Source organism: Carcharhinus amblyrhynchos, chromosome 24, assembly GCF_965287045.1.
Source record: "Carcharhinus amblyrhynchos chromosome 24, sCarAmb.v2.hapA, whole genome shotgun sequence".
NCBI classification, from domain to species: Eukaryota; Metazoa; Chordata; class Chondrichthyes; order Carcharhiniformes; family Carcharhinidae; genus Carcharhinus; species Carcharhinus amblyrhynchos.
In genome coordinates, this window is record NC_137347.1 from 3052840 (window position 1) to 3124928 (window position 72089).

Here is a 72089-nt window from a genome sequence, read left to right on the forward strand (position 1 = left end):
TGTCCCCCAGTACTTGTATAATCAGTCAACGGGAAGAGTTTTTCCCTGCTTACCTTTCCTAAACCTGTCATGTCCCTGTACACCTCGGTCCCCTTTGCCCCATGGAGACCAAACCCAGCTCCCCCAACCCAAACCTAAAATCCCCAGGTCCATTCTGGTCAATCTCCTCTGCACCGTCTCTGGTAGTATGGTGACCAGAACTGGCCACAGTACTCTAGCTGGGAATTAACTGGAGGTTTATAAAAGGTTCAGCAAAACTTCTCTGCTTTTATACTCAATACACTCTTGGGTGATTTTTAATTTCTTCCTTTTAGTCACTCATTTTGTTGATTAAAATAATTAAATTACACAGGTAGAGTTTTTGTCCTTTAGGGCTATGTATGGGTCTGATATTTAGTCTCTCGCTGTCACTTATCCCTTTCCCCACTCTCTTTGACCTTCTGTCCATGGTCCTGCACTCTTCCTTCTTCACACCTTCATCCTTCCTTCATTCTTGTTCCTATCCCTCCCCTCACTTGCTTTAAACCTGTTGAAAAACAAAACAAAACTTCCCCCAGTTCTGGCGAAAGGTCATCGACCTGATGTCCATGTGCATAGCTCCCTGAAAGTTGGCACCCAGGTTGATAAGGTTGTTAAGAAGGCGTATGATGTGTTAGCTTTTATTGGTAGAGGGATTCAATTTCGGAGCCGTGAGGTCATGTAGCAACTGTACAAAACTCTGGTGCGGACGCACTTGGAGTATTGCGTACAGTTCTGGTCGCCACATTATAAGAAAGATGTGGAGGCATTGGAAAGGGTGCAGAGGAGGTTTACCAGGATGTTGCCTGGTATGGTGGGAAGGTCTTATGAGGAAAGGCTGAGGGACTTGAGGTTATTTTCATTGGAGAGAAGAAGGTTATGAGGTGACCTAATTGAGGCTTACAAGATGATCAGAGGGTTAGATAGGGTGGACAGTGAGAGCCTTTTTCCTCGGATGGTGATGGCTAACATGAGGGGACATAGCTTTAAATTAAGGGGTGGTAATTATAGGATGGATGTCAGAGGTAGGTTCTTTACTCAGAGGGTAGTAAGGGTGTGGAATGCCCTGCCTGCAGCAGTTGTGGACTCGCCAACTTTAAGGGCGTTCAAATGGTCAGTGGATAGGCATATGGATAACATTGGAATAGTTTAGGTTAGAGGGTCATTAGATTGGTTCCACTGGTCGGCACAACATCGAGGGCCGAAGGGCCTGTACTGCGCTGGAATGTTCTATGAATTGTTAACTCTGTTCACCTCTCCCCAGATGCAGGATATTTCCAGCACCTTGTGTATTTTTTCTAAATTTCGGTTTCCTGGGCATCCTCGGTATTTTTCTTTAGTTTTTTTTTGAAGCTGTGTTTCTCTGTGCTGTGTGAGTCTGACAGCCTCGCCACTAGAGAGCAGTTGGAGCTCACACATTGCCACTGTGGTTCGTTCTCTGAGTTTAACAGCGGCTCCGGGGCTGCTGCTGTGACTTTGGGGATGAGCTGCGGACAAAGCTGTCACATCCAACGTTACAACATAACCTTTGAAAACACACCCCCTCAGGCTCTCTCTGTTTGAAGTATGTGCTATTATATGTGAACACTGGTATAATCACAGGTTTACAAAGTTCTGTGGCTGTCTGGATGTGCATAATTTGTGTTTGATTAGGATGTAAAGACTTTTTGGGGGGAGCTAAATTTATTTCTAATTTAGGCAATAGTTTCGCAGAGCTCTGCGAAGTGTTTCAGTGAGTGTTCTATTTGTACACACACTGCGGCTTTAACAGTTTACTTTCAATTGGCAATTAACTCCGGTTTCAGCTGAAGCAGCCCTGCTGTGAAATGGACTTCGCTTTTCCATTAGCACAGAACAGGTGAATGAATCCAGGTCTCTCGCCCCACTCAATCTGCCCTCCCTGCTCCCTGACCCAGCTTGTCCTGTTCCTCTTTCCGGGAGATTTGTTTTTTTTTTGCTGTTTGCAGGATTTTCTAACAGTGTGGCTCACCCCAGGGCCACCCAGCCCTGGGTTACATCATGTCAAGTTAGAACACTACAGCACAAACAGGCCCTTCGGCCCACAAGTTGCACCAATCATATCCCTACCTACCTATCTATAACCCTCAATCCCATTAGATCCCATGTACTCATCCAGAAGTCTTTTAAAAGACCCCAGCGAGTTCGCCTCCACCACCACTGACGGCAGCCGATTCCACTCACTCACCACCCTCAGTGAAAAACTTACCCCTAACATCTCCTCTGTACCTGCTTCCCAGCACCTTAAACCTGTGTCCTCTCGTAGCGACCATTTCAGCCCTGGGAAATAGCCTCCGAGAATCCACCCTATCTATTCCTCTCAACATTTTATAAACCTCTATCAGGTCGCCTCTCAACCTTCATCTCTCCAGGGAGAAGAGTCCCAGCTCCCTCAACCGATCTTCATAAGGCATGCCTCCCAATCCAGGCAACATCCTTGTAAATCTCCTCTGCACCCTCTCAATAGCTTCCACATCCTATCGGCTGAAGGCCTCTGTCCGTGTTGGCTGCTGGGATTCTCCGGTGCCACTGTAGTGAGTGGCTGGAACGCCAAATTTTCCATTCACAGTAGCAATGGGGCGGGCGTGGAAAGATCGGAGAATCCTACCCACAGGGCAGGAATTTCCAGTCACACTTTCCCCGAGGCTGGAAAATCCCTCCAAGTCAACAGACCTTTGCATGTCCTGAGTCCTGTCCGCTAGGCTTCCCATAGCGGGCAGGATGGGAAAGTCCTGCCCGTGGAGACATACAGTACAAAAGAGGCCCTTTGGCCCATCAAGCCTGCACCAACAAATCTACACACAGGCCGGAATTTTATCAGCTTGCAGAACGCCATTTTCCATTGGCCTTGGGTGGAATCTTCCGAGTCTCGGGAGGGCGAGGCAGTAAAATTCCGGCATAAATCTAAACTTGGCCCCTGGCCGTGATTGTTACGACATTTTAAGTGCTCATCCAGGTACTTTTAAAAGGTTGTGAGGTTTCCTGCCTTTTCTACCCTCCCAGGTAACACATTCCAGATTCCCACCATCCTCTGGGTGAAAAACCTTTCCTCAAATCCTCTCGGAATCTCCTGTCCCCTCACCTTCAACCTATGCCCCCTTGTTATTGACCCTTCAACCAAGGGGAATAGCTGCTTCCTAACCACCCTGTCCGTACCCCTCAATCAGATATCAGGGTGCAATGAGATGGATTGAGATTGGAGATGTGTTATTAACTCACTGTGTTGTGTGTTCGCAGGAAGTGAGACTGTCCAATGTACTTGGTGATAACCTGCCAGACTCAGTGATACTCTTACCTGAAAATGTGAGCTCAATCCCAGGCGGAACGGTAGCACAGTGGGTTAGCGCTGCTGCTCCACAGCTCCAGGGTCCTGGGTTTGATTCCCAGCTGGGGTCACTGTCTGTGTGGAGTTTGCACATTCTCCTCGTGTCTGCGTGGGTTTCCTCCCACAGTCCAAAGATGTGCGGGTTGGGTTGATTGGCCAGGCTAAGAAATTGCCCCTTAGGGATGTGTAGGTTAGAGGGATTAGTGGGTATAATATGTAGGGATATGGGGGTAGGGCCTGCGTGGGATGGTGTTCGGTGTAGACTCAATGGGCTGAATGGCCTCTTCCTGTGCTGTAAGGTTTCTATGGTTCTATCCCAAACCCAGGGACTCGGTCACATAATTCAGGCTGGAATTTCAGTGCCGTACTGGGGAAGAGCTGCACTGTAGGGCACACTGTCTTTCACAGGAGGTAGAATAGTTTCCGTGGCAGGAGTGTTCTCCTCAGTGTCCTGGCAATATTTCTCCTTCAGGAGATGAACACATTGATTTGAATTTTTCAAATGGCCGGGACTCGCTTGGCAAATGGAACACATTCCCACTGATTCCGGGTGCTCCGCTGCGACTTCCCGCTCATGAGAGATTCCGGCCTTAGGGAGCTGCCGGCCTATCCCATTGATAGATCGGGAATAGGGAGTATCTGGAGGATGAAGAGGGTGGAAGGGAGGAGGGCTGGATCGCCTTGTGTTAATTTTTTTTCAGTGGGACAAAGTCTAATGACACTGGGACGAGTCTGTTACACAACCCAGCACCAGGCAGCCCTGAGAGGCTTCTCCCAACACCACCTCACCAATAAGTGTGTGTGCGTGGTGTGCGGTGCTCTCAGTCTCACACAGTGCGCCTGGTTTTACCATTCTCATTCTAAGTGCTGAATCTGGGTGTAATTCAGATCGGACTTGGAAATCTGCTTTCAGGCTCCCCCATACACACCCAGCCCGAAAAAAAAAAAAAATCGGGGTCCCATTCGCACCGTGGGCAGAGCTTAGCACACCCAGAACGATCGGAGCTCTGAACTGTGCACGCGCAGTTTGAAAAAAATTGTGTCCTGGGAGCGAAAAGCAGGAGCGATGGCCCACACAGACATCACCGTCCCCCTTATCCACACACCCCCCGTTACCCAGAATGATCATGGCCTCCTGCCCCCTTCCACCCTCCCCCCTCATCGATCACCCACAGAATGGCAGCGGACCACTCTGCCCCCCCCAACTTCCACCAGAGTACCATCTCCCCCCCCCCCCCCCCCTCCACAGTGAGCCATCAGGCCTTCCCCTCCCCCAACCAGAGATACATCTTACCCACCTCCCTATCCCCACGGAGAATGGTCTGACCTCACGCAGCCATCCCAGAGAACGGTCTGGCCTCACTCTCCCTCCCCGCCCCCAGAGAACGACCTGGCTTCAATTTCTCCCCCATCTCCCAGAGAACGGTCTGGCCTCACTCCCCCCTCCCCCATCTCCCAGAGAACGGTCTGGCCTCACTCCCCCCTCCCCCATCTCCCAGAGAACGGTCTGGCCTCACTCCCCCCTCCCCCATCTCCCAGAGAACGGTCTGGCCTCACTCCCCCCTCCCCCATCTCCCAGAGAACGGTCTGGCCTCACTCTCCCCCCCCCCCCCCCCCCCCCCCCCGAGAACGACCTGGCTTCAATTTCTCCCCCATCTCCCAGAGAACGGTCTGGCCTCACTTCCCCCCCCTCCCCCTGACCAAAGAAGGGTCTGGCCTCATTCCCCCGCTCTCCTAGAGAATGATCTGGGCCTCACTCACCCTCCCCTCCAGTGGAACATCTGACCCGCCTCCTCCTCCTCCTCCTCTACCTCCATCCCTACCAGACAATGTTCAGCCCTCCGTCCCCCTCCCCGGACTCGATAACGAATGGGCCCCCCTCCCGCCTCCTCCCTCCCCTCCAGAGATACATCTGACACCCCTTCTCCTCTCCCGACCCCCTGCAATTACATTTAATTACATTTAATTGCATGTAAATACATTTAAATCGCCGTTGTGCCCGTTTCGGGTGCATCGCCATTCCCGGGTTTTGGTAAAGTGGCAATCTGCGCGGACGCGGATCGCGTTAATGGCCTCACACCCAACTACACCAGGCGCAAGGCAATGGTAAAATAGAGCCCAGTGAGTTCTCCGTACTGGGGTGATCCAACCTCATTTCAAAGTTGCTTGAACTGGAGTCTGAGCTGTACTCGCAGTTTCATTAACCTGCTAGTCAGAGATAGGAACACTGTGTTATCTGTACAAAAGGAACACAGGCCTGGCAGAAAAGAGATGGCAAGTGTAATTACCAGGCTGCCTTTAATAATGAAGGGATTGGTAATGAACAGTTGTAGTAATGAGCAGTCTGAGAGGCAGGAGATGAGTAACAATCAGCCAGAAACTGCAATGAGAGCCAGACCGAATCAGCTCCCTCAAACAGCTCAGAAAGTTCACGACCAGCGGGAGTGAAACTGATACACCAGAGAGGTCAGAACATCCACTCTCAGCCTACACTGTGTTCAAGTGGCAGTTGAGAGAAATGTAGTTGTTTTCAGCATCCTCGGGCAGGGTATAGTGGGGTGAGGGTGGGGGTATAACGTTAAAGTTTCGTGCTCTTAAATATACCCCAGTATTTTGGCCTCAGATATCCAGGTCTCCTGCCCGGGGATCGTGGTCAGATGAGATGCACATCACAGTTGAATATCCTGCCTCAATGATGGTCTGGGCTCTTGTGCCATCCCAGAATGGAACTCCAGCTCACAGGACAGTAACTTTTATATTAATTTATAAAAGAAAACATGGAGGAACAGAGACCGCTGCTGAGCTTTTAACAACAAAATAAATGTATTGAACATGAAACATTGTCTACAATGCAGTACTCCTTCATTCCCACCTACCTTCATAAATGTATATCGATCTCAAGGATAACACTCCACTCCAGCTCCAGGTTGTCCAGCTCTCAAAGAACAACACAGCAGGGGAAACAGGCCCTTCGGCCCAACGAGCCCGCGCTGCCATTTTAACATTATGAGCGCCCTCCTCTACCCATGATCTTTGTCTACGCCTATTGGGGAAGATTGAGGGAAGACTAACTTAGGGACAATTTGTTAGTTTAACGTCTGTTGTAGGTAAAATGTTAGAATCCGCCATCAAGGAGGAAATAGCGAGGCATCTTGAGGGGAACTGCTTGATAGAGCAGACGCAGCACGGTTTCCTTAAAGGGAAGTCGTGTCTGACAAATTTACTGAAGTTCTACGAGGATGTGTCTAGGGCGGTGGATAGAGGAGAGCCGGTAGATGTGGTCTTTCTGGATTTTCAGAAGGCGTTTGACAAGGTACCTCACAAGAGGTTATTACAGAAGGTCAGGGGGTAGGGTGTTAGCATGGATAGAGGATTGGTTGTCAAATAGGAGGCAGAGAGTGGGGGTCAATGGGTGCTATTCGGATTGGCGGATGGTGACTAGTGGAGTGCCCCAGGGGTCGGTGCTGGGGCCTCAGCTATTTACCATTTATATAGATGATCTGGAGGAGGGAACCGAGTGTAGGGTGTTGAAATTTGCTGATGACACCAAAATTGGTGGAAAGGCAAATTGTGCGGAGGGTGGGGAGAGTCTACAGAAGGATCTAGATAGGCTGGGCGAATGGGCCAGGAAATGGCAAATGGAATTTAATGTTGGCAAGTGCGAGGTGGTCCACTTTGGTAGGAAGAATGGTAGGAAGGATTATTACTTACGTGGAGAAAAACTGCAGCAGGCGACGGTGCAGAGGGACCTCGGGGTCCTTGTGCATGAGTCGCAAAAACCCAGCCTGCAGGTGCAGCAGGTGGTCAGGAAGGCGAATGGGATGCTGGCCTTCATAGCGAGGGGGATTGAATATAAAAGTAGGGAGGTCTTGCTGCGGCTGTATAGGGCATTGGTGAGGCCGCAGCTGGAGTACTGTGTGCAGTTTTGGGCGCCGTACTTACGCAAGGATATTTTAGCCTTGGAGGGAGTGCAGAGGAGGTTTACTAGGCTGATGCCGCAGTTGAGGGGGTTGAGCTATGAGGAGAGGCTGAATAGATTAGGCTTGTACTCGTTAGAGTTTAGAAGAATGAGGGGAGATCTCACTGAGACGTATAAGATGATGAATGGGATGGATAGGATAGAGGTGGAGAGACTCTTCCCGCTCAGAAAGGACAGTAGGACTAGGGGGCACAGCCTCAAGATAAAGGGGGGGCGGTTTAGAACAGAGTTGAGGAGGAACTTCTTCACTCAAAGGGTGGTGAATCTCTGGAATTCTCTGCCCGTTGAAGTGGTGGAGGCTGCCTCGCTAAATATATTTAAGACGCGGGTTGATGGGTTTTTGATGAGAGAGGGGATTAAGGGTTATGGGGAGAGGGCGGGAAAGTGGAACTGAGCCACGACAGATCAGCCATGATCTTATTGAATGGCGGGGCAGGCTCGAAGGGCTAGATGGCCTACTCCTGCTCCTATTTCTTATGTTCTTATGTTACACCAATCAGCCTAAGAGCACGTTTTTGGGATGTGGGAGGAAACTGGAGCACCCGGAGAAAACCCATGCAAGCACGGGGAGAATGCGCAAACTCCCGCAGACACCGACCCAAATCCATGTATCTGCACAGCAAACAGTGATAGTCACTGAGCTGTCATGTTGCCCGTCAGTTGGTCCAGTTTAAGCGTACGCTAACGATGTGAAGCACTAGGCTACTCTCGAAACAACATCCAAGAGCAGCCCTCGTACGACCCACCGCGTGTATACCCCTTGTTGGTCAACAGGGCGGATCGAATCCCCTGTGAATCCTTTCAGGATTCCTTTGTTATGAATGCTCTGACACAAATCCAGCCACCAATTGCTCCACAATTATCCCTAACAACACTTCCCAGCCTGTGGTAAGATATCACAAACCGCATCAGTTTCTGGTTTCTCACTAGTCAACTATTTCTCAGCTGTGGCTTCAATGTTCCACTTCCAGTTCCTTCTGTTCCTTTAACGTCCACGAAACTTCTCATCATTTCTGTAGCTTCCTTGACTAATGTTGTTTTTTGGTTTCTGGCACTTTTGCCCCTTACTCCATTGTATAGTTTTTCTTTGCATGTAGCTGTGAGGATGTTCGCTCTCTCGCTGGGAAAGTCTTTCTACTCAGCCTTCCAGTTAAAACTCAACTCAAAAACATCTTCTAAAAGTGCCCCTGGCAGCATCTCAATCTTCTCCCAAGCTTATGTTTTCTTTTTCAGTAGAATAGAAACAGTCTAAACTGAAACCAAAACCCCCACATATGCAAACACCTTTGTTTAACATGAATCTAATGAGAGTTTTACGCTTTCCTATACAAAAATACTAAATTAAACCCACTTAAATCTATAGTTTATTTCTAATATTTAACAATACAAAATATAGATCACCTAAAATGACCTCTGCGTTCCTGACAGCATTTTAAAGCTATCTCAGTCATTCATGTGGAGCTCTGCAGTCAGTTCCACAAGGGTATGAGGAACAGTTGTTTAGTACTGCACTACGTAGAGGAGAACTCTCAAACGTTGAGTGATTGGGACAATATGGAGATTGTGACGGTGATGGAATCACTGTTCAAAATCTCCCACTGCCTCAGGGAATGCCACCAGGCGGCCATTCATTTGTTGCTGATTGTCCAAGTACCGTGTCTCCTAAGGCTCCCCAATCCTGCTTGCTCACTAACTCTCCTCCTGTTTTGAGGGAGATGAGGTACTGAGTTCACTGACCTGGTTACCTCCACAGGGTGACCTTCATTCTCAGCCACTAACTCTAAACGTTCGCTACATCGCTCCAAAGTGCTGCTATCTGAGCTGGCAAGTTGTGATTTAGCCAAATCTGATGCTGCTGGGTTGGACACCACTTCCTCGCATGGTGCCAGAGGGATGGTCTGGCCTGGAGGGGTGGTGAGGGAGCAAAACTAAGACCTGTGTGAGATACAAATGGAGATATTTCAGTACAGACCTTGTGAAAGCATGCTGTGACGCACAGCACTGACTTTCCGCACTGCCCTGGTGTTGCAACCCCATTCTGACACTCCCTCTCATGCTGATGTCCCCTTTATGCTCCGTCACCCTCTATCATGTTCCAAAGTAACATAACACTGGGTAGGGGACCGTTCTCCTCCCCTGGACATCTTCCACCTAAATGTGAAAGTCCTGGTTGGAAAAGTGTGGGGCAGCCAGACCCATCCCTTCCCCCATGTCTCCTCTGAGTGAGATTCTGTCAGTAAGAATGTAAGATGAAGGGAGGGTTGTGACTCATTCTGATTACAATGTTCTCATTCATTTCTGTGTGCTGACATTTTCACCGCATCCTCAATGATTACTGGGAAGGTGAAGTGGAGAAAATGACACTGCCCAAATGCTTTGTTCCCTGTATATTGTTGCTGTGACTCTAAGGTTGGACACTGTGCTCCACGATCACTGACAGCTCGACTAGTTACTCTCAGTGACTGAGAGTGAGGGATGGGGTCCAATGTCGACAGTGCGGGTGCATCCTGATAGATGGGTGGCAAGAGGGTGAATGGTACGGCACCGTTCATCTCCCATCCACTGAGTCTGAGCAGCTAACTACATCACTGCAGATTATGTGGAGGTGGAAAGATGATGCCATCTCCGTGGCTGTATCTTGTGAATCCACTTTGTGTTTTACACTGCGAGTAAGCAGAAACAGTGACAATTCTCCCAGAGGGAAAGCCCATGATGGATCACCCATCCCAGAGCCAGCGAACAATGGGACAACCTCACAGAGTTCTCATTCAGCTGACAAGTCTTTTCAGAGGCACAGGGACCTTGGATGAACAACCAGGAAATAGGTTTACTTTCTATCTGCACCTAAGTCACAAGACCAGTCGCTGACCACTCATTACCTTTGGGCTTGCTTACCTCAATTATTCTAGTCAAAACAATGCCAACCCCTACCGCCACCATCCTTGCCCCCAGCATCCCACCGGACTGAACGGAGGAAATTCAGACAGATAATTTGAAAGACCAGGTTTTGGGGGCCAGGGGTTCTCCTGTCTCTACCCCAGGAACGAGAGTCTGAGCACTCCTGTCCATTTATCTGATCCCACACATTTGTGATTCCTCACATATCACAATATATACACTCGCCACCCTCCCCGAAACTGTGTGATATCCTAGAGGCAGAACATGGATTAACTTACGCAGCAGAGGGGAATAATTTGGAAATTTCCTCTCCAGTAAATTTGGACAGGGTGGTCACTCTGGCCCTGAATTATCTAAGAGATAATGTCCAAATAAGAGATTATCTAAGAGATGATGGAAAGGGTGCAGAGGAGGTTTACCAGGATGTTGCCTGGTATGGTGGGAAGGTCTTATGAGGAAAGCCTGAGGGACTTGAGGTTATTTTCATTAGAGAGAAGACGGTTAAGAGATGACCTAATTGAGGCATACAAGATGATCAGAGGGTTGGATAGGGTGGACAGTGAGAGCCTTTTTCCTCGGATGGTGATGGCTAACACGAGGGGACATAGCTTTAAATTAAGGGGTGGTAATTATAGGACGGATGTCAGAGGTAGGTTCTTTACTCAGAGGGTAGTAAGGGTGTGGAATGCCCTGCCTGCAGCAGTTGTGGACTCGCCAACTTTAAGGTTGTTCAAATGGTCAGTGGATAGGCATATGGATAACATTGGAATAGTTTAGGTTAAAGGGTCATTAGATTGGTTCCACTGGTCGGCACAACATCGAGGGCCGAAGGGCCTGTACTGCGCTGGAATGTTCTATGTTCTATATTTTGAAAGACCAGGTTTTGGGGGCCAGGGGTTCTCCTGTCCCTACCCCAGGAACAAGAGTCTGAGCACTCCTGTCCATTCCACTGTGATTCCTCACATATCACAATATATACACTCGCCACCCTCCCCGAAACTGTGTGATATCCTAGAGGCAGGACATGGATAAACTTACACAGCAGAGGGGAATAATTTGGAAATTTCCTCTCCAGTAAATTTGAACAGGGTGGTCACTCTGGCCCTGAATTGTCTAAGAGATGATGTCCATCCCAGACAGAAACAAATCCAGCTCTCACCTGAACCAGGCAGCTTGTTTCAGGGAGACACTCTGGGAGAAAGAACCACTCCCTCTGCCTCTGAAGCTGGATCTGGCCTCTTGTCCTCCTCAACTTAATTACTTGTAATATTGAACCATTAACCCTCCACCGGCCTCCTTTACACAGGGGAGACTAAACGCAGACTGATTGACCACTTTGCTGGACATCTTTGCTCAGTCTGCAAGCATGACCCTGATCTGCCTGTCACTCTCTTGTCCACAGGTCTGTCCTTGACCTGTTGCAGTGTTCCAGTGAAACTCAGTGCAAGCTGGAGGAGTAACATCTCACCTTCCAGTTGGGCACTTTCCAGCCCTCAGGACTCAAGATTGAGTTCAACAACTTTAGACTGCGACCTTTCTCCTCCATCTTCAACCATTTGTTAATTTCCCAAACATTGCTGTCTCAATGAAAAGATCCTTCCAACCCCTCCGTCCCCCCTCTTCAGACCATCTGTCTCTTGCTCTCAATGTTGCTACATCTTGTTGCAGCTACACTAGAATGTCCAATACACTTCCCTCTCTTCTGCTGAAGAGACAAACAGGCTCAACATGTTAACTGCCTATAGATTGTGCCAGAGCTGCTGAGTTATTCCAGCATTCCCATTCTAATTCCTCCATCACTGTGTACACCTCAATCAGACCACCTCCTGAATATCTCCTAAACGGATCGTCCCAGCTCTCTGTAACTCTCCCACTAGCGGAGATGCTTTTCACTGGGAATTAGTCCAGTGGCTTTCATCTGCACCTTTGCAAAACCTCAATATCATGGAGCATCCTTCAGTTGTCCCCCTGGAATGTTTACCACGAGGACATTTATACCACATCCAAAAGTCATTGTTTCATGAAGTGAAGAGCCAGCCCACAGAGTGTCCCGACCCTCTGAGTCAGGGGCGTTAGTGAGAGAGGGACAGAGTCAGGGAGAGGTATAGGGAGCTGGGACTATCCCTTTCAGAGATATTTCAGCGAGAACATTCAGGAGGTGATCTGTGTACACAATGGCGGGAGGAATCAGAATGGGAAGCTGGAATAACTCAGCAGTTCTGGCAGCATCTGTAGGGAGTGAACATCCTGAGCCGGTTTGTCTCTGTATCAGAAATAAAGCAGTTGACTGAGTTAGCTGTCATTTATAAAACTGATAGCCAAGTTCCGCACACATGAGGACGGTCTCAACAGGGATCTTGGGTTCATGTCGCACTATCTGTAACCCCCGTGACTTGCCTGGGTTTGCAAAACCTCACTTACTGTACTGTCTGGAGACAATACACATCTCTTTAAACTGTGATCAGTGCTCCTACCACTCACATTGTCAGCCACTTCAGGTCTTGAACAGCAGGTTAGGTGTAAGGATTCGCATTTTAATCAGTAATCTCTAAACTATCTGTGCTTTATATGCTCTGTCTGAGGCCAGAACTCTCCATTCACCTGACGAAGAGGCTGTCCCCTCGAAAGCTAGTGAGAATATTATCAAATAAATAGGTTGGACTAAAACCTGGTGTTGTCAGACTTTTTACTGTATTTATAAAACGTGGCAGGGTCCCACTGCCCATGCACACCTCCTTTCCAATCTGTGGCCAAAAACTGTGTTGATTTGCCCACTCCCAGTGTTGTTAACTCCCACCCACCCACCCCCATGACTTCCTTCTGTTTTCTGATCTACAATGCTGCTCCTTAGAAATAGCATTAGGGACAAAGTGTTGGGTTCCACGCACATGCTGATGGCACCCAACTCCTCTCTGTAACTCCGCCGCCAGTGTTCTCACATTCCTTGTTTCACATCTAGTCCAGGATGAGGGGTAATTTCTTGACCCAAATATTTGAAATATCAGATCCATTATATTGAGGGGGTTGAGCTATGAGGAGAGGCTGAATAAACTAGGCTTGTACTCGTTAGAGTTTAGAAGAATGAGGGGAGATCTCATTGAGACGTATAAGATGATGAATGGGATGGATAGGATAGAGGTGGAGAGACTCTTCCCGCTCAGAAAGGACAGTAGGACTAGGGGGCACAGCCTCAAGATAAAGGGGGGGCGGTTTAGAACGGAGTTGAGGAGGAACTTCTTCACTCAAAGGGTGGTGAATCTCTGGAATTCTCTGCCCGTTGAAGTGGTGGAGGCTGCCTCGCTAAATATTTTTAAGACGCGGGTTGATGGGTCTTTGATAAGAGAGGGGATTAAGGGTTATGGGGAGAGGGCGGGAAAGTGGAACTGAGCCACGACAGATCAGCCATGATCTTATTGAATGGCGGGGCAGGCTCGAGGGGCTAGATGACCTACTCCTGCTCCTATTTCTTATGTTCTTATGACCTTATGTTCTTCCACCATGCTGGCGGGAATGAACAAACCGAGACTTCTGAGACCGTATAGAACTTCAACAAAAACAGCTTTATTCAACACGCACAATGGAAAAGCAATACTTGGACCTGTAATTCCGGCTTATTTCTGAGCCACTCCACCCATCTTATTGCTTACACATTCTTACATGTTTTTGTGTTACAAAACACGACATTACAATTAGGTCATTCTATTGTTCCTGTAAATTTGTTAACGTTCTGTTTTGATCACATTATGCTGATCCATTGTGTAACTTATCTTTAATCGTTTTCTGATTATATCTTGCCTATCTGTTTGCAATATCAAAGCACGGTAGTTATCAAGCTGATTTCACGGTGTGTTAACTATTCCCATTTCCCTGATACTTGGTTAGTTTTCCAGAGGTACGAAGGCTCCTCTAGATATTGTGCAGTCTCATCGGATGCCTACATCACAGAAAGAGGGCATTCTGCACCAACAACACCATCACCTGGGCCCTATTCCCATAACCCCACATATTGACACCACTAGCCCCTTTATCCTATGCATCCTGGGACAGTAAGGGGCAATGGCCAATGCACCCAACCTGCACATCTTTGGACTGTGGGAGGAAACCCATACAGACATGGGGAGAACATGCAAACTCCACTCAGATGGTGACCCAAGCTGGGAATTGAACCTGGGTCCCTGAAACCGTGAGGCAGCAGTGCTAATCACGGTGCCACTCGATAAGTGGTATTGATTCTCTTATTGTTGCTGTAACCTCGGAAAGATCTCACCTGGGGTGTGACTATTCAGTGGCATCTGGGATGTAGCTATCTGTAATTTGTCATGTGTCTGCCTGCAGTGAGTGTGGATTCTACAGTCAGGTAGTCCCTTTAACCTTTCCGTTCTTCCCTCTCCTCCTGCAGCCCACACTCCCTGGGGTACCCTACTACACTCCCCCCCCACCCCCACTACAAACTCTGTCCTCTAGCCAGTGACTCTATCCCATTTTCTGGCCATTCTAAGTCAGACTGTTCACAACCCCAGTGTCCGGTGTGACACAGAAACTTCCAATAGCACGAGGGTGATTGACACTGGTCCTGCTGCCGTCTAACGTTCTGCTAATGTGCCTTTAAACGTGGATAACAGAATGAGAAGGAAATGAAGGGAAAGAAGAACAGATGTGAATCAGAAAGCTTCCTGAGAAAGGCTCAGTGTGATCCCCACAGAAGAGGATCCTGGGACAGCTCTATATTTAATAAGCTGTCACCACAGGGAGACGTGGCAAACTCCAGAGCAATTAACAATCTGCTGGAATCAGTCCGACAGGAGCTAAGAAATGAGCTCGTAAAGTTCAGAGAGCTGGGAATTGAGGGTAATTTTCTCTGGGAAGCTGGGCCACTCATTCCATTATAATTTAGCCTCCAGAATCTGACAGATTAATTAACAAATGGATTATTCAACAGAGCTGTCAGTGCACAACAGATCAGTGGGCAGTGTTGTCCAATATGTTACTCACCGGCCACATGTGCCAAAATATGAATCCAGATGTTGCTAATTGCATTTTTTTTGGACAATAAACAAAAACTGTGGAATAGACACAATTACTGAGGCTGTGATCTCAATCCTCACATTTGGATGGTGTTTCCACGTACACATTCTTCTGTACTCAATAGTGAAGTGGTAAAATAGTAAGATTTGCCAGTCCTGGATCAGATCATGCCAGGATTGGACACACTGGGAAGTTTGTAAATTTCAGAACATGGGAATTGCAAAGACAAAGTAGAGCAAGGCCCATATAGTTCACCATCTACCCCAATCAAAAGATTAAAGTTTATTTATTAGTATCACAAGTAGGATCACATTAACACTGCAATTGAATTCAGTGTGAAAATCCCCTAGTCCCCACACTGTTCGGGTACACTGAGGGAGAATTTAGCATGGTCAATGTAGCACGTCAACTGGAGTACTGTGTGCAGTTTTGGTCGCCGCATTTGTGGAAGGATGTATTGGCCTTGGAGGGAGTGCAGAGAAAGTTCACCAGGCTGATACCGGAGATGAGGGGGTTGGACAATGAGGAGAGATTGAATAGACTGGGTCTGTACTCATTAGAGTTTAGAAGGCTGAGGGGGGATCTTATAGAGACGTATAAGATAATGAAGGGGATGGATAGGGTAGAGGTAGGGAGATTCTTCCCGCTTAGAAAGGATAGCAGGACTAGAGGGCACAGCCTCAAGATAAGAGGGGGGGCAGTTTAGATCGGAGTTGAGGAGGCACTTCTTCACTCAAAGGGTGGTGAATCTCTGGAATTCTCTGCCCGTTGAAGTGGTGGAGGCTACCTCGCTGAATATATTTAAGTCACGGATAGATAGGTTTCTGATAGACAGGGGAATTAAGGGTTATGGGGAGAAAGCAGGAAAGTGGAACTGATCCACTTCAGATCAGCCATGATCTTATTGAATGGCGGGGCAGGCTCGAAGGGCTAGATGGCCGACTCCTGCTCCTATTTCTTATGTTCTTATGTTCTTTCAGACTGTGGGAGGAAACCGGAGCACCCGGAGGAAACCCACGCAGACACGGGGAGAATGTGCAGACTCCACACAGACAGTGACCCGAGCTGGGAATCGAATCTGGATCCCTGGCACTGTGAGGCAGCAGTGTTAACCACTGTTTCACCACGTCGCCCACTATATAACATTAATATCAGAGTTGTTGACTAACCACAGAAATCAATCTGTATCGATGAGTCTGGAACAGATCCAGCTGTGTACTGGGATAAAACAGAGATAAATCCCACAACACCAGTTTAAAATCCAATCGGGTTGACTTGTAGCAAAAGCCACAAGCTTTCGGGACAGCCTGTTTCTGAGAACTCCAGTCACCTGACGAAGGGACAGGCTGTCCCAAAAGCTTGTGGCTTTTGCTACAAGTAAACCCAATTGGACTTTAAACTGGTGTTGTGGGATTTATCTCTGTTTTACCCCAGTCCAACGCCGGCATCTCCAAATCATGACTTAGAAAGGACAGTAGGACTAGGGGGCACAGCCTCAAGATAAAGGGGGGGCAGTTTAGATCGGAGTTGAGGAGGAACTTCTTCACTCAAAGGGTGGTGAATCTCTGGAATTCTCTGCCCGTTGAAGTGGTGGAGGCTGCCTCGCTGAATATATTTAAGTCACGGGTAGATAGGTTTCTGATAGACAGGGGAATTAAGCGTTATGGGGAGAAAGCGGGAAAGTGGAACTGATCCACTTCAGATCAGCCATGATCTTATTGAATGGCGGGGCAGGCTTGAAGGGCTAGATGGCCTACTCCTGCTCCTATTTCTTATGTTCTTACAGTACGGACAGATTGAAACACACCCAGATGAGAATTTCAGATTAAAGGTGCTGGAAGAGGGGCCATCGCAGGTCAATGAGGACAGGGCTGAGGGGTGAACTGGAGCTGGTTCAGGCCAGGCTGAGGGCAGCATTGAGAATTGGATGAGTTGAAATGAACCCAGGGAATGGGAGGCAGGTTGGAGAGAGTTGTGTCTGAGAGTTATTACGATGGTTGAGGTGACAAATGCAGGAATGAAGTTGATTAATTATAAATGGAACAAGTAAAAATGGACTTAGTGTTGAACTCTAGGAGGACTGGACCAAGTTGAAGAGAGATTAAATAGTTTGGCCTTACACTCGCTGGAGTTGAGGAGGATGAGAAGTATATAAAATTTTAAAAGGGATTGAAAAGGTAAATGTCAACCAAATCTTTCCCTTTGTGGGGCAATGTCGAACTAGAATCATTGAAACCCTACAGTGCAGAAAGAGGCTATTGGCACTGACCACCAGGCCCTACCCCCATATCCCTACGTATTTACCCACTAATCCCTCTAACCTACACATCCCTGGACACTAAGGGGCAATTTTAGCATGGCCAATCAACCTAACCCGCACATCTTTGTACTGTGGGAGGAAATCAGAGTACCTGGAGGAAACCCACACAGACACGAGGATAATGTGCAAACTCCACACAGACAGTGACCCGAGCCGGGAATCGAACCCAGGACCCTGGAGCTGTGAAGCAGCAGTGCTAGCCACTGTGCTACCGTGCTGCCCAAAGGTCACAGGTATAAGTTAAGAGGTGGTAGAATTAAAACTGTTTAATCGCTCTTCGTATGTAAACTACTTTATCCCTGGAAACCCACGCAGACACAGGGAGAACTTGCAAACTTCACTCCGACAGTGACCCAAGCTGGCAATTGAACCCAGGTCCCTGACACCGTGAGGCAGCAGTGCTAACCACTGTGCCATCCAATCTGTGCCCAGTGAGCTCCGACAAACGGCAACGTGATCAGGGAGGAGCTAATCTGTTTTTAATGATGATGATTGGAGGATAAATGTTAGCCAGGACAGTCGAGAGATCTCCTCTGCTCTTCTCTAAAGCAATGACACGTCTACCTGCTCAGATGGATGTTTTTGCAGTTTTCTGAATGATGACGGGAGATTTTCTGTTCCCAACTGAAATGGGAGCAGGAAATCAGACCAGAGGCCCAAATCACATTTCATATTGACATAAAATTGTGACGAGATTGTCCACATCCTTCATCAGTGATATAATAGGAATCCCAATGTTAAAGGAAAGTTTATTAAATCGTCACAGCAATGAAGTTACTGTGAAATTCCCCCAGTCGCTGTACTCTGGCACCTGTTAGGGTCAAATGCACCTAATATCAATGTCAAGAATCTGATTAGAATAAATTTGCATCCAATTATTACCTGTTAACCACATCGCCCTGCTAAATTATCCATGTACCAGCATGAATTATGTCTCCCAGGGTGGGTAAAACCAGCTAGAGGTGAATACTTCACTCAGGAGAGAGGGTCATGCCCAGGTATTGCCACCCTAGCTCTCTTCCTGAGACTGGCTCCCAACAGGGGAGTACCATGGGACAGTGCCATGGTATTGTGAGACTTCTTACAGTGCCAGGGGCCAGGGTGTCTGTTGTCTGGGTGGGTATTCACTTTCTTGAGTCAGGTGGCTTTTAGAAAACAGTTCTCCATGTGTTAAAACAATGAAGTTTCTGGGGGAGCGGGCTCAGAGTACGGCCCAGTACTGAGGGACCAGCCCCATGGAAATACTTTTCTCTGCCAGGTTAACAGCACGGTACACCATTGGGACCGTTCAATATCGAACCCACAACCTTCCAGCTCAGAGGCAAGAGAACAACTAACTGCTGCAGCTGGAATTAGGGAATATCAGGGCATTGTCCAACAACTGAACTCCACCACTATCCTCACTGATGCCCACTCAGTGTTCTTCAGGAGTGGTTATTTGGTGATATGGGCATAATATGGGCATACTGTGCGCAGTTCTGGTCGCCTCAGTACAGGAAGGATGTGGAAGTATTGAGAGGGTGCAGAGGAGATTTACAAGGATGTTGCCTGGATTGGGAGGCATGCCTTATGAAGATAGGTTGAGGGAGCTGGGACTCTTCTCCCTGGAGAGACGAAGGTCGAGAGGCGACCTCTTGAAGGTGTATAAAATGTTGAGAGGAATAGATAGGGTGGATTCTCAGAGGCTATTTCCCAGGGCTGAAATGGTCGCTACGAGAGGACACAGGTTTAAGGTGCTGGGGAGCAGGTACAGAGGAGATGTCAGGGGTAAGTTTTTCACTCAGAGGGTGGTGAGTGAGTGGAATCGGCTGCCGTCGGTGGTGGAGGCGAACTCGCTGGGGTCTTTTAAGAGACTTCTGGATGAGTACATGGGATTTAATGGGATTGGGAGTTACAGATAGTTCTATGGCTTGGTAGGTATGGATGTGATCGGTGCAACTTGTGGGCCGAAGGGCCTGTTTGTGCTGTAGTGTTCTATGTTCTACGTTCTACGTTCTATATCTATAATTGCTGCTCAACTTGTTTGATGTGGGGAGTGGTGAAGTAACATGACCATCCAAAGGAAGTGTGCAAATACTTCAGTAATGGCACAAGTCACTTATTCTACCATTCCATCTTTAGCACCGTTACGATGGCGTAAGGCCATAGAAAATTCTGAAACATTGACACCAAGTTCACCCTGCAGGATTCATTAATATCGGAGACCATATTCACCCAGGTTAACGCAAACAAATATAGATTCAGCTTTTCAATTTTCCAATCGGTTCCAATGGAACACAGTCATTTAGAAAGATAGAACATTGTTAAGATCTCCCCGGGGAGCATTCAATCCTTTTGGCTGGCTTTCAATGTAATTTCCAGCACCATAAAATTACTGAAGACAGAATTGTCAAATTTTTTTTGGTACGTGACCATTTCTGTATTGTCAGCGTATCACAAACAAATGACATTCGCACCTTGCTCCGGTAGACTGAACATACCATAACATTTGCAAACATTGAATCTTACAGCAGAGACGGAGGCCATTCAGCCCACTGTGCCTTTGGCGACTCTGTGAAAGAGTTATCCAATTGGTCCCATCCCCGCTGTTTCTCTATAGCTTGAGAATGATTCCATCACATGTAGCGATCCAATTCACTTTTGCATAATGCCATTGAATTGGTTTCTCCCTCACTTTCAAATCGTGTATTCAATTGTACCACAAAAAGATTCTCCTCATTTGCTCCTGGAGCTTTTTCCAATTATTTTGAGGCTGTTCCCTTTGGTTGCCGATCCTCCCGGTTAGGACACTGTCTCTGAATGGATAACAGTTAAGCATCTACAGGGCATGATGGGAAAAGACTGCCAAAACAGCCACAGTTACAGTTTCACAAACCAGCCTGCTGAGTAAGCAGTGTGTGATAAGACGTGCTGCTGTGGCTGCAAACATTGCAAGCTAAGGACAGATGAGAACAGCAGATATGTCCTATTTTGCAATTGGTATTGAGCAAACTAGACCCCAGGTCACAGGTGTACATGGCTAGGAACATTCTCCAAGCCGGAAGGAACTAAGAAAGCTCACTAATACCTCTACTTTCTCAGGAAACTAAGGAAATTCGTCACAATAACTTTTATAGATGCACCATAGAAACCATCCTTTCTGGTTGTATCACTGCTTGGTTTGGCTCTTGCCCTGTCCAAGACTGCAATAAATTACAAAGAGTCACGAACGAAGCCCAGTCCATCACTCAAACCAGTACCTCATCCATTCTGACTACACTTCCCACTGCCTCAGAAAAGCAGCCAGTATAATCAATGACCCATGTACCCCCGATGCATTCTCTTCCACCTTCTCCCATTGGGATAAAGATGAAGATAAGTTGAGGGAGCTCGGTCTCTTCTCCCTGGAGAGACGAAGGTTGAGAGGCGACCTGATAGAGGTTTATAAGATGTTGAGAGGAATAGATAGGGTGGATTCTTGGAGGCTATTTCCCAGGGCTGAAATGGTCTCTACGAGAGGACACAGGTTTAAGGTGCTGGGGAGCAAGTACAGAGGAGATGTCAGGGGTAAGTTTTTCACTCAGAGGGTGGTGAGTGAGTGGAATCGGCTGCCGTCGGTGGTGGTGGAGGCAAACTCGCTGGGGTCTTTTAAGAGACTTCTGGATGAGTACATGGGATTTAATGGGATTGGGAGTTATAGATAGTTCTATGGCCTGGTAGGTATGGATATGATCAGTGCAACTTGTGGGCTGAAGGGCCTGTTTGTGCTGTAGTGTTCTATGTTCGATGATACAAAAGTCTGAGACCATGTACCAGCTAACTTAAGAACAGCTCCTTCCCTGCTGCCTTCAGAATTTTGAATGGACCTACCTTGTATTAACTTGATCTTTCTCTCTACCCTTTGACTATAACACTACATTCTGCACCCTCTCCTTTCTTTCTCTATGAGCAGTATGCTTTGTCTGACAGTGATCATATATACCTTTCTCCTGCTTTATCTTACTCTCTCCTCTTTTTACTGGAGTTACATGTAGACCAGACCAGGTAAGGATTTCCTTCCCTAAAAGGACAGTAATGAACGGGATGAGTTTTTCTGACAATGGTTTCATGGTCCTCAGTCGATTTTTAATTCCAGGTATTTATTTCCTTCTTCCTACTCCCCTACCTGCTCGCAGCTCTCTTCCTATAACTACAATTTCAACTCCTCTTTATCAAAAGAAACTAATTGAAAGCATAACAAATAAGTGAAATTGCCGAATCCAGTACATTCTTAATCCACCAGAAATAATTTGTGATCATCTATGTTGCCGAAAGCTACTGTTGAAGTCTGCAATAACCTGAGCGCTGTTGGCATTCAGGAACCATCCCGTTAAATCCCTTTTGGGGAAGTAGCAATGATTGACAGGCTGGGGCCTCCTAATAATCTCAACTGAACCCTGGCTGGTTATATTACCAGGGAGTGCTTTGCTTCCAAAAATCGCAGACTGTCAGAAATTGGTGAGAGCTGACTCTGGTGTTCAATTACTATCTTTCCCACCTAATCTTTTTGTCTCATTATTGTTAAATAGGTCAGTAACAAGTTGAGGATTAGTCCCACTGTCAAGTACAGGCGTGTCGCCGGTGACATTTTCAGCTGCTCCAAAAAAATCGTTCACAGAAAACAACGCAGATTGCAATCTCACCCCCCCCCCCCAACACCCCGCCACCAGCCCACTCCCCCCCAGCCACCAACCCACTCCCCCCCAGCCACCAACCCACTCCCCCCCAGCCACCAACCCACTCCCCCCCAGCCACCAACCCACTCCCCCCCAGCCACCAACCCACTCCCCCCCAGCCACCAACCCACTCCCCCCAGCCACCAACCCACTCCCCCCCCACCAACCCACTCCCCCCCCACCAACCCACTCCCCCCCAGCCACCAACCCACTCCCCCCAGCCACCAACCCACTCCCCCCAGCCACCAACCCACTCCCCCCCCAGCCACCAACCCACTCCCCCCCAGCCACCAGCCCACTCCCCCCCAGCCACCAACCCACTCCCCCCCAGCCACCAACCCACTCCCCCCAGCCACCAACCCACTCCCCCCAGCCACCCCTTACATACGACGTGGCCTTGCTATGACCCCAGTGGTGCAGAGTCAATCCCACCAGGCAATTGAAACCAACTATTGTGGGAGAGGAAATGTGTCGATCAGATCTTTCCCTCAGCATTCTGAGCTGTACTATTTCCTGACTGGCGTGCATTAGGCTAGCGAACCTTCTCGATATGTCCCAGTGCACCCTGTGGGGAGTACACAGGTCAACACCCTGCAGCCTGCCATACTTTACTGAAAGTAGTTCCCATTCAAATGCACCGTACAATATGAGCTGTGTGTAAAATAATGAATAATTCATTCAGGAAGCCAATCGATTTGCTGTCTAGCAGAGGACTTAGTTGAACTGCAAAGAAGCTGGGCTATTGAATATTGATCTGGGGATTCTGAATAGCCATTTCATTGCTTGTCCTGTTTGCCCACTCCATTTAAGCTGTCAGCTCAGAAAAATGCTAACATTTAAAAAAAAAAGTATTTATATCTGAAAGCTGCAGAAATGGCAGTAACTCTCATCAGGTTTTATCAATTGGTTGTTAAATTTTTCTTCTTTATAACACGGCCAATGGTTCAGCACACGTTGTCGAGAACACACAAGGCAGGCAGGTCACTGCTCTCTGCGTTAGCCGATCGTGTGAAGCTGATATAGGCCTCAGGTACCCTATAGCGTCAGCCTCAGCTCAGTTACGCCATTCACACATCTGAGTCAGAGGGCATGCCTTTAAACTCCATTGCAGGGGCTTTGAACACAAAATCTAGGTTTGTGCTCCAATGCTTGAGGGAGAGACACACTGACAAAAGTACTGTCCCTGAGTTGAGTTGTTAACCCGAGACCCAATGAAAGACCCCAGGGGATTATTCCAAATCTGAACAGAGAGTTCTGGTGTCCGGGACAATATTTATCCCTTAGTCAATATCACTCAAATCTGGGCACTATCACACTGCTGTTTGTGAAACTGTTCTGGGGGCAAATTGATCGCTGTGTTACAACAATGACACTTCCAAAATGTTGTCAAAAAATAATACAGAAATTCATTGGGTTATAAAACATGTTTGGAAATCCGGTAAGGCACTGTAAAGTGGAAGACTTGGGTAAGGCTACAGAAGGAAAACGAGGCAATACTGCTCATCTAATCACAATCCAGTATTCGCCACTGTCACAGAGAACGAGATGTCCCACAGCTCATGTTCTCTCAACACTCGGTTCACACTCCCTGAATGACCATTTTGCTGGGTGCCACACAGAACCGGCAGGAAACAACTGACTGGGAGAAGGTTCAAAATGGAGAGTGATTCGATAGTTCACCATCCATCAACCTCAACATCAAAAACATGCCCCAGGACTTTAATTTAATCAATAATACGAGAGGTGTACTCTGTGATAAAGATCTATTGGTGCAATCTCAGGTGTGTGTGTGCTAGCTGATAGAGTGATTTGTTCGCTACGACTCAATGAGGAAAACGAAAGGGAGAAACAGTTCTCAGTCCAATCAATGTTTGTGCTTATTTTACCTTTACAGGAGGAACTGCATATTGATTTTGCTTCCAGTTGTTCTTGCTCTGAGCCACATTTCACAAAGTGCTTGCAAAAACTCTGCTAGAGAGCCAGTGAAGTAGCCAGTATCTTCAAATAGTCTCAAAGAATTGAAAAGACCATCAGCACTGTTGGATTGTCACAAGAAACATAAATACAACACATCTTAAGAGTGAAATTTGGCTTTTTGCTAACAGTAGACACAAGTTAGTACCAGTGGGAACTAAAGCCCACTTACTCATTAGAATGAATATGGAAATATCCCCTTTAATCTTTGACATGGGTGGAGATCCAGAATTTATCACTTCAAATTTATTGAGGACTAATTTGGATGGATGTTACATTTTGCAGAGGGACATAGATAAGCTGCAGAGCTGGGCCGAGAGGTGGCAGATGGAGTTTAATACGGAGAAGTGTGAGGTGATTCACTTTGGTAAGAGTAACAGGCGTACAGAATATAGGGCTAATGGAAGGACTCTTAGTAGTGTTGACGAGCAGAGAGATCTCGGGGTACATGTGCATAGCTCCCTGAAAGTTGGCACCCAGGTTGATAAGGTTGTTAAGAAGGCGTACGGTGTGTTAGCTTTTATTGGTAGAAGGATTGAATTTCGGAGCCGTGAGGTCATGTTGCAACTGTACAAAACTCTGGTGCGGCCGCACTTGGAGTATTGTGTACAGTTCTGGTTGCCGCATTATAAGAAAGATGTGGAGGCATTGGAAAGGGTGCAGAGGAGGTTTACCAGGATGTTGCCTGGTATGGTGGGAAGGTCTTACGAGGAAAGGCTGAGGGACTTGAGGTTATTTTCGTTAGAGAGAAGAAGGTTACGAGGTGACCTAATTGAGGCATACAAGATGATCAGGGGATTGGATAGGGTGGACAGTGAGAGCCTTTTACCTCGGATGGTGATGGCTAACACAAGGGGACATAGCTTTAAATTAAAGGGCAGTAATTATAGGACGGATGTCAGAGGTAGGTTCTTTACTCAGAGGGTAGTAAGGGCGTGGAATGCCCTGCCTGCAGCAGTTGTGGACTCGCCAACTTTAAGGGCTTTCAAATGGTCAGTGGATAGGCATATGGATAACATTGGAATAGTTTAGGTTAGAGGGTCATTAGATTGGTTCCACTGGTCGGCACAACATCGAGGGCCAAAGGGCCTGTACTGCGCTGGAATGTTCTATGTTCTAATTGATAACTGGGCAGTAAAAGAACCAGTAGCCTAACAGAATAGCATATGATGAGGAATTGTACAAATCTGGTTTTGACTTCATTAATTGTAAGTCACCAGTTCACAATTCCCATAGGCACACAGTTTACAAGGGGTTTAGTTGTTCAACCAGCCACACAATGAAAAGGGCCCTTAGTCACGGGTTTGCTGGAGAGCCAGTTGCATAGCAACAGTGAAAGGTTCACGTGTAAACATTTGCAACAGAAAAGATTATCTGCAAGAATAATAGTGGGCTTAGGGGCTTGGAGCCTCATCCATAGGTGTAAGCTGGGAGTTAGATCTAAAAATCTGCCAATGTCAATCGTATTTTTCAATATCAAATTAACTCCAAATTCCTCTAATCTTATTAGAAAATATCCTCCTAATCTTATTAGAACACACCTAAACTATGGACATAAAGCAGCGTAAACAATCGGGCTAAAAGGGAACACTGAATCCTCACAGATATAGCTCTCCTTTACGAATGGAAATGTTAGTTTCAGCTCATTTAACCTTCATTCATGCGGGTCAGACACAACATGGTTAAAGACTGACAATAGGCGAGGTTTGCAGTTCTCAACGTGACTTTGTATACTGAACGGTCACATGCTAACAAAAAGTCACGCAAAGGGAACGCAGGAGTTATCACCGGGAGCACAGGCAGAAAATAAGGGTTGAACTCGCTGATAAACTAGTGAATAAATTATCCTTTGCTGAATGAACTTGCTGCCATTCATTGGTGAACCCAACACATTGACATGGTGTCAGGAGTTGCCAGTATGGCACTAGGGCGTCACTGTATCAACCCACTCAACTTTGATAAAAATAACTGATAGCTGGGAAATATTTGAAAAGCTGACTTACTGCGGTGCTGCACAAAAGGTACAGGCTTATAAAGTTTATTTATTCATCACAAGTAAGGCTTATATTAACACTGAAATGAAGTTACTGTGAAATTCCCCTAGTTGCCACACTCCGGTGCCTGTTCGGGTCAATTCCCCGAACCAGTACATCTTTCAGAATGTGGGAGAAAACCAGAGGAAACCCACGCAGACACGGGGAGATTGTGCAAACTCCACACAGACAGTGACCCAAACGGGAATTGAACCCAGGTCCCTGGCACTGTGAAGCAGCAGTGCTAACCACCGTGCTGACCACGTACTGACTTGTTTGTTTATATTTAAGTGTAATGAGCCCTCAGGCCTTCAAAAAATTTGATTCATTTGTTTTCCAGACAAAAGAGGAAAAAGGGGACCTGGAATAATCCTAAAAACGTTTGACAATATCTGACTCCCGGTACAAAACATAATGCTTGATTGTATTCAATTCAACAAACCACAGAGCAGAGGAATCAATACAATATTACACACACACACACACACACACACACACTCTGAAAACACTAGCAGAGACATGTGCATTTGGAACCCTCACTGATGAACTAATCAGGGATCGAATAGTTTGTTGAATTCATAGTGAGTTAATCCCCAAGCAGCTGCAGTGAGAGAAAGGTTTAACATTACAAGCAGCCTTTAGTCTCTGTATGTTAAATGAACAATTGGAAAAAAGAGGCAGAGATTTCGGCAGGAAGCAGCGGTATTCACTGTGCAGGGGGTGCCGTGCTTTAACTGCACTGGCCACCACTCTCCCAACAAATCAGTTTGTTTCGAGCCAACACCCCCCAGCATGGACTTAGCAGAGTCTAAATCCAGAATGGTAGACCTCTGCTTCAAGAACCCTCATTGACACTGAGACTCGTTATGCACAGATCAGAAAGAAACTCCACTCTTTGCCTGTCATTTCATGGCTTCATATGTGGCCATCATGCAAACAGATCATTAGCCACTCATAACTATCTTAAAGAAATCTCTCTGCCCTGTGTCTGCACGGCTGAAACACACGGTGCTAAAGCTGCAATGTTACAATCTCAGCATCGCCTACAAACGTGGTAAGGAGTTGTACTTGACTGATTCTCTCTCCACAGCCTTCTTACCCACACAAACCAGGCAGGTTGTGAGGAAGACATGGACATTCTGGCAACAGAGGTGCTGTCTGTCCCATTGTTGAATTCAGGAACCCAAACAGGTCTTACAGACAGACGTCACACACAGACAGCGGCACAACATCACCATGAGGGGCTGGTCAGAATCCTCAAGGGAGTTTCCCCACCAGCTCCACACATCCTTCACCATCAGAGATGAACGGACTGTCCAGGATGGACTGATACTGCGTGGCCGGTGATACATTATCCCTACTGCCCTTCAGATCTACTACACATAACAACTTCACCAGGGACACCCTGGGTTGGAGCAACCAGACACAGGACCAAGGAGTCACTGGACTGACCCTTCACGTACATGGACACAGAGAGAGAGAGGAGTTTCCAGATGTTCTCTCGAACTGCATCAAGAAAAGGAACCTTTTCCTTTACACACAGCCCCTGATCCCCCCCCCACCCCCCCATGGCCACTCACAGCAGCTGACATCTTTGAACTAAATGGTAAACAACATTCAGCCCTAATTGGTTTATATTCCCTGTGGTTTAAACTCGACTACCTGCTAATCCTGATGAGTAAAACAGTCATCAAGTTTAAGAGACACTTCACCACATGTAGCATCTCGCAGAGACCCGTGACAGACAACATTCGCCAATTTGTCTCCGCTGAATTTTGCAACTTTGCAAAACACTTGGGACTTTGAACAGATCACGAGCAGCTCCCTATATCCATAAACAACCCTGATGGGATGGATCATGTCTCAAGTGACCATTAGAAAATATTTTAGACCGGCAGTGATGGAGAATCAGGTTGCAATGTCGAGGGACCCCAGAATGCTTGCATTCGATATGGGCAGTTCTTTGGCTGAGACTCGATTTGTTGAAGCGTTTGAAGGACATTGGTAACTGATCAGAGAGAATTGGGTGTGTTGTCGCTGCATGGATAATGTCAAAAATTAAACAGTTTTTAAGAGAGGTTTATACCCAGCTGCACCTGGGTAGTTTTGCCAAAATTAAGTTGGAAGATCCTGAGAAAACTCAGAAAAATCGCCCCTGGAAGGTTGAGCAGAGGTTAAGAGCAGGATTAACTTTCAGGTGAAGTGAATTGAGACTCAATGCTCCAGATGATGGTCCTGTCTCCAGAGTCAGGCTGCATTAACAAAGGGAAGAATGTGTAATTATATATCTCCTTTCACAAACTCAGGATAACATAGAAACATAGAAACATAGAACACTACAGCACAAACAGGCCCTTCGGCCCACGAGTTGCGCCGATCACATCAACACCTACCAACCTACAGACCTATCTATAACCCTCAATCTCATTAAACCCCATATACTCATCCAGAAGTCTTTTAAAAGACCCCAGCGAGTTCGCCTCCACCACCACTGACGGCAGCCGATTCCATTCACTCACCACCCTCTGAGTGAAAAACTTACCCCTAACATCACTTCTGAACCTCCCTCCCCGCACCTTAAATCTGTGTCCTCTCGTAGCAACCATTTCAACCTGGGGAAATAGCCTCTGAGAGTCCACCCTATCTATTCCTCTCAACATTTTGTAAACCTCTATCAGGTCGCCTCTCAACCTTCGTCTCTCCAGGGAAAAGAGTCCCAGCTCCCTCAACCTAACTTCATAAGGCATGCCTCCCAGTCCAGGCAACATCCTTGTAAATCTCCTCTGTACCCTCTCAATAGCTTCTACATCTTTCCTATAGTGAGGCGACCAGAACTGCGCACAATACTCTAAATGAGGCCTGACAAGGGTCTTATAAAGTTGCAGCATTACCTCCCGACTCCTAAACTCAATCCCTCGATTAATGAAGGCCAGTACACCATACGCCTTCTTGACCACCTCCTCCACCTGCGAGGCCGATTTAAGAGTCCTGTGGACCCGGACCCCTAGATCCTTCTGCTCTTCAACACTACTCAGACTTCTGCCCTTGATAGTGTACTCGTTCATCCCGTTGGTTCTGCCAAAATGGACGACTACACATTTATCCGCGTTGAAGTCCATCTGCCACTTCTCCGCCCAGTCCTGCATCCTATTTATGTCCTGCTGCAACTTTTGCCATCCTTCCAGACCATCCACAACACCACCGACCTTAGTGTCATCAGCGAACTTACTTACCCATCCCTCCACTTCCTCATCCAGGTCATTTATGAAAATGACAAACAACAAGGGTCCCAGAACAGATCCTTGAGGCACTCCGCTGGTGACTGACCTCCATTCAGAAAAAGCCCCATCCACAACCACTCTCTGCCTTCTGCAGGCAAGCCAATTTTGGATCCACAAGGCCAAAGGCCCTTGGATCCCATGCCCTCTCACCTTCTCAAGAAGTCTTGCATGGGGGACCTTATCAAACGCCTTGCTGAAGTCCATGTACACTACGTCCACGGCACTTCCTTCGTCAATAACCCGATACACTTCAGCCAATTGTTACAAACCACAGTGATGTTAAATGCCACGGTCTCACAGAAGGGTAACTTGGAATATTGGTTCGCAATGGTGTACGTGCCCTTTGGCTTTATGGGAGGAATGATGTATAACCCAGTCATTGTGTGAATAATTAATAAAGAATACTTATTAAAACAGAAACAGAAACACACACAACAAGAAAGGCTATCATGCTCTATGGCGTGTAAAGATACTGATGGCTACACACCATAACTCTACACAAAACTTACCTGTCATCCCAAAACTACCTACATTTACCTGAATTCTGAGACACAGCTTTTAAGAACATAAGAAATAGGAGCAGGAGTAGGCCATCTAGCCCCTCGAGCCTGCCCCGCCATTCAATAAGATCATGGCTGATCTGTCGCTGCTCAGTTCCACTTTCCCGCCCTCTCCCCATAACCCTTAATCCCCTCTCTTATCAAAAACCCATCAACCCGCGTCTTAAAAATATTTAGCGAGGCAGCCTCCACCACTTCAATGGGCAGAGAATTCCAGAGATTCACCACCCTTTGAGTGAAGAAATTCTTCCTCAACTCCATTCTAAACTGCCCCCCCTTTATCTTGAGGCTGTGCCCCCTAGTCCTACTGTCCTTTCTGAGCGGGAAGAGTCTCTCCACCTCTATCCTATCCATCCCATTCATCATCTTATACGTCTCAATGAGATCTCCCCTCATTCTTCTAAACTCTAACGAGTACAAGCCTCGTTTATTCAGCCTCTCCTCATAGCTCAACCCCCTCAACTCCGGCATCAGCCTAGTAAACCTCCTCTGCACTCCCTCCAAGGCCAAAATATCCTTGCGTAAGTACGGCACCCAAAACTGCACACAGTACTCCAGCTGCGGCCTCACCAATGCTCTATACAGCTGCAGCAAGACCTCCCTACTTTTATATTCAATCCCCCTCGCTATGAAGGCCAGCATCCCATTCGCCTTCCTGACCACCTGCTGCACCTGCAGGCTGGGTTTTTGCGACTCATGCACAAGGACCCCGAGGTCCCTCTGCACCGTCGCCTGCTGCAGTTTTTCGCCACGTAAGTAATAATCCTTCCTACCATTATTCCTGCCAAAGTGGACCACCTCGCACTTGCCAACATTAAATTCCATTTGCCATTTCCTGGCCCATTCGCCCAGCCTATCTAGATCCTTCTGCAGACTCTCCACACCCTCTGCACAATTTGCCGTTCCACCAATCTTGGTGTCATCAGCAAATTTCAACACCATACACTCGGTTCCCTCCTCCAGATCATCTATATAAATGGTAAATAGCTGAGGCCCCAGCACTGACCCCAAGAACATCCAATATTAAGTAACTCAATGAGCTAAACCAGCAAATTTTGCCACAAGCAGGTTCAGGGAAACCTGCCACATCTGGAAAATAATCTTCTGGTTCAGCAAAGATAGAGAATAGCAGCTTGTCTTGGGGGATTATAGCTGCATCTTGTTGCTGTTCTGATCTTCAGCTATCTCTCTCCCTTTTCTCCTTCATGCTCTTCAGTAAAACTAATTCTTTCTGTGTGACTTTATCCCCTCTTTATCTCCTTTTTGACAGGTGTGTGTCAATTTTCTTTTCTCTCCACTTTGACGTTACATTTCTATAGCCCCATTGTTATCTAGTCACAAATGTCAAATACTTGTTTCCCAATGATAGGCTAATTCACTCAACATTTCTCCGGCTGGGTGCCTCTAATCAACTCCTTGCTTTTACTTTGATTTTTTAATCTTAACTTTCCCACAATTCTTAACACCAATGAGGTATGGTGGGAGGTAGAAGGAGGATTGGAATGAGGCACTCATGGAGTGTTAAAATGGGCAGCGCGGGCTTGTGGGGCTGAAGGGCCTGTCTCCTGTGCTGTGCTGTTCTTTGTAATTTTGATATGTAATGACTATGATGGGGCGGCACGGTAGCGCAGTGGTTAGCACTGCTGCTTCACAGCTCCAGGGTCCTGGGTTCGATTCCCGGCTCGGGTCTGTGTGGGAATTTGCACATTCTCCTCGTGTCTGCGTGGGTTTCCTCCGGGTGCTCCGGTTTCCTCCCACAGTCCAAAGATTTGCGGGTCAGGTTGATTGGCTGTGCTAAATTGACTGTAGATGCATCGGCTAGAAGACTAGTGGGTAAAATATGTATGGATATGGGGGTAGGGTGTGTGTGGGATTGTGGTCGGTGCAGACTCGATGGGCCGAATGGCCTCTTTCTGTACTGTAGGGTTTCTATTTCTGTGATGACTATCGCAGTGTGGAAAATGCAGCACGCTGCAAGAATCCTCAGAAAGTGATCAATAATTGTGGTGGTGACTCAAGGGGAATACTGATCAGCGTGAACTTTCCTGTTCTTATTTGACGGAGTGCCGTCTACCCTAGAAAGCAGACAGAACCTTAATTTAACATCAGAGCTGAAAGCTGGCAGCTCCATCAGTGCAGCACTCCCTGCCATTCCCATACTGGAAGTGCCAGCCGAAGTTCAGTGCCAATGCCTCTGGACTGGGGCCTGACCCTGTAGGGTTTGGCTGACAGCAAAGCTACCCCAGAATGAAATATTCCGCTGGGATAAAGTTAAATTTAATACTCAGACGTGACAATTCCAGGGACATTATACTCATTGAGGAGGATACTGTTTGACAAGAGGTCGTTATCCATTACACAGACATTTCATACAAAAGGGGACTTGTAATCTTCAGAATATGCATCAATTCTGAAAATCATTTTCATCCATCTCTGAGAGGCCAGGCTGATTTGCACATTGGAGTCAACGCTCTCACTGAGTGCTGCCAAATGTTCCCCCTGTTGCCAGTTTGCATAAAACTCTATTCCTTGGCGATCGAGCCCAGTAGATGAGAGTTCTATTATGCAAATGTCAAACCAATGTCAGGGATTATAAAATTAACAAAAAGAAGATTAGGTGGTTATTTAATCATCGAGATAAGAGCAGCCGTGCGGAATGACTTAATGTTTGGTCAGAGCACATTGCTGCTGTTAATCTTATCCAGTACTGAAGCTCGATTAAATATCATAACTCACACACAGATACGGCAGTGTCTTCATGAGCCAAATTGACCAACTCTCTCAATCTGTGGTGCCGAATGACAAGAGTTGGCACCAAGCCTGTATCAAGGCAGGCCCAAAGTGAAATGCAGGAGAGAGTCATTTGACTTTTCCAGCAGAGTTCCTCAAAACTCCCGGAGGGATTCTTGGGGTTTGTTTAACCACAGCCGTTACTCGCACACAAACACGCTCGGAGTAGACCTCTCAGTGCGCACAGTCTAACAATTGTTAGGCTGTCTATTCCGATCAGCTTGCTGCTCTGCTGGAAAGCTCACCGAGTAGATTAGTATCGGCGTCAATCGCAGGTGTCCAAGCTCCATAAGGGGTGAAGAGGTTTCAATATCAATTCCATATTCACTCTCTTGATTTCAGCCAGGCAACCATTTCTTTTAATAAAATTACCTTCCAAGGCCACAGACTAGAAAGGGAAGGAGTTCCCCCCTTATCCAGCCCGTGACTCAGTCATTCCCACCAGAAGGCAGAGCTCAGCTGAGATGTTCTTCACTGTTACATAACTGAACCAATGGTTTTTTTTTTCCTTTCTCCACAGATGCTGCCTCACTTTCTGATTACTAGTTTTGTTTTTTGTGTTTTTGCTTTTCTTTCTTGTCAAAATGTTCTTGCTGTCCTATTTTTCAACCTAGCCTTTGTTGACAAGTGTTTCCGCCTTCCCTTCAATATACGCACCCAGGATTTAAAATGCTTAAGCAAAGGATGGTGATGCATTGATAGAGGAGCTATTTTAGACCCCTCCGTCCCTGCCACTCAGGGCTGGCATGGCAAAAGGGTTAGCACTCTGAGAGTGGCCAATTGGCCTCCCATACCCAGGTTAACTTGTTAGCTCAGCTGCCCAATCCCAAAACAGAGAAAACTCAGAGAAAGTCAGCATTTTAGCATGGCCAATTCACCTAACCCACATATCGTTGGACTGTGGGAGGAAATGGTGGCATTGCAGGCAGCATGGGGGCACAGTGATTAGCGTTGCTGCCTCACAGCACCAGGGGCCCAGGTTCGATTCCAGCCTTGGTCACTGTCTGTGTGGAGTTTGCACTTTCTCCTCGTGTCTGCATGGGTTTCCTCCGGGTGCTCCGGTTCCCTCCCACAACAGCTGTTACTCGCACACAAATACACCACACGCTCATAGTAGATCTCTCAGCACACAGTCTAACTACCTCACTACTGTGTCACACCGCCAGGGACCCGGGTTCAATTCCCTGCTTGGGTGACTATCTGAGTGGAAGTTGCACCTTCTCCCCTATCTGTGTGAGTTTCCTCTGGGTGTTCCAGTTTCATAGAGTACCTACAGTACAGAAAGTGGCCATTCAGCCCATTGAGTCTGTACTGACCACAATCCCAACCAGGCCCTATTCCCATAATCCTACACATTTACCCTGCTAATCCCCCTAACTCTAGGGCCAATTTAGCACGGCCAATCAACTCTAGCTTTTCAGCAGAGCAGCAAGCTGATGAGAATAGACAGTCTAACAATTGTTGTGGGAATAGGGCCTGGTTGGGATTGTGGTCAGTACAGTCTCAATGGGCTAAATGGCCTCCTTCTGTACTGTAGGTACTCTAACAACTGTTAGACTGTGTGCTGAGAGATCTACTACGAGTATGTGGTGTATTTGTGTGCGAGTAACGGCTGTTGTGGGAGGGAACCGGAGCACCCGGAGGAAACCCATGCAGACACGAGGAGAAAGTGCAAACTCCACACAGACAGTGACCAAGGCTGGAATCGAACCTGGGCCCCTGGTGCTGTGAGGCAGCAACGCTAATCACTGTGCCCCCATGCTGCCTGCAATGCCACCATTTCCTCCCACAGTCCAACGATATGTGGGTTAGGTTAATTGGCCATGCTAAATTGCCCTTTAGCGTCAGGGGGATTAGCAGGGTAAATACACGGGGCCAATGGGATAGGGCCTGGGCGGGATTGGTGTTGGTGCAGACTCGATGGGCTGAATGGCCTACTTCTGCCCTGGAGGGATTCTAAGATCCTTCCGGCTGGAAGATAGCTGAGTGTGCAGAAATCTGGAGCAGAGGTTCAGACACAGAGAAGGGGAGGCAGGCTCAGGAGTGGAAGGGAATTAAATACCCTAAAAAGTGAAGCTGATTCAGGATCCTGATGTCATACTGCTTCCCGGTTTCACCAGGGCAAGTTCAATAACAAGCAGGAAACCACAAGAGCCACACAGGGAATAGGCGCACAAGGCCCATTGAGCCAATAAGATCAAGGCTGATCTTCAACTTCAACAGCATTTTCCTTAATTCCCAGCAGCACAGTGACACAGTGGGTTAGCACTGCTACCTCCCAGCACCAGGGATCCAGGTTCAATTCCCGGTTTGGGTCACTGTCTGTGTGGAGTCTGCACGTTCTACCCCACTCCCCCCCAACCCATGTATATCCTCCGGGTGCTCTGGTTTTCTCCCACAGTCGGAAAGACATACTAGTTAGGTGCATTGGCCATGTTAAATGTTCCCTCAGTGTACCCGAACAGGCATCGGAGTACGGCCACTAGGGGAGTTTCACAATAGCTTCATTGCAGTGTTAATGCTAGCCTACTTGTGACACTAATAAATAAACTTTAAACTAAATCTGCCTATCCCAACCTTACATTGAACAATGAGCACCCATGAACGTCTGAGTTACAGAATTCTAAAAATTCACAATATGTGTCAGTAATATCTCCTCATTGTAATCCAAAATGACCGGTCCTCTATCCTGACCCTGTTCTCCTAGGGTTTAGATTCCCCAGCCAATGGAAACAATCTCTCAGCGTCCATCCTAACAAATCCCTGCAGAATTTTGTAGGTTTGATTCAGATCTCCTCTACACTCAACTTGTCATCTTAACCCCTTCATTCCAGAGATGATTCTAGTAAACCTTTGCTGTATTTCCTCCAGTGCAAGCCTATCCTATCTTAAATATAGAGAACAAAGCTTCATACTATATTCCCGATGTGGTTTCACCAAAACTCTGTACAATTGTGACAAGATTTCTGCACTCCCATCCTCTGGTTCCCTCGCAACAAAGGTTTTTGCCTCGCCAAGTGCTTGTTACACCTTGTACAAGCACACACAAGTCTCCTCAAAACATCAATACTTAGAAATTTCACACATTAAAAAATGTTCTGCCTTTCTATTCTTAGAACCAAAGTGACTAACCTCACACTTGCCCACATTATACTCCAATGCCATCCTGCTGCTCATTCCCTTAACCCGTCTGTATCCCTCTGCAGCCCCCACGCAGCTGTTGGGAATTTATATTTTTAAATGGCTTCAGTGTGTTTTGTTTTAACGGATCTTATCGATTTGCCAGGCAGTGGACTGGGTTCCTGGCTGTGTGGAAGAGTATACAGCAGGGAATGTTTCCTCAGCTAAACCTTCAGGCTGGGGACCATTTGATGAGCGAAACTGAGAAGTTTGCTCACGTCCAGGTGAGAAGCTGCTGCTCACGTCCATCCTTCTCAAAGGCAGCCGTCACTGCTTGATGGGTGATTGTCAGCTTCCTAGAAGGTGCTTTACCTGTTTAGCATTTCACTCACCTTCAATTGCAGGGTTGTGCTCTCAGCCTTTATCAGGGCATGGGAGCAGAATTGCCAATTTACCTTCCATCGCTGATGAACAGTAACGGCAACACCCACACCACCAGCACCAAGGTGCCCTCTCCTCTGCCACAGCAGGGATAGGTAGATATCCAGCTCCATAGAGACAAGGCTCCAACACAGGGTTTACATGCTCTCTCGAGAGTTTACTCTCTGGAATATCTATGCATCAGTGTCTGGAGGATGCTCGGATGCTCAAAGCTGTTTCACTGCTGACATCTGGAGCCACCTGGAGTAAGCCCTCCTTCCCAATGAGCCGGATGGCACGCATTGCCAATGTCTTTCAAAAAGAATATCATCTCAGTGCAACCCCTCAGATGCTGCCATAGGACCTCCTGGTGAGATTGAGAGAAGTCATGATGTGGATATGCCGGCGTTGGACTGGGGTAAACACAGTAAAAAGTCTGGCAACAGCAGGTTTAAGTCCAACCGATTTATTTAATAGTAAACTCACTAGCTTTCGGGGTTACCCGCTTCGTCAGGTGAATGGAGAGTTCTGGCCTCAGACAGAGCATATAAAGCACAGACAGTTTACAGATTACTGATTAGAATGCGAATCTTTACACCTAACCTGCTGTTCAAGTCCTAAAGTGGCTGACAATGTGTGTGGAAGGAGCACTGATCACAGGTTACAGAGATGTGTATTGTCTCCAGACAGTACAGTAAGTGAGGTTTTGCAAACCCAGGCAAGTCACGGGGGTTACAGATAGTGCGACATGAACCCAAGATCCCGGTTGAGACCGTCCTCATGTGTGCGGAACTTGGCTATCAGTCTCTGCTCAGCGACTCTGCGCTGTCGTGTGTCGTGAAGGCCACCTTGGAGAATCTCAGCGCAGAGTCGCTGAGCAGAGACTGATAGCCAAGTTCCGCACACATGAGGACGGCCTCAACAGGGATCTTAGGTTCATGTCGCACTATCTGTAACCCCCGTGACTTGCCTGGGTTTGCAAAACCTCACTTACTGTACTGTCTGGAGACAATACACATCTCTTTAACCTGTGATCAGTACTCCTTCCACACACATTGTCAGCCACTTTAAGACTTGAACAGCAGGTCAGGTGTAAAGATTCACATTCTAATCAGTAATCTGTAAACAGTCTGTGCTTTATATGCTCTGTCTGAGGCCAGAACTCTCCATTCACCTGGCAAAGGGGGTAACCCCGAAAGCTTGTGAGTTTACTATTAAATAAATCGGTTGGACTTAAACCTGGTGTTGTCAGACTTCTTACCGAGATTGAGAGATCCAAGGAGCAGCTATCACCTCACTATTTGTGTGATTGTTAATACCTCAGGAATCCACGAGCAGGGGAGACCTTTCAATCCACGAGGTTGTCCCTTTAATGGGATATCTTTCCTGTGGCAGATCCAGTGTTTCACCCTGCCTGTCCTCCCTGACTGGTCAGGGACCCCCCTCCCAAAGTGGGACACTCATACTGTGGCTCAAATAAAGAGATGCAGCAAAGGCTATTGGCGTTTCCAACAGGCTCTCTACCTCTTAATGTTGCTTCCAGTCAGTGCCAGGGATTATCAGTTTAAAATTCCTCCCAGAGATTGGGAAACTCAACTTCTAGCAGCTGCTGCCTTTCAGGAAATGTGTCATCAGAAATGAATCCCCGGCCCAAAAGGGATGATGTGATACAGTTTTATTTTCCTGTTATGAGCAGCTATGAAATGAATTGAAATTTGTTGTGAACGTTACTCCTTTTGTGTACGGTTACGTGTAAATTATCCAGTTTGTTGTTTTACAATTGGCCTGATCTCACTGCAGTGCACGGCAGTCTGTTTTCTGTGAGATAGGAGGAAGGCTCATGGGGCCGTGTACAAGACTGTGGCATCCAGCACACACAGCACAGTCTCATTGTTAGGGACCCTGTGGTCCTATTGTACAAGCAGATAATGAGCAGCGAGTCCGCTCTCATCACCGCGAGGGCACGGTATCCCTTAGTGAAAGGGGCCAGGGCTGCTGGAAAAATCGAATGCAGAGCCCATATCTGTAAAAGAGACACAGGATAAAATTATGAAGTGCATTGTATGTTATAGAAACTGCCATGAAACTGTCCCCCGATGCGGCGGTAGCTATAGCAGCGAGGCAGACAATAGGCAAGGTTTGTGAAATCGCAGTGACATAGCGTACCATTTGCATGTCACTTGTACCTAACTGTATAATTAGCTGTTGTTTGGTGGGCTTCCCACCATGTAATTAGCTTCCAGTGATCTGTACAATGTAATCATATTTATACAATACTTGCAACCTCCCCGACATTCTCAGTTTCATGATGCTTTAATAAATATTTTCAAAGAAGCATTAAATAATCCTTCCACTTTTCTTTGGAAGTTTCTGTCAGACCATGGTAGAATTGGGGGAAGGATAAGACATATCCCCGTTTTACTACAATAACTGCCATGTTTTGCGTGGTAAGTTTCAAGGTCCAGTCTTTGAATGTGGGTTAAAAATGGGTGAGTTGGTGAATTGGGGAGTAGGATGTCACTGTCCTATCCTGCGTGGGTATTAAACTCTTCTCTGGTCAGCTACTGTACAGACTAGATAGAGATCAAAGCTCCCCATCCAATGAGCTGTAACTATCCCACTGACACCTACTGTGAATCCAGAGATTCCTACAAGTGCTTTGGTTTCCAACCTTGTCTCTACAAATGCTCTACTCTCCCCTCTATCTGTTCCATCTTTATCACATTACACTGGGGTAAGTTCCCTTCCTGGTCAGCTGTCCTTTGTTGTGCCCAAGGAATGGCAGTCTATCCGATATTTTCCATAGGATATGAACAGGTTGGCCAGGCCACCATTAGTTGTCCATCAGGCCTTGGTGATTCTGTTTCCATTCTCACTCCCCTCCCTTCTCCGGCAGTGATCGAGCCTTTCTCTTCACACCCTCTGTATCTATCTGGAGATCCCCTTTTTCTGTCATCCAGTTTTGTTTTGAAGTTGGGATGGTTGAAAATACATAGATTATTCTAGACACAGCCAAGCTTAAAATATACAGTTTAAATCATATTTGTTAGTATGTGACCAATTGCATTTTAGAAACATCCCAGCAATGAAGTCCCAGACTGACTGGAAACCCCGAGTTAAAATATGATTGATATTCACAATCATCTTTTCCTGTTTCAGTCTGACCAGAGTCAGCCTGAGCATTACCACACGTCCTTCCCCAAGGGACACCGATTTTGTAATATCCTAACTATGGATTGTAATATGATTATACAATATGATTGTAATACCCCAACTATGGGTTACACAGGATAAAAGGAAAGGCTTGGTTTGTACACAGATTCAAACTAACACACAACAGATTTTATTGAAGGGCTGCTCTGTGAACTGCATAGAAAGAGGTCTCACAAGACCAGGTAAAAGTCCAACAGGTTTAATAAACGCCACTGGTTTTTGCTACCAAATAAACATGTTGGACTTTAACCTGGCCTTGTGAGACTTCTTACTGTGTCCACCCCAGTCCAACGCCGGCATCTCCACATTATCATTGCATAGAATACAGAATGGAAAGTAAAACTGTGCACACACCCTAATGACATCATCTGAACAGTTCTGAAAGCAATCTGCAATCCTTTTTGAATATAGTTTTACTTTCATTTCTTCTCAAATCCATTCTGCAGTTGAACCAGTGCATGGGTGCACTTGACGCCTTCCATCCCTGTTGGGCATCGTAGGGGCTGGGGTGCATTATTGACCCTAAAAGTCACATTTTAATTTGATGTTTTCAAGATTCCTTTGTACTTTGATTTTATTCGGGCTGTTCCCCTTCCTTTTGGGGAGCTGCCCCTTTTTACTTTGTTCTGATTTAAACTTGAATCTGTTTATTAGGTTTGATCTTAAGATGCCAGTAGATCCAAATCCTTTTTGATCTTTTACCTAGCCCACATATCCTTGTGTATGAATAAACAAAACAACTTATATTGATATAGCCCCTTTAATGTGGTAAACTGTCCCAAGGCATTTACACCATGCTGTGAACATGGCCAACTCCATATTGCTAATGGATTGTGTCAGTGACTGACAACAGGCAGATCTCCAACTGTCAGTGCTCCAGGCAAGCCTCCTCTGCTTATCCTCACCTTCTGTTTTCTGTTACCAAGACAATTTTCAATCCAATTTTCTAATTTGTTATTAATTCATGCATCATTATCTTCACTCAAACCTCATTGAGTGCCTTTTAAAATCCAAAGTGATCTAATTCACTGAATATCATCTATTTACTAATTAAGCTCGGAGAATTAGAGTTAATTCACAAAGCCTGACTTATCTCAAAACCCATGTTGACCACCCCTTACAGACTTTGTCCGATTTGCCTCAGCATTAATAGCATCCCGGAAGACTGACTCACTCACAGTTCCCACTACAAATATCAGCTGATTACTGTACAGTTCCCAGGTACATGGCTGACAACTTTTATTGGCACTGCTGGGAATATATAAGGTTTATTTATCAGTTACAAGCAAGGCTTACGTTAACACTGCAATGAAGTTACTGTGAAATCAAAAATCTGGTGCCTGTTCGGGTCAAGGCATCTCACCAGCACGTCTTTCAGAATGTAGGAGGAAAGCAGAGCACCCGGAGGATACCGGAATGCACTGCCAAGCAAGGTGGGAGAGGCGGACATGCTGGGATTGGTTAAGACTTATCGGGATAGCCACGTGGACAGACTGGGAATGGAGGGATACAAACGGATAGTCTAGTTGGAAGCATGAGCAGCACAGGCTTGGAGGGTCGAAAGGCCTGTTTCCTCTGCTGTATTGTTCTTTGTTTGAAACCCATGCAGATACAGGGAGAAGGTGCAAACTTCACACAGACAGTCACCCAAGCCGGGGATCGAACCCAGGTCTCTGGCAGCATTGCTAACCACTGTCCCCTACCCAAACTCCTCAGTGTAAACCCCTGAGTTAATTGAGTTGAAAGATGAATTAAAACCTTGCTTAACTTCTGTTTGTCTGAATGGATATCCTAGTTGACATTTGTGTTCTATTAACACTTAGCAGAAGATTCCAAACATAAGCTTTAATTATTCCATCATAGAATCCCCACATTCGGCACAGTCTGCACCCAACACAGCATCTAACTCAGGTCCACCTCCTGCCCCTCAACCAACCTACACACTTAAGGGGTAATTGAGCATGGCCAATCCATTTAGCCTGTGTTTCTTTGGACACTGGGAGGAAATTGGGACACCCCCGAGAAAACCCATACAGACACGGCGAGAACAGGCAAACTTCACACAGACAGCCACGCAAGGCTGGAATTGAACCCGGGTTCCTGGTGCTAAGAGGCAGCAGCGCTAATCACTGTGCAAATTCATAATTTGGAGGTAGATCTTGAGATGCAGTGGATAGTGTCGCTACGCCTAGGCCTAAGCTCTGGGCTCAAGTGTCACTTCAGGACTCGATATTAAGGATGTTATTAAACTGGAGAGAGAGTGCAGGACAGATTTACAAAGAGAGTTGCCAGAACTCGAAGGACTGAGTTATAGAGAGAGATTGGACAGGCTATTGGAGACTGAGGGGTGATCTTTTAGAGGTGTAGAAGATCGTGAGAGGTGTGGATAGGGTTAATATAGTCAGTCCTTTTCCCAGGGTTGGAGAATCAAGAACTGGATGTTTAACTTAAGAGGGAAAAGAATTAATGGGAAGCTGAGGAGTAACTTGTTTTATATACATACGTGGAATGAGCTGGAGGAAGTGATTGAGGAAAGGACATTGACAACATTTAAAAGGTATTTGGACAGATACATGGATAGGAAATGTTTAGCGCGACTTGGGCCAAATGGGGTTAGCTTAGATGGGCATTTTGGTCGGCACAGACCAGTTTGGGCCGAAGGGCCTGTTTCCATGATTTAATGTCCACAGGAAGTGTGACCATATCGTGCCAAACAGACTGATATCCTTCCCATACACCTGATGGCAGGTAGTAAGACTGGAAGAGATTTCTGGTCAGACACACCCTACAGAAGGCTCCAACAAACCACTGCCGTATTTTACTGAGCGTGATCATGGACCAATCCAATGGAAGTCCATGGTGGCCAATGTCTTCTTAGGGTATAGTACCCTGGAGGAGGAACAGAATTCGGAGAGAAGCCAAGTTAACTTGTCCATTCTTCATTTACAAGGAATAGTTTGAAAAATTGATTGAACAGATTTCCCATACAGATCATAGAACCCTACAGTGCAGAAAGAGGCCCTTCGGCCCATCGAGTCTGCACCAATCACAATCCCATCCAGGCCCTACCCCCATATCCCTACATATTATACCCACTAATCCCTCTAACCTACACATCCCTGGACACTAAGGGCAATTTTACCATGGCCAATTAACCTAACCCACACATCTTTGGACTGTGGGAGGAAACCTGGAGCACCCAGAGGAAACCCACACAGACACGAGGAGAATGTGCAAACTCCACACAGACAGTGACCCAAGCCGGGAATCGAACCCAGGACCCTGGAGCTGTGAAGCAGCAGTGCTAACCCACTGTGCTATCGTGCCTCCCCTTTTTTTAATGTTTTAAACTGCAACTGCACCAATCCTCTGAAAGAGCACTTTACCTAGGCCCAGTCCCCTGTCCTATCTCCGTAACCCTACACGTTGATAATAGAACCCTAGAATATAAAAATAGAAAATGCTGGAAATGTGCAGTGGGTCCGGAGAGAGAAACAGTGTTAGCATTTCCCACACCAGCAATTCCTCAGATTCCCAGCATCTGTAATATTCTGCTTTCCCATTTCCCAACCCTCAGGAGATTTCCCTCTAGCTCATTCTCCTCAGGATCCACCAGCCAATTCTGACACCACTGATCGATGCATTTGGAGCACTCCTTCATCTTATCAATAATCCAGAATTCATGTTGCCTTTCCCTCTTTAACTGATATTTTATTTATACTCACTTGGCTCTGACTGACATCCACTCAATATCGCTTAAATGTATTTGCTGAATTTATTTAATTGCTTTACTAACTTATGAGGTACCTAACATCCTCCCCACTTCCCAATCAGAAGCCCCCACATCCAGTCCTTTCACCCCAATCAACCCAATGTTCTTTTGGTTGATAGAATCCCTACAGTGTGGAAGGAGACCATACACCATCAAGGCCACATCTTCTCCCACCCAGGCTCTCTCCCCATGGCCACACATATTTACTCTGCTAATCCCCCTAACCTACATATCTTGAAACACAAAGGGGTATTGCAGCACGGCCAATCCACTTAATCAGCACATTAGGAGGAATTTCTTCACTCAAAGGGTGGTGAATCTCTGGAATTCTCTGCCCGTTGAAGTGGTGGAGGCTACCTTGCTGAATATATTTAAGTCACGGGTAGATAGGTTTCTGGTAGACAAGGGAATTAAGGGTTATGGGGAGAAAGCGGGAAAGTGGAACTGATCCACTTCAGATCAGCCATGATCTTATTGAATGGCGGGGCAGGCTCGAGGGGCTAGATGGCCTACTCCTGCTCCTATTTCTTATGTTCTTACATCTTTGGACTGAAGGAGGAAATGAGAGCACCCAGAGGAAACCTACGCAAACACAGGGAGAACACGCAAACTCCACACAGTCACCCAAGACTGGAACCGAACCAGTCTCTAGGGTTCCTGCAGCTGTGAGGCAGTGGTGCTAACCACTCGCCATCCTGTTTCCATACAGTTGCCACCCCAGTTTTGATTTGCCCCTTATCCTGAAGTACAGGGTAAGGGGCAAGAGAGGATAAGGGGTAAGAGAGGAGATAATTAAGGCTCTTTAAGTTTTCAGAGAACTACCTGAGGATTTGCGTTACTGAACTTAACAGTGCCCTTTCCAATATTTCACCAGATTTTCCTGAATTCCTTCTTCAGCCTTGATCATTCTGACCTTGCTGTTATTTTCTTCTTTTATGGGGCCTACAGGGGGGGTATTATAGCAAACCTTTGAGGTACAATTTACACCCCACCAATGGCTCGGTCCAACAATTCATGAAATGGAAAGTCTCAAGTGAGCTGTGGTCAATGTCAGGAGTGAAATATAAATCACACCCCTAGGATCCACACAATTAATTCTGCTCAGCCATTCTTTAAAATTAACCCAGAAAGGCACTGGGTAAAGCCAATGAGGTAAGAAGAATGTGTTTAATGGTGCATTATGTTCCTTGGTGATCTGAGGCCAATGCAGCTGCAGGCAATGTGAGTGCTAATTAGTCTATGTTGGGCGAAGAGAGCTCAAAATAGTTGAATATTCTCTTCAAATTCATTTTGCAAAGAAACATTATTTCAGAAATTAAGCTTTGATGGTCTAATCTCCATAAATTATGGAGCAACGAATCATGAAGGTGGGACAAACTTTAGTGGGAATTTGATCTCTGTGTCTTTTAAATTAGCTGTAAAAATTAGTCCACCTGTGGTCCACTGTTTGTCCACAAAGGACGCTCTCCCAAGTCACATATTCTGGTGCAGCACCCGGAGAGCTCCCTCGGTCTGTCACCGTGATGACGCGCTGTTTTGCTGATGTTATTTTCTTCGCAGGGACAATGTCATACAGCCGTTCACCCATTTGTTTTGAACAGGTCAGTCACTGCATGAAAATGGCAGGTATTTAATTAGCTACAGTGCGCAACTGGCGTGAAACCCTTCGGGACAGGATTTTCCTCTCCGAAGCAGGTCAGAATCCCACTTCCTGTCCAGTAGTACCTGCTCAGCTTATTCTCAAGGTCAGGCTGGCTTGAGGTCATGGTCACTGTCTCTCAAATCAGGCCCAAGGCAGGAACTTAAGTGGGTAAATAGAACTGATCCACTATCAGATCAGCCATGATCTTATTGAATGGCGGGGCAGGCTCGAAGGGCTAGATGGCCTACTCCTGCTCCTATTTCTTATGTTCTTAGATGCCAGGGTGGACAGGTTCAAAGGCCCACTTCATCCACTGGGGTATTCATCCAGTTCTGCACAAGTTAGAAAACCTGGCCCACATTACTAGCTCAATCCTCACTCAACCTCCCACCCATCCACAATGCCCCCTCATTTCTCTGATGCCCCTTATGCCTCCAGGTCTCACAAATGCCCCCATATCACCCCATGCCCCCATATCTGCCATGCTTCCCATGTCACTCATGTCCCCCCTCCATGCTCCCTAATCTCCAGTACCCAGTATCCACTCTGGGCAGAATTCATGAGCCTATAATAACATTAGAAAATCTTTGAGATACTCACGAAACTATCAAAATAAACAAAGAGCCATTCAAAAACTTCATTAAGAAACCTGAATCCTCTTAGGAGCTTATAACATGGTCAGTCAAACTCACATCCATCTGAATGTCACTTGGAAAAAAACCTTAATCTTCTTAAGTGATCATAAAACTGTCCAAATAAGCAGCCATAAGAAAACCTCTTCAAAAAACATAATCATCTTTGGCGCTCATAAAACAAAATTCAAGATCCCCTTGATAGCTGCATCAACAACCTTTGCTGAGATGAAAGGATTTGTGGGATTTGGAGCCCAGCCAAGCATTGATAAAGAGATTACATTGCACAGATGTGTGAACAAAGTTTCCAGAGGTGAAGACATTAAAGCCTTTGAAGTAGTGGAACAGATAGTCATTTGTTCCATTGGCTCAAATGCTGAACAGAATATTGAGCTGTCAATTAAATAACTCAACTTTCTGTTCCATTGCTTCAAGGCCAGAATATGTAGCTCACCTGACAATCAAAGAAAAGCACAGTGTCCAATTTACACATTGAAATCTGAATCTTAATACTATTCAACGCAGAAGAGGACATAATCCATTGGATAAAGTATTCTAATGTAGCTGCCATTTTCAAACTGTTGGTCAATTTAATAGTTATTTACCTTTTCAATGATAAAGCTGTATCATCAATTACTGCTGGAAAAATATACTAAAATTATTACACAGCATCTGTTAATAAAAGAAGATTGCAAGATACGTAAAGGAGAATGACACTGGAGAAGTAGTAATGGGGAACAAGAAATGGCAGATGAACTGAATAGGCACTTTGCATCAATCTTCATGGTGGAGGACACTAGTAACAAAGGAAAAATTCAAGAGAATCAGAGAACAGATGTGAGTACAGTGGTTACTAAGGAGAAGGTGCTAAGGAAGCTGAAATGTCTAAAAGTAGATATATCGCCTGGATCAGATGGACTACATCCAGAGTTCTGAAGGAGGTAGCTGAAGAGATAATGAAGGTATTAGGGTGATCTTTCAGGAATCGGGGAAGGTCCAGAGGACTGGAAAATCACTAATGCAATACCCTTGCTTAAGAAGGGAGGTAGCCAGAAGATGGAATATTATAGGCCAGATAGTCTGACCTCGATTGTTGGTGAGATTTTAGAGCCCATTATTATGGGTAAGATTTCGGAGTGCTTGGAAGTGCATAGTATAAACAGAGCAAAGTCAGCATGGTTTTATCAAGGGGTGGTCATGCCTGACAAATCTGTTAGAATTCTTTAAGGAGGTAACGATTTAGACAAAGGAGAGCCAGTCAATGTTATCGACTTGGATTTCCAGAAGACCTTTGACAAGGTGCCACACAGGAAGCTGCTGAGTAAGGTAAGAGCCCATTTATTCCAGACAAGACATGAAGCGAAGATTGGCTGACTGGCAGAAGGCAGAAAGTGGGGATAAAAAGGTCCTTTTCAGCATGGTATCTGATGAGATCTGCAGGGGTCAGTGTTGGGACCACAACTTTCCACTTTACACATCAATGATCTCGATGAAGGAACTGAGAGCATTGTGGCTAAGTTTGCAGATGATACAAAGACAGGTGGAGGGACATGTAGTATTGAGGAGACAGGGAGGCTGCAGAAAGACTTGGACAGGTGAAGAAACTGGGCAAAGAAGTGGCAGATAGATTCAACGTGGGAAAGTGTGAGTTATGCACTTTGATAGGAAGAATAAAGGCAGAATCTATTTTCTAAATGGGGAGAGAATTGGGAAATCGGAAATGCCAGGGAACTTGGGAGTCCCGGTTGATGATTCTCGGGAGATTAACTTGCAGGTTGAGTTAGTAGTTGGAAAGGCAAATGCAGTGTTAGCATTTGTTTCGAGAAGACTAGAATACAAATGCAGGGATGTATTTCTGAGGCTGTATAAAGCTCTGGTCAGACCACATTTAGAATATTGTGAGCAATTTTAGACCCCATATCTAGGGAAGAATGTGTGGACCTTGGAGAGGGTCCACAGGAATGACGCTGGGAATGATCCCGGGAATGGGAAGCTTGACTTATGAGGAGTATTTGAGGATTCTGAGTCTGTACTCAATGGAGTTTAGAAGGATGGGGGAATCTCATTGATATTTATAGAATACTAGATAAAGTGGGAATGATGTTTCCATTAGGAGGAGAAACGAGAATCCAAGGCCATAGCCTCAGAATTAAGGAACCAATTCTTTAGAACCAAGATGAGAAGGAATTTCTTCAGCCGGGCGTGGTGAACCTGTGGAATTCTTTGCCGCAGAAGGCTGTGGAGGCCAGGTCATTGAGTGTCTTTAGGACAGAGATAGATAGGTTCTTGATTGGTAAGAGTATCAAAGGGTCCAGGGAAAAGGTGGGAGAATGAGGATGTGAAACACATCAGCCATGATCGAACGGTGGAGCAGACTCAGCGGATCAAATTCCTGGGTTCGATTCCCGGCTCGGGTCACTGTCTGTGTGGAGTTTGCACATTCTCCTCGTGTCTGCGTGGGTTTCCTCCGGGTGCTCCGGTTTCCTCCCGCAGTCCAAAGATGTGCGGGTTAGGTTGATTGGCCATGCTAAGAAATTGCCCCTTAGTGTCCAGGGATGTGTAGGTTAGAGGGATTAGTGGGTATAATATGTAGGGATATGGGGGTAGGGTCTGGGTGGGATTGTGTTCGGTGCAGACTCGATGGGCCGAAGGGCCTCTTTCTGCACTATAGGGTTCTATGATCTTCTATGATCTAAATGGTCTAATTCTGCTCCTAAATCTTTTGGTCTTATGGTCTGAATGAGATGTGAAACTTGCAACAACTTTACCATTTACCTATCATATAATTCCCAGAACCGGAACAGGCTTCCGAAATGGTTCACAACCTCTCTGTCCCGGCATTAACAACGAACCTTGAGAAAGATTTGGAAATTAGCTCGATTCCATGGAAGTTGTGAACTGGCCAACCTTTTCCTCAGTGTCAGTGAGTGTGGGATCCTCACATGCAGTCTTATCCCACATCCTTGTGAATAGAAGAGGATGGGAGTGGAGGTTGGGAATCCAGGGAGATCCCCTGCCTCTCTCCCACCCTGCCTAATGGGTAGTCCCACCAGGCAAAACCTGTCACAAATAAAACGGTATGAAGCTCGCTTTGGTCTGTTCGGGGCTAACGTGGGTTAGTGGACCTGTTCCTCTCATTAGCATGGGTAGGGGAGGTGGAGGGCAAACGATTGGTCCAATGGGGCCAATCGACGTGAAATCTGCAAACAATCTCTGGTCAAAAGAGATATATTTTAAGTACAATCGGAACCAAACACAGTCGGGAATGTGAAGTACGCTACAACAAGGTGTGATTGTTGTAGAGAATAGTTAAGGGGAACTTTGACACATATATTAGAGAGAAAGGAACAGAGGGATATGGAGGAAAAGGTAACCCGAGTGAGAGGTTGCTTGTGTGGAGTACAAACATTGGCATTGGTCAATCGGGCTGAATGGCCTGTTGGAGGAATTTAAACCATATCCTCTTCGGTGCAACATTTTTTTGCTTTTTCTCTTTCCTGTTCCCTTTCTTGCCCCATTCCCTCTGTTGGGGGCATTAACTTGTACCGGAGTGGGCCTAACTCTGTGGGGGGGGGGGGTTTGACCCAAGCAGCCCCTCTTCATGAAGGGACAAGAGTAGCAAGATGCTTCCTAAGAGATATGGAATCTCTACAGAAGGAGGCCATTTGGCCCATCGAGCCTGCACCGACAACAATCCAACCCAGGCCCCGCCCCCATAACCCCACATATGTACCCGGCTAATCTCCTTAATACAAACGGTCAACTTTAGCATGGCCAATCCACTGAAACGGCACGTCTTTGGACTGTGGGAGGAAACCCACGCAGACACGGGGAGAATGTGCAAACTCCACACAGACCCGAGTCCAGAATTGAACCCGGCTCCCTGGCGCTGTGAGTCAGCAGGCCGAACCCACTGTGCCACCGTGCCGCTCTCTTGCCCCAGTCTGGGACAAAGTGGAGATGACATTGACGGCACGATTTAAATCAAACTGTTCTCGTGATGCAGTTACACCTTGTTGAGTTTTATTAGAAACTGCTGGATGGATTGTTAAGCACTGCGAGCTGTGTCAGTCTGAATGGAAACAATACAAGATACCAGAGGCTACAGGATGGAACGCAGGAATAATTACATAACATCCATGGCAAGCCGAGCGTGAAGAAAGAACAGAAGAATCAGATGAGGTTAAAAATAGCAAAGAAGTGACATTCAGCTGGTGTGGACAAAATTAACCTGACACAGTGTAAGTGAGGAGAAGGGAAAGATGAGAATGCGATCAAACTGTTCACTGTATCATTCCTTTCCTTGGACAAGGCAGGAGAGACAATGACTCCACACCTTCCTTTCCTCCCTCAGGGAAGTAAATTAAGAGCAGGACCAACCGAGAGGCTCCCACCCATTCTGACTGCAGATGTACTTCCCCTCGTGACCTGCACTGTGCCATTTCTCATCTGTGCCCCGAGTAAACCGTTTTTCTTGTTAGAAAGTTTCCAGCGATAAATACAGGGCATTTGCCCGTTCGGGCGACGTGCTGCCTGGAGGCTAACTCTCGGTATTAGCTCTTGGAACGGCCTAGAACAAACGACTCTCTCTGTGGCTGCTGCTATGTGAAAATACTGCGCAGTTCTGAGATTAGAGCTGAGACAGACAATGCTCCCTGCCCTGATGGAACAGACAGGCCACAGAATAAAACAACGCAAAATATTGCAGCTGCTGGAAATCTCAAATCAGAACGGAAAGTTCTGGAAATACTCAACAGGTCTGGTAGTGCCCGAGGAGAGAGACAGACATTATTAACTCAATATGATACTTCTTCAGATGAAGGTAGTAGGGGTAATTTAAACCCCAGCAGGGGTGAATGGAAATGGGATGAGTACTTAAACTTTCCCAAGCTCTTCAGCTCATGTTAATAGAACAATCCATACCATTTTTAAAAGGGTGTGCCGCACTGTCAGAGGGTCAGTGCTGAGGGAGCGCCGCACTGTCAGAGGGTCAGTGCCGAGGGAGCGCCGCACTGTCAGAGGGTCAGTGCTGAGGGAGTGCCGCACTGTCAGAGGGTCAGTGCTGAGGGAGTGCCGCACTGTCAGAGGGTCAGTGCTGAGGGAGTGCCGCACTGTCAGAGGGTCAGTGCTGAGGGAGTGCCGCACTGTCAGAGGGTCAGTGCTGAGGGAGCGCCGCACTGTCAGAGGGTCAGTGCTGAGGGAGCGCCGCACTGTCAGAGGGTCAGTGCTGAGGGAGCGCCGCACTGTCAGAGGGTCAGTGCTGAGGGAGCGCCGCACTGTCAGAGGGTCAGTGCTGAGGGAGTGCCGCACTGTCAGAGGGTCAGTGCTGAGGGAGTGCCGCACTGTCAGAGGGTCAGTGCTGAGGGAGTGCCGCACTGTCAGAGGGTCAGTGCTGAGGGAGTGCCGCACTGTCAGAGGGTCAGTGCTGAGGGAGCGCCGCACTGTCAGAGGGTCAGTGCTGAGGGAGCGCCGCACTGTCAGAGGGTCAGTGCTGAGGGAGTGCCGCACTGTCAGAGGGTCAATATTGAGGGAGCGCCGCACTGTCAGAGGGTCAGTGCTGAGGGAGCGCCGCACTGTCAGAGGGTCAGTGCTGAGGGAGTGCTGCACTGTCACAGGGTCAGTACTGAGGGAGTGCTGCACTGTCACAGGGTCAGTGCTGAGGGAGTGCTGCACTGTCACAGGGTCAGTACTGAGGGAGTGCCACACTGTCAGAGGGTCAGTACTGAGGGAGTGCCGCACTGTCAGAGGGTCAGTACTGAGGGAGTGTCGCACTGTCAGAGGGTCAGTGCTGAGGGAGCGCCGCACTGTCAGAGGGTCAGTACTGAGGGAGTGCCGCACTGTCAGAGGGTCAGTGCTGAGGGAGTGCCGCACTGTCAGAGGGTCAGTGCTGAGGGAGTGCCGCACTGTCAGAGGGTCAGTGCCGAGGGAGTGCCGCACCGTCAGAGGGTCAGTGCCGAGGGAGTGCCGCACTGTCAGAGGGTCAGTGCCGAAGGAGTGCCGCACTGTCAGAGGGTCAGTGCCGAGGGAGTGCCGCACTGTCAGAGGGTCAGTGCCGAGGGAGTGCCGCACTGTCAGAGGGTCAGTGCTGAGGGAGTGCCCCACTGTCAGAGGGTCAGTGCTGAGGGAGTGCCGCACTGTCAGAGGGTCAGTTCTGAGGGAGTGCTGCACTGTCAGAGGGTCAGTACTGAGGGAGTGCCGCACTGTCAGAGGGTCAGTGCTGAGGGAGTGCTGCACTGTCAGAGGGTCAGTGCTGAGGGAGTGCCGCACTGTCAGAGGGTCAGTGCTGAGGGAGCGCCGCACTGTCAGAGGGTCAGTGCCGCACTTTCAGAGGGTCAGTGCTGAGGGAGTGCCGCACTGTCAGAGGGTCAGTGCTGAGGGACTGCCGCACTGTCAGAGGGTCAGTGCTGAGGGAGTGCCGCACTGTCAGAGGGTCAGTGCTGAGGGAGTGCCGCACTGTCAGAGGGTCAGTGCTGAGGGAGTGCCGCACTGTCAGAGGGTCAGTGCTGAGGGAGTGCCACACTGTCAGAGGGTCAGTGCCGCACTGTCAGAGGGTCAGTGCTGAGGGAGCGCCGCACTGTCAGAGGGTCAGTGCCGCACTGTCAGAGGGTCAGTACTGAGGGAGTGCCGCACTGTCAGAGGGTCAGTGCTGAGGGAGTGCCGCACTGTCAGAGGGTCAGTGCTGAGGGAGCGCCGCACTGTCAGAGGGTCAGTGCTGAGGGAGTGCCGCACTGTCAGAGGGTCAGTGCTGAGGGAGTGCCGCACTGTCAGAGGGTCAGTGCTGAGGGAGTGCCGCACTGTCAGAGGGTCAGTGCTGAGGGAGTGCCGCACTGTCAGAGGGTCAGTGCTGAGGGAGTGCCGCACTGTCAGAGGGTCAGTGCTGAGGGAGTGCCACACTGTCAGAGGGTCAGTGCCGCACTGTCAGAGGGTCAGTGCTGAGGGAGCGCCGCACTGTCAGAGGGTCAGTGCCGCACTGTCAGAGGGTCAGTACTGAGGGAGTGCCGCACTGTCAGAGGGTCAGTGCTGAGGGAGCGCCGCACTGTCAGAGGGTCAGTGCCGCACTGTCAGAGGGTCAGTACTGAGGGAGTGCCGCACTGTCAGAGGGTCAGTACTGAGGGAGTGCCGCACTGTCAGAGGGTCAGTGCTGAGGGAGCGCCGCACTGTCAGAGGGTCAGTGCTGAGGGAGTGCCGCACTGTCAGAGGGTCAGTGCTGAGGGAGCGCCGCACTGTCAGAGGGTCAGTGCTGAGGGAGTGCCGCACTGTCAGAGGGTCAGTGCTGAGGGAGTGCCGCACTGTCAGAGGGTCAGTGCTGAGGGAGTGCCGCACTGTCAGAGGGTCAGTGCTGAGGGAGTGCCGCACTGTCAGAGGGTCAGTGCCGAGGGAGTGCCGCACTGTCAGAGGGTCAGTGCTGAGGGAGCGCCGCACTGTCAGAGGGTCAGTGCTGAGGGAGTGCCGCACTGTCAGAGGGTCAGTGCTGAGGGAGTGCCGCACTGTCAGAGGGTCAGTGCTGAGGGAGTGCCGCACTGTCAGAGGGTCAGTGCTGAGGGAGTGCCGCACTGTCAGAGGGTCAGTGCTGAGGGAGTGCCGCACTGTCAGAGGGTCAGTGCCGCACTGTCAGAGGGTCAGTGCTGAGGGAGAGCCGCACTGTCAGAGGGTCAGTGCCGCACTGTCAGAGGGTCAGTGCTGAGGGAGTGCCGCACTGTCAGAGGGTCAGTGCCGAGGGAGTGCCGCACTGTCAGAGGGTCAGTGCTGAGGGAGTGCCGCACTGTCAGAGGGTCAGTGCTGAGGGAGCGCCGCACTGTCAGAGGGTCAGTGCTGAGGGAGTGCCGCACTGTCAGAGGGTCAGTGCCGAGGGAGTGCCGCACTGTCAGAGGGTCAGTGCTGAGGGAGTGCCGCACTGTCAGAGGGTCAGTGCTGAGGGAGTGCCGCACTGTCAGAGGGTCAGTGCTGAGGGAGTGCCGCACTGTCAGAGGGTCAGTGCTGAGGGAGTGCCGCACTGTCAGAGGGTCAGTGCTGAGGGAGTGCCGCACTGTCAGAGGGTCAGTGCTGAGGGAGTGCCGCACTGTCAGAGGGTCAGTGCTGAGGGAGTGCCGCACTGTCAGAGGGTCAGTGCCGAGGGAGTGCCGCACTGTCAGAGGGTCAGTGCTGAGGGAGTGCCGCACTGTCAGAGGGTCAGTGCTGAGGGAGTGCCGCACTGTCAGAGGGTCAGTGCCGAGGGAGTGCCGCACTGTCAGAGGGTCAGTGCTGAGGGAGTGCCGCACTGTCAGAGGGTCAGTGCCGAGGGAGTGCCGCACTGTCAGAGGGTCAGTGCTGAGGGAGTGCCGCACTGTCAGAGGGTCAGTGCTGGGAGAAATCTCTGCTGTTCAAACATCAGAATCCGTGAGTGTTGCAATGGGTTGTAGATACAGCAATTTCCATTAGGGGGAGCCAGAGCCACATCAGACATTCTATTGGCTGTCCGAGAGATGGAAGAAAAATTGTTGGATTTTTCCAGCTTGTTTATGGGAATGAGGAGTCAATGAGGAAGAGCAATTGCTTGGTTTCAATACAGATAGAATTCCGATGAGCATCAGAATCCCCATGTGGGAGATCTGTGTGGAGCTGTCAGGTATTTCAGGGTAATTGGTGTTGGTACCATTGGTGTAATCTCGGTGACTGAGCCTTGCTGAGATTCATGAGTGGGGAATCTGTGCTAATTTACAATACAAATGGCATTGGGATCGATCTGTGGGAGGAGGCAAGCCGTAGTCAGAATGTCACGGAATAGTTCCAGGAGAACATCCAACACATCCCACTGCCTTCCCCCTCCAGAGGAATCGGAGTGGCCGAGGGCTGGACAATGGGGAGGCCGCTGACCCTGAGTGGGTCGAGCGAGGCTTTAAAATCCCACCCGTTGTGTGTGTGCTGGTCCTTGGCTGGAACGATTGAACTTCCTGTTTTTCTGCCATGGACTTAGCAACGCTTTTCTTTCCAGCTTCTTCTCCAATGGGGCAGTACACTGCTCCCTCACAGCGCCAGGGACCGGGGTTCGATTCCTGACTTGGGTCACTGACTGTGCAGAGTTTGCACATTCTCCCCATGTCTGCATGGGTTTCCTCCCACAGTCCGAAAGACATGCTCTTCAGGTTCATTGGCCGTGCTAAATTCTCCCTCAGTGTACCCGAACAGGCACCCAAGTGTGGCGACTGTGGGATTTTCACAGTAATTTCATTGCAGTGTTAATGTTAGCCTACTTGTGACACTAATAAACAAACTGGAACCCTGGAGAAAAGCTCGAGGCAGCCTTCACCACACTCTCAGACAACACATTCCATATCTGCAGCACTGACTCTGCAAGAAGGTTCTTCTCAAGTCATCTGCGGTTTAAAACAGTGCCCTTTGGCTCTCAGTCTTTCTGTCAATAGGGACAGTTTTTCTCCATCTGCTCTATCCCGAATCCTCATTATACTGAACATGTCTCTCAAATTTCCTCTCAGCCAACCCCCTCTCCCGGAGGAACAGCCCCAGCTTCTCCAGCCAATCGACAATCTGCGCATCTCTAAACCTTGGAAACATTCCCCTCAACCTGTCCTGCACCCTCTGCTATACCTTCACATCCTTCCCAAAGTGTGATGCCCAAAACTATACCCAACGGGGAGGATTTTACACCCTTACTCAAGCAAGACTGGAAATTTCCATCTGAGGTCAACAGACATTGGGGTGGCACGGTAGCACAGTGGGTTAGCACTGCTGCTTCACAGCTCCAGGATCCTGGGTTCAATTCCCAGCTCGGGTCACTGTCTGTGTGGGGTTTGCACATTCTCCTTGTGTCTGCGTGGGTTTCCTCCGGGTGCTCCGGTTTCCTCCCATAGTCCAAAGATGTGCGGGTTAGGTTGATTGGCCATGCTAAGAAATTGTCCCTTAGTGTCCAGGGATGTGTAGGTTAGAGGGATTAGTGGGTATAATATGTAGGGATATGGGGGTAGGGCCTGGATGGGATTGTGTTCAGTGCAGACTCGATGGGCCGAAGGGCCTCTTTCTGCACTGTAGGGTTCTATGGACATTTCTGTTCACCTGCTCTGATTCTGTTGTGGGCAAGTTGGTAAAATTCCAGTGAATATTTCTGTTCAGGGCAAACCAGTGTTTTACAAATGCCTTGATTTTAAACTCATTTATAATGCCAAGGATTCCATCTGCCTTCTTCACCACTTTCCCAGCCTACCCTGTCCTTTGCAATGATTTGTGTACATAGACGCCCAACTTCTCCTGTTCCTGTGTTCCCTTTAGAGCTGTACCCTTGATTTTATATTGGGTGAGATGTTCCAGCCTCCCAGCTACGTGGTTTCCTGCCATCGGGAAGTGGCGCATTGTTTACCAGGATTCTCTGGTCCTGCAGGAATTCCCATTGACGTCTCCCAACATTAGCGGGAAGCCCATGGGTGTGGCTGCGTCGCCAGCGGGACTGGAGAGCTCGGCCATTGTCTCTCCGTGTTCTTCCTTCCAAAATGAATCACCTCACACTTCTCCACATTCATCTGCCATGTGTCATCTTGCCCATTCCACCAACTTGTCCATGTCCTCCTGAAGTTTGACAATATCGTCCTCGCGGGTCGCAAACCCAGGTCTTGTACCATCTGCATATTTTGTCCTTGTGCCCTGTCCACCCAGGTCTGGGTCATCAGCTAAAGCAAGTCCTGATTTCTTGTAACCATATCATTTAACTTTCCCCCTCTATTAAAAAGCCAACCATTCACCATGGCTCTCTGTTTCCTGTTACTCAGTCAGCCTTATATCCATGTTGTTACTGTCCTTTCTATTCTGTGAGCTGTAGTTTTTATGGAAAGCCAGTTACCTGACACTTCATCAAACAGCTTTTGGAAATCCATGCATCAGCCGTATTCTCCTCATCAGTCCTGTCTGTTACCTCATCAAAAATACACAGTCAAATTAAAGATGATTTGCCCTTCACAAATCATGCTGGCTTTCTTTAATTAATCCACAGTTCTCCAATTTTTGGAATCATAGAACCATAAAATGATTACAACACAGAAGGAGGCCATTCAGCCCATCATATCCATACTAGCTCTCAGAGGTAACAATTCACTGTGTGACATCCCTTGCCTTTTCCCATAGCCCTGCAAATTTTTCTTTTACAGATAATGATTCAATTACCTTTCGAAAGTAATGACTGAGCTTGTCTCTATCACACTCTCAGACAGTGCATTCAAGATCCTCTCCACCACACTCTCAGACAGTACATTCCAGATCCTAACTACTCGCTGTGTGAAGCTGTCTCCACCACACTCTCAGACAGTACATTCCAGATCCTAACCACTTGCTGTGTGAATCTGTCTCCACCACACTCTCAGACAGTACATTCCAGATCCTAACCACTCGCTGTGTGAATCTGTCTCCACCACACTCTCAGACAGTGTATTCCAGATCCTAACCACTCGCTGTGTGAATCTGTCTCCACCACACTCTCAGACAGTGCATTCAAGATCCTAACCACTCGCTGTGTGAATCTGTCTCCACCACACTCTCAGACGGTACATTCCAGATCCTAACCACTCGCTGTGTGAATCTGTCTCCACCACACTCTCAGACAGTGCATTCCAGATCCTAACCACTCACTGTGTGAATCTGTCTCCACCACACTCTCAGACAGTGCATTCCAGATCCTAACCACTTGCTGTGTGAATCTGTCTCTAATATCTTCACATCCTTCTTAAAGAGTGATATCCAGAATTAGACACAATACTCCAGTTAAGATAGAACTAGTGTTTTATACAAGTTCAGTTTTGTATAATTTATTTGTGTCACAAGTAGGCTTACATTAACACAGCAATGAAGTTACTGTGAAGATCCCCTAGCCACCACACTGCGGTGCCTCTTTGCGTACACTGAGGGAGAATTTAGCATGGCCAATGCACATAAGCAGCATATCCTTCAGACTGCGGGAGGAAACCAGAACACCCAGAGGAAACCCACACAGACATGGGGAGAACATGCAAACTCTGTGCAGACAGCCACTCAAGCCAGGAATTGAACCCGGGTCCCTGGCAGTGTGAGGCAGCAGTGCGAACCATAACATATGTGCTGGATGCCACCCAGCACGTAAGTTTAACATAATTGCCTTGTTTTTGTACCTGAGACCCACATTTATAAAGAACAGGGTCTGGTAAACTTTATTCACCTCACTGTCCCAACCTGCCATCTGCTGTTAGCCACCTCATATCTGACCTCTACATCCTATTTCTGCTTCATTTTCCCCTCCAGCAGTTTGTCTTTTCTGATTGGACTGGAACATGTACTTGTAGGAAATTCTCCTGACCACGCTTTGGGAATGTGTGCCCCTCCCTGTCCTGTATATGACTATTATCCCAGTGTATAGTCAGATAACTAATGTCCTCCATTATCGCTATTCGATAACTCTCATACTTCTCTGTAACCTCTATGCAAATTTGTCCCTCTAGATCTTTCCCACTTCACTCAACAATTTAATTGCACCTTTCTTGTTCCTTAGCTCTATTCCAGATAAGTTCTGTCCTTCACCCCATGGGATATCTTCTCCCATCCTCCAATGTTCTCCTTAACCATTACTGCCAGCCCTCCGTCTTTCCTTCCTTCCCTATCTTTCCTGAACACTTTGCCTCACTTTGAGCCCGGTTTCTGTTATTGCTGCAACCTCATGGAAGGATTTCTCCCATCCCACATGCCACTGGAATCGTAAGGGGTGGACCACGGAAAGGCCCATTGACCTTGGGCGGGATTCTTTGGTTTTGAGGAGTGCACAATCGGAGAATCCCATCCCATATTTTTCACACAGCTATCTGTGCCTGTAACTCACCAATGTTAATTACTACACTCCATGCATTCACATACATGTACAGTAACCCTAAACTAGGCATTCCCCTTCCCTCTCATCCCACATCATATTTTCCAATCTCTTATTCTATCTCTCCCAGTTCTCTGTGCATCTTGATATTCCTCTTTGATATTATCTCCTGGCTCCCATGTCCCTACCAAGTTAATTTAAATCCTCCTCAGTAGCACTATTAGCAAAAATGTTCTGGAATAAAATTAGTCCCAGTTCTGTTGGTACAACCCATCCGGCTGTATAGGTCCCATCTGTATAGGGCGGCACGGTACCACAGTGGGTTAGCACTGCTGCTTCGCTGTTCCAGGGTCCTGGGTTCGATTCCCGGCTCGGGTCTCTGTCTGTGTAGAGTTTGCACATTCTCCTTGTGTCTGCGTGGGTTTCCTCTGGGTACTCTGGTTTGCTCCCACAGTCCAAAGATGTGCATGTTAGGCTGATTGGTCATGTTAAAATTGCCCCTTAGTGTCCAGGGATGTGTAGGTTAGAGGGATTAGTGGGTATAATATGTAGGGATATGGGGGTAGGGCCTGGGTGGGATTGTCGTCGGTGCAGACTCGATGGGCCGAAGGGCCTCTTTCTGCACTGTAGGGTTCTATGATCTCCCACAAAACTAGTTCCAATATTCCTCCTGCACCATCCTCCCAGTCACACATTCATCGACTTCATGCTTCTATTTCTATATCAACTTGAGCTTGGTGCTGGAAGTATATCTGGACCTAATGATTCTTAAATTCTGATTGCCGGATCAAATCCCATCCTACACCATTGATACAGAGTGGAACTGTTGGCTGTTCACCCTCCCCCTCACGGTATTCTGTAGATGTTCAGTGACTGTCAGCTTTGTCCTACATTATTGTTCCTTTGTTTCTAAAGGCTTTTCTATCATCAAGGTTAAACTGACTGTGTTGGGTTTATCTTGCTCCCTTATTCAAAAATGGCGTAAGGATAAAACCCAACACTTACACTCTCCAGTCCTGTGGCACCCCTACCAACACCAAGCCACCCCCTCCACTCTGCCTCGCTCATATCTAAGGCAGATTGGAAGATTATTGCAAATACCATCCCAATTTCCACCCTTGTGTTCCTCACCATTCTTGAATACATCCCATTTAATACCAGAGATTTACCAATTTCAAAACCAACTGGATTTCATAAGACTTCATCCTTTCAGCTTTTAGCCCATACCTCCTATTTCACTATTGCCTGCAAAATATATAAACGTTTCTCTGGGATTTCCCTGATATTCCTCGTGCCATCACTATTTTCCTGAAAGCACATTGTCAGAATGACTCCTTGAAACACAAGAGAATGGTTACATTGGACGGAATTGTCCAGAAAATGACAATGTCCAGTTTCAGACGGGGGAAGTGATAGTTGACTTGTCGATGCCAGTGGTGGGTTTTTCCATTGTATTGTGCAGCAGCTCATTCAGAAAATGAGCAAGACCAGGTTTTATGTTGGATCTGACTAGCCTGATTCCAAGCATGTCTGTTGAGCTCAAGCTAAGTTATTTCAGCTGAGAAAGAATGCTCATCCTTGACATGTTTTTCCATTTGTTTGGCCATTTTCTTCAGCCCCTCCCTATTCCCCTCACCCCCACTGCCATGTCTCCAATATTCAATCTTTGCTGCCATGTCCCCCCATCCTATCCCCAGACTTTGCCTGAGCCCCGAGGTTCCCTTCCCTCCCTCTTCCTGCACTGGAGCCCATACCACGGGCACCTCAAGACAGCTGTGAAGAAAATGCTGTGGAAACTTGCCCGTGGGTCGTCTGAATTTACGGAGCCACTTCCCTGCGCTGCGATCCTCAGGAGTGCTGCACTACATTGTGTGCACTCAAGTCCGATGTGCCCTCGGAGTTCAGGTCACCAAGTGCACACATTTTAAAAGCTATTGCAGATCATGCTGTTTTAAAATCAAGGCAAAGCGGCATTTAAATTTAACAGGGGGGAGAGTGATTCCAGCAAGCGCGCACAAGAACCTTGTCTGACCCCATTTGGAGTACTGTGCGCAGTTCTGGTCGCCTCACTACAGGAAGGATGTGGAAGCTATTGAGAGGGTGCAGAGGAGATTTACAAGGATGTTGCCTGGATTGGGAGGCATGCCTTATGAGGATAGGTTGAGGGAGCTGGGACTCTTCTCCCTGGAGAGACGAAGGTTGAGAGGCGACCTGATAGAGGTTTATAAAATGTTGAGAGGAATAGATAGGGTGGGTTCTCAGAGGCTATTTCCCAGGGCTGAAATGGTCACTACGAGAGGACACAGGTTTAAGGTGCTGGGGAGCAGGTACAGAGGAGATGTTAGGGGTAAGTTTTTCACTCAGAGGGTGGTGAGTGAGTGGAATCGGCTGCCGTCGGTGGTGGAAGAGGCGAACTTGTTGGGGTCTTTTAAAAGACTTCTGGATGAGTACATGGGATTTAATGGGATTGGGAGTTACAGATAGTTCTGTGGCTTGGTAGGTAGGGATATGATCGGCGCAACTTGTGGGCCGAAGGGCCTGTTTGTGCTGTAGTGTTCTATGATCTATAATGCGATGCAAGTATTTTCTAATTAAATTCTCAGCATTTAAACAGCAGGAAAAGCAGCCCATCCTTGATGGGGAAAGGGGATGATTGTGTCCTGGGGTAACGCTGCTCAGGAAAATATGCAGGGCTGCTTTCTGATGGATTTTATCACTCAGGTACAAGGCTTGATCCAATCAGCTTGGAACATGTAGCTCAGGCCCCAGACAGGAAGCGGTCAGTCTGCCGTGTCAGCTCGGATCCGGAATATCTCACTTGTTGAGACTTTGAATTGGATTTTGATTGGATATAAACAAAAAAAAACTGAACACATCGGAAAGTCCAGCTCGTTGTCACAGGAAATGCAAAGCGTAGATTCACTTTTAAGAAGATGGAACTGAACCCTGAGTCCAGTGAAGATTTCACAGCAATCGATGTAATTTCCACTTAATGGAATATCAATGTCCGGTATTGTGGCAAAAGACTGAGATTGCTCAGAGATTACCGAAAGATCTTGATGCCAGAGTTACCAGTTTCCAGTGATTCATCGTCAGAGAGCAGTAACCACATCGGCTGGAGTTTTATTTTGCTCCTGCGGGAGTGTGCCCAGCCCTGAAATAGGTGAAACCCCTCCAGCAGGCGACGAGCACACGTCCTGACACCATCACACACCCGGAGGATATTTCAGTCCGTAAGCCCACGCAGCAGCTGGGAGCATGTCCGACAAATATTAAGCAGCTAATTGAGCCCCTTATGGAATTAATTGAAAGTGATTTCACATGGCCCATCCACTTTTATGGTTGGTGGACGAACCAATTGACCAGATGTTTACTGTTCTTGTTACAATCTCGATCCAGATGAAATATCCGGAGCGAAATACAATTTTAAGAAGGTGTCTGAACGCAGCGTTTTGAATGTGGAGTGCGGGGGTGGTCTGTTGCATTTGGTCACCACATTTAATCTCACAGGTCCGCTGTAGCTGGCTGACTTGAGGGAGCCCAAGTGTCAGCCAGCAACCTCCCTTCACTTGACATCTGCCCTTTCCCTGCTGAGTGGCACAGAGGTTAGCACTGCTGCCTCACAGCGCCAGGGACGCAGGTTCAATTCCCCGCTTGGATCACTGCCTGTTGTAGAGACTGCACATTCTCCCCGTGTCTGCGTGGGTTTCCTCTGAATGCTTCGGTTTCCTCCCACAGTTCCGAAAGACGTGCAGGTTAGGTGCATTGGCCGTGCTAAATTGCCCATCTGTGCCAGGGAGACTAGCTAGGGTAAATGCATGGGGTTATGGGGATTGGGCCTGGGCCTGGGATTGTGGTTGGTGCATATTCGATGGGCCGAATGGCCTCTTTCTGCACTGTGGGATTCTGAGTGCCGGCCCACACCCTCCCTTCACTTGACGACCGCCCTTCTCCCCCCGCTCTTGCTCAACGCTGCCTGTTAATTGGTCAGTTGGCTTGACAGTGCATTCCAGGGTTGATGGTGTTTGGGAGTGTATCCATGTCCGCTCTGAGCTTGCTCCCTGTCCTTGTCCAGCAAGTGCAAAATCCAGGCCGTAAGAACCCATTCTATCCGACTGCCAATGGGGACAAAATGCCCATGAACTTCGGATGCCCGGCGATCGAACTGAGGAGTGGAAAGTTGTCCGTGTCCATGACAACGGTTGGATTGATGAAGATGGATTGAAGTTGTGGATAGATAATGTATGGAATAAGTGTCCCTGTGGCTTACTCAAAGAACACAGCTTATTAATGTGAGACATGCTATATAATCGATGAGATCAAGAGGCACCTGCGAAGAAATAACACCCAAATTGCAGCTGTAGTGGGCTGGTCTAATGTCTGTAGTTCAACTATTGGAAGTGTACCTCAACAAGCTATTCAAGGATCATGTTCACACTGATTGAAATAGATGGATGGTTAAAATACCTCAGCTGCTCCATTCCAGTTGTCCAGTTTCATCATCAAATTGTAATAGTGCAGAAATTAGAATCAGATTGTTCACAAAATGCAGAATTATGGAACAAAATTTTTACAATCATTTTAGAATGTCTTAGATTGATTTTTGAAAGTTCAATGTTTTATTTATACCTCACAGTCCAAGAGGATTAGTCAGCTGTCCCTTCGTCAATCCCTAATCAGCCGCACATTTCCTCTTAGTACCATTTATATGATTATAGAAAAACTGGCTCTTAATCTTTTCTCACATTCTCTCTTATTTCTTTTTTCACTACCCCTCTGACCGTTCTATAACCAGCTTGTGGGCAGCACGGTGGCACAGTGGTTGGCACTGCTGCCTCACAGTGGCCAGGGGCCTGGCTTCGATTCCTGTCTTGGGTCATGTCTGTACAGAGTCAGCACATTCACCCAGTGTCTGCGTGGGTTTCCTCTCCCAGTCTGAAAGAAGTGCTGGGTAGGTGCATTGGCCGTGCTAAATTCTCCCTCGGTGTATCCAAACAGGTGCCGGCGTGTGGCCACTAGGGAATTTTCACAGTAACTTCATTGTAGTGTCAATGGAATCCTACTTGTGATTAATAAATAAACTATAAAAACTGGTTATCTTTGGTGATATCAATCTGATATCTTTCAATATTAACACCTTTTCCTGTTTTATCTTCTTCTCTCACTTTTGCTACCCACGGAGCTCTGGACTTGTTGCGTACTTTCCGTCTCATTGGGATGTACGTCAAAGATCTCTTTAAAGGCAGCTCATTGTTCCATTATAGTGTTGCTATATCTTTGATACCATTCTGTCCTCCAACAAATATGTATTTTTACTCTGGATTATTATATAATGTTATTAATGTAACCAATAGTAACATGCCGTGAGGGTCAGCTGGTCTTCTTTCTCCTTATCCAGGGTCAGCAGGTCAGCTGACCACCACATCATTTTGCCATTGGTTGCATTGTGTACTGGGTCAGCTGCTCTGGTAGACAATGCAACCAATGACAAAATGATGTGGTGGTCAGCTGACCTGCTCCCCACCCCCCCCCCCCCCCCCCCCCCAATAAATAAAAAGCAGATTGGAATTGTGGGGAGTTAGTTAATGTTTGGTTAATGAAGTTTTTTTATTCAACCTTTTTCTTTCTGAAGTTATTTCCTTTATGACTTGCAATGGAATTACTCCCCTGCCAGGTGAATGTGGACTGATCCTTATCCTTGTCTGTAGGTAAACTTGTTATGGTCAGTATTTTTGAAATGTTCCCCTCCTGACACTTGACCCACCTCATACCTCTATCCATCCTGGCCCAGAAGCATACTGATTAAGAAAATCCTACTGAACGTAATGAATTCAGAAACTCACTCCCTTTCTCTGTATTTCTCACTATTATAATTGCAGTTGACATTAAGATAATTAAAGTTTCTCCCATTATCACTGCTCCATAGATTTTGAAACTCTCTGTCACTTCCCTGCAAACTTGTTCTATGTTATTGTTGCTGGCTGGTGGACTATAAAATATATCCTGTAGTGTTGTGGTATTTCTATTGTTTTTAACTCAACCCATCTAGATTATAGATACCTTTAGGACATTCTCTCAAGTATTATCATGTTCTCCTTCATCCATATTATCCCTGTTCCTTTCCTTATCTATGTTTCCTGTCTACCTTGTATACAGAAATATTTGGTATCCAGTCCTGTCCTTTTATACAACACCTGAATCCCATGTGTCTATCTGATCTTTTACCACACTTTGTGTGTTTAAATACATACAATATCAGCTTGAATTAGACCTCATTGTGTGTCCATGCTGGCTCAGTTGCCAATGTTTTTGAGGGTGAGTCAGGGAGTGGGGAGTTTGAGTTCAGTTCTAGGATTTGAGTACAACACAGAGTGCTGCATTGTCACCTTTTGGAAGAGATGTTAAAATCAGACCTCACCTGCCTGCACAGTCGGTTGGAAGAGATCCCCTGGTATGATTTTGAGCAAAATCTCCCATAGTCCAAAGATGAGCGGGTTAGGTTGATTGGCTGTGCTAAATTGGCTGTAGATGCATAGATTAGAGGATTAGTGGGTAAATTAGAAGAATGAGGGGAGATCTCATTGAGACGTATAAGATGATGAATGGGATGGATAGGATAGAGGTGGAAAGACTCTTCCCGCTCAAAAAAGACAGTAGGACTAGGGGGCACAGCCTCAAGATAAAGGGGGGGCGGTTCAGAACGGAGTTGAGGAGGAACTTCTTCACTCAAAGGGTGGTGAATCTCTGGAATTCTCTGCCCGTTGAAGTGGTGGAGGCTGCCTCGCTAAATATTTTTAAGAAGCGGGTTGATGGGTTTTTGATAAGAGAGGGGATTAAGGGTTATGGGGAGAGGGCGGGAAAGTGGAACTGAGCCACGACAGATCAGCCATGATCTTATTGAATGGCGGGGCAGGCTCGAAGGGCCAGATGGCCTACTCCTGCTCCTATTTCTTATGTTCTTATGTTCTTAAATAGAGGATATGGGGGGGTAGGGCTTGGGTGGGATTGTGGTCGGTGCAGACTCGATGGGCTGAATGGCCTCTTTCTGCACTGTAGGGTTTCTGATTTTTTTCTATTATCCCTGGAGGCCTGGCTAATATTTACCTCTTAATCAACAATGTAATAACTGATGGCTTGGGTCACTATCGTTGTTGTTTTAGGAGTTTGTTGTGTGTAAAATGGCTGCCACCTTTTCTACATTACAACAGCAAGTATACCTTGAAAGTATTTAATTAGCTACAAGGTGCACTGGGAGTCTGGTGATGATGAAAAGTATGATATGAAATGAGATATTTCTTTCCTATTGTGTTCCATCGTACTCGCTGTATTCCTGTGTTATCTGCTCCTAAAATTCCTACCGCACCTTATTTCAGTTTGACAGCTTGGTTCCTGTCCCCCTGCCAAATCAGTTTAAAAAAAGGGGTTCCCCACCTCTGGGCCTTGACTCCCAGTGGGGTCACAGGGTGTGATTTTTGGGGTTGAGAGTTCCTTTGATGGATGTGATCTTTGGACTGAGTTTTGTTATGTGTGAAGTCCCTTTAAGGATTTGTGTTCTTTTCTGTCGATGCCCCAGCATTATCGGCTGTTCCCTGAGGCCTGATTGTTGCTTTAACTCCAGCCTGTACAAAGGTGGATCTGGGCTTTTGCATCGGCTCTGAACCTCCCCCCTCACTGAACAACTCTCAAGATGACCTCCCAATCCCCACTTGTGTGACAGTTCACCCCCTTCCCCTGCCTAACAGCCCTAAACCCCTCACCGCTCTCCCACCCCCCCCAATTCTCACCCCAGGTCACACATTCTGAATGGTGTCACAGCAGGAAGATATTTGGGAAACGCTGGTTCAAACCCATCTGACACTCACTGGCAAACCTTCCTGCAGAGAGATTTATCCCAGCTTTAATGAGATGCATCCCCTGTGGATTCCAGCATTCCCACCTTCCTCAGGACTGATCCTGATGTCCCAGGAATCTACATAAGAAATAGGAGCAGGAGTAGGCCATCTAGCCCTTCGAGCCTGCCCCGCCATTCAATAAGATCATGGCTGATCTGAAGTGGATCAGTTCCACTTTCCCGCCCTCTCCCCATAACTCTTAATCCCCCTGTCTATCAATCTAAAGCCCACCATCCTGTACCATCTCTTCAGCCATGCATTCATTTTCTTTATACACTTCAATTTCTATAGTCACTGGGATGTGGCACCAGGAGATACATTTGAGGTATAACTTGTTAGTTTCTGTCCTTTCCTCCTGACTCCAGGTACCAATATGGACCACCATCCTTGCCATTCACTTTCCCCAACAACACTCCCGCCAACCCCCCCCAGGGGGTTGCAGCCAGTTAGTGACATTTTGAACTCTGGGGCCCAGAAGGCTCCATGTCAGCCAGGTTTCAGAACTCCTCCAATTACTGAATCCCCCATCAGTATTTCCCAATCCTCCACTGTATGGCTCAGGGTGCCACGGACCTGAACATAAGAACATAAGAACATAAGAAATAGGAGCAGGAGTAGGCCATCTAGCCCTTCGAGCCTGCCCCGCCATTCAATAAGATCATGGCTGATCTGTTGTGGCTCAGTTCCACTTTCCCGCCCTCTCCCCATAACCCTTAATCCCCTCTCTTATCAAAAACCCATCAACCCGCTTCTTGAAAATATTTAGCGAGGCAGCCTCCACCACTTCAACGGGCAGAGAATTCCAGAGATTCACCACCCTTTGAGTGAAGAAGTTCCTCCTCAACTCCGTTCTAAACCGGCTGCATTCTCCATCGCTCTCACCGGTAATAGTTAGTGAGTGAGATTCCACCAGGAGTCTCCTGCATGCTCTGCTTGACCCTGTTTGACTGTCTGTCAGTCACCCATTTCTCCCCTGCCTTTACACTGCAGTGTCACTACCTCCTATGAAAATGCTAGCTTCCAGTCTCAGGTGTCCAACTGAGCTACAAGCTGCTCTCAAAGCTCTCAAACCTGGAACTTGACAGTTTCATACAGGTACTTAGCGGAAGTGAGAAATATCCTAAAGGTCCCACGTGGAACAGGATGTGCATTCCTTGGAACCATGGTGCCCTGCCCTGTCTCTATTCATTAGACTATTAACTAAATTAACAGAAATAAACTTTACTCTTAAGTTTATGAAATTTAAACAGTCTCTTTTAATTCAATGTAACGTATGACCTCCTACCAGCTATGCTTGGGGATAAGCCAATAATGTGACCTGGTTGGCATTGAGCCCCAAGGGCCCAAGTCAAATTCTATTGAAATCTAACTGTTGGATTTAACACTCAATAGAAAGGGAAGAGCCATAGTTTTTTCCTGCTTTCAGATCTACAGATTTAGAGATGTGGAGAGGGAAAGAGCAGATGTTATTGGGTTAAGATGCAGGGAAGCATCAAATGCAGGATGGGAAATTTCAAGAAATAGGCCACTTCCAAAAGAGTATGGAAGTTGAAGAGATGAGGTAAATTCTGGTCCTTGGATATGTGAGTACTTTGTGAGGTAATAGTGCTTTTCTGAAGTGAGTTTCATCATGCCTCACATTAGCTCATGGCTGTTGGTTGGCGTATAACTTCTCCAGCCAATCTCCTGGTGCAGTTGCTGAAGGATGTCAGGTGTAAAGGTAACACCTTGCAATATCTCACCATTGCCACCATGTTGTGTTGTCAACCTTACACAAACACATCAACCATATTAAGAGGATTCATATCTCAATTGGATGATTTCCTTTATTTGAAGACATGAAAGTATACATAATATCGTGGAGGCTAGTTAACATGTCTGCTCTCTCGGACTTTGCCAATCTTCTCCCTGATGATGACAGGAGTATTTGCATCTCAGCAGTTTTAGATAAAGTGATCCAACAGCACCTTGTAGAGATTCAAATATCAGATAGTGCCTCGCTTCTGGAGGTCCAGTCAGGAGGACTGAGTGTATAGACTTTTACAAGAACTCTGGCAGACTTGTTCCCGAGTAGTAGGATGAAGAGAGCCTGTTTAAACATCAGGAATGACTCAAGACTCCATAAAAGATGTTACATTTCTGCTGAGAATGTTATAAGAATTTATAGTCTTGTAATAAATTCTTTCTCTATAGTTTAGTCTATTAGTCACCTATTAAGTAATATTGTTGATTTTAGTGTGTTTGTCACAGTTAACATTTTATAGCTTGAAATCTTACAAAGTGATTCATTCAGGTCAGCCAGTGGGAATTGAAATCCTTGTAGAAGTTACTGGTCTCTATGGAGATTGAAATAAAACACCAGCTTCTCACCAATCAGCTCCTTTATCACCACTTTATTTTAGATGTAGATTAAATCTTTTACTTGATGTTCATGATCAACATATCTTAGAATCCGTACAGTACAGAAAGAGACCATTCAGCCCATCTGCACAGACCACAAGACTTAGATTTTAATTTCCTGAAATTAGAACCCTTTAAACTTTTTCCTTATTTAATTTTAAAATTAACCCCCAGATCCGATTAATTAAAAACAGATCATAATTATGATTAAAAATGTTTCTAGAAATATAGAATCCTACAGTACAAAAAGAGGCCCATTGAGTCTGCACCGAACACAATCCCACCCAGGCCCTACCCCCATATCCCTACATATTTTACCCACTAATCCCTCTAACCTACACATCCCTGGACACCTAAGGGGCAATTTCTTAGCACGGCCAATCAACCTAACCCACACACCTTTGGACTGTGGGAGGAAACCGGAGCACCTGGAGTAAAGTATTGTGCGCAGTTCTGGTCACCTCACTATAGGAAAGATGTAGAAGCTATTGAAAGAGTACAGAGGAGATTTACAAGGATGTTGCCTGGATTGGGAGGCATGCCTTATGAAGTTAGGTTGAGGGAGCTGGGACTCTTCTCCCTGGAGAGACGAAGGTTGAGAGGCGACCTGATAGAAGTTTACAAAATGTTGAGAGGAATAGATAGGGTGGACTCTCAGAGGCTATTTCCCCAGGTTGAAATGGTTGCTACGAGAGGACACAGGTTTAAGGTGCGGGGAGGGAGGTTCAGAAGTGATGTTAGGGGTAAGTTTTTCACTCAGAGGGTGGTGAGTGAATGGAATCGGCTGCCGTCAGTGGTGGTGGAGGCGAACTCGCTGGGGTCTTTTCAAAGACTTCTGGATGAGTATATGGGGTTTAATGAGATTGAGGGTTATAGATAGGTCTGTAGGTTGGTAGGTGTTGATGTGATCGGCGCAACTCGTGGGCCAAAGGGCCTGTTTGTGCTGTAATGTTCTATGTTCTAAACCCACGCAGACACAAGGAGAATGTGCAAACTCCACACAGACAGAGCTGTGAAGCAGCAGTGCTAACCACTGTTACCATGCCAAAGATAGCAAATCAAGAAGAAGATTGTATATCTAAAGGCAGCTCCTTGCTGATTTTTCACTGACCCACAGGCTAGGTGCTGTGATTTTGTACTGCGAGCAGAGACAGGAGGCAGAGCGAGTCTACCTTCGCCAGGACAGGGAGCAAGGCCCACATTGCTGCCGTTAACTTTATCTGTACATTAGTTGTCTAGGCAACAACTGAACTAACTGGCCCCTGCCCCAAATTTTTCAGTACCTGATACATAAAATGTAACTTACAGTTAATATATTTGATCAAATTGGCTCCTTTCAGTTTTATATCCTCATTAATTGGTTTAGGTTGATTGAATTAAATTCTTTTCTGTGCACTTAACCCTGTGTGAGCTCTCGGGTGGTGACTTCCAATGCACATTTTCTTCTCCCATATCATTATCTGCCTGGCAGGCAGATTCACCCTCTGCCTCATTCATGGTCTCACCCTTTGTGACTACCTCTCTCTCAAACCCTCTCCTAATACTCCCCCCATTCTATTGCCTTCTCTCCCTTTGCTCCTCTCTTTCCCTATTTCCCTCGGCTGTTGATGGCTAACACGAGGGGACATAGTTTTAAATTAAGGGGTGGTAATTATAGGACGGATGTCAGAGGTAGGTTCTTTACTCAGAGGGTAGTAAGGGCGTGGAATGCCCTGCCTGCAGCAGTTGTGGACTCGCCAACTTTAAGGGTGTTCAAATGGTCAGTGGATAGGCATATGGATAACATTGGAATAGTTTAGGTTAGAGGGTCATTAGATTGGTTCCACTGGTCGGCGCAACATTGAGGGCCAAAGGGCCTGTACTGTGCTGGAATGTTCTATCTATGTTCTATTCCCATTCCTCCATTGCAAACAAAGAACAAAGAACAAAGAACAACCCAGCACGGGAAACAGGCCCTTCGGCCCAACGAGCCCGCGCCGCCGCATCGCCCTACACCTATTCTACCCTGCATCTCTCTAATTTCCTGATCCTTTCCCATTCCCACCCAATTGCCTCATCCTCTTATCCTACCCAATTCCACATCCTCTCCCAATCTCCTCACATTTCACTGATCCTATTCCCTATATCCTAGTCCCTAACCCCAATCCTTTTGTCATCCCTTTCTCTCTTCCTCTCTCCCATTCCATCTATCCACTCTCCGATCCTCCTTCCATTCCCTCCCTCCCAACTCTCCTCTCCTATTACCCTCCAATCACACCTCCTTGCGCCAGCATGATTGTACATCCTTCCAAGCTTCCTATTCTGGTATGTGTGATGGATACTCCTTAGAGGATTCCTATTCTTCGGAAGTGTAGCACAATGTTAATCAATGGTTAGCAGGGGGAGGTTATTTTGGGCAGCACGGTAGCACAGTGGTTAACACTGCTGCTTCACAGCTCCAGGGTCCTGGGTTCAATTCCCGGCATGGGTCACTGTGTAGAATTTGCACATTCTCCTCATGTCTGCGTGGGTTTCCTCCAGGTGCTCTGGATTCCTCCCACAGCCCAAAGATGCGCGGGTTAGGTTGATTGACTATGCTAAGAAATTGCCCTTAGTGTCTAAGGATGTGTAGGTTAGTGGGTATAATGTGTCGGGATATGGGGGTAGGGCCTGGGTGGGATTGTGTTCAGTGCAGACTCGATGGGCCGAAGGGCCTCTTTCTGCACTGTAGGGTTCTATGATTCTATGAAGTCAAGGTATGAAATGGGATTTTAAAATCCTTGCAGTTTATGAACAGGTGAGGAAAAAACTCCTGTCAAATTAAATATACAGCACAGGAAGAGGCCATTCCCATTGTCTCTGGACTAGTAATCCAGTAAAAAGTCTGACAACACCAGGTTTTAGTCCAACCTATTTGGCTCTGTCTGAGGCCAGAACTCTCTATTCACCTGACGAAGGGGCTAACCCGAAAGCTTGTGAGTATATTATCAAATAAATAGGTTGGACTAAAACCTGGTGTTGTCAGACTTTTTACTGTGTTAACGCCGGCATACCCACATCATGACTAGTAATCCAGAGCAGGGTTTGGGTTCGAATCCCATCACGGCAAACGGTGATAATTGAATTCAATAAAAATCTGGAATTAAAACTCTAATGATGACCATTGTCAATCTGCTTCACTGATGTCCCTGAGGGGGAAGGAAATCTGCCATCCTTCCCTGGTCTGACTGACCCCAGCTCCACAGCAACCTGTGACTCTGAAATACCCTCTGAGACGGAAGGATGGGCGA